At 35.6% G+C, this 72,089-nt stretch overlaps 2 protein-coding genes across 9 annotated transcripts; one reads left to right on the top strand and one right to left on the bottom strand.

Annotated features, from left to right (window-relative positions):
• The first annotated feature begins 12,767 nt into the window (after positions 1-12,767).
• LOC109180684 (cationic amino acid transporter 1-like) lies at positions 12,768-16,109 on the top strand. 5 transcript variants are annotated; one of them, XM_019330376.1, is made up of 3 exons: positions 12,768-12,950; positions 13,013-13,435; positions 14,637-16,109. In XM_019330376.1, exons 2-3 carry the CDS (start codon positions 13,015-13,017, stop codon positions 16,010-16,012), a joined length of 1,797 nt encoding a protein of 598 aa, XP_019185921.1. In that variant the 5' UTR covers positions 12,768-12,950; positions 13,013-13,014; the 3' UTR covers positions 16,013-16,109. The 5 variants fall into 5 exon arrangements, with proteins under 5 accessions (XP_019185921.1, XP_019185919.1, XP_019185920.1 ...); XM_019330374.1 differs by having other exon boundaries at positions 12,768-12,954; positions 13,012-13,435; XM_019330375.1 differs by having other exon boundaries at positions 12,897-12,962; positions 13,012-13,435.
• A 29-nt stretch (positions 16,110-16,138) lies between these two features.
• LOC109180681 (187-kDa microtubule-associated protein AIR9) lies at positions 16,139-43,650 on the bottom strand. 4 transcript variants are annotated; one of them, XM_019330367.1, is made up of 38 exons: positions 43,467-43,650; positions 41,836-42,732; positions 37,148-37,219; positions 36,465-36,530; positions 36,222-36,293; positions 36,055-36,120; positions 35,876-35,938; positions 35,701-35,766; positions 34,450-34,549; positions 34,117-34,218; positions 32,979-33,211; positions 32,777-32,891; positions 32,481-32,601; positions 32,201-32,376; positions 31,334-31,469; positions 29,848-29,948; positions 29,685-29,732; positions 29,338-29,522; positions 29,145-29,262; positions 28,142-28,269; positions 27,647-27,815; positions 26,122-26,240; positions 25,693-25,861; positions 25,248-25,332; positions 25,085-25,158; positions 24,884-25,003; positions 24,143-24,338; positions 23,921-24,042; positions 23,385-23,592; positions 22,558-22,631; positions 21,329-21,467; positions 20,473-20,654; positions 19,953-20,108; positions 19,411-19,542; positions 18,893-18,951; positions 17,820-17,852; positions 17,573-17,704; positions 16,139-16,599 (listed from the first exon to the last, which is right to left on the bottom strand). In XM_019330367.1, the coding sequence occupies exons 2-38, from the start codon at positions 42,700-42,702 to the stop codon at positions 16,423-16,425; spliced, it is 5,181 nt and encodes a 1,726-aa protein (XP_019185912.1). In that variant the 5' UTR covers positions 42,703-42,732; positions 43,467-43,650; the 3' UTR covers positions 16,139-16,422. The 4 variants fall into 4 exon arrangements, with proteins under 4 accessions (XP_019185912.1, XP_019185914.1, XP_019185913.1 ...); XM_019330369.1 differs by having other exon boundaries at positions 17,820-17,848; positions 18,889-18,951; positions 41,836-42,731; XM_019330368.1 differs by lacking the exon at positions 43,467-43,650 and adding an exon at positions 43,221-43,439 and having other exon boundaries at positions 41,836-42,731.
• Between the last annotated feature and the right edge of the window lie 28,439 nt (positions 43,651-72,089).

Here is a 72,089-nt window from a genome sequence, read left to right as displayed (position 1 = left end):
ATCGAACGCAACACATATATACATCGCTAGGACGACGTCGTATACCTTAGGGTAAACGAACCCTTACCCTAATTCGGGTAATCGGACGGGTTCGGGGGGGAATTTATAAGCCCCAACCCGCTTCCTCCAAACCGGCTTATTTCCGTAGCATCGGTTCGGTTCATGCTGTTCGGGTTCGGATTGCCCCAAATAGAGCTTAAACGGGTTCGGGTGGGTCGGTTTTTGCACACCCCTATCAGTTAGTACCCAATTTGCAATGTTATCCTTGCTTTTCAATTTAGACAGATTTGGTCCCTCAATTAGTTCACAGTTTGTCGTTTTAGTCCTTTTGTTAGATAATCATCCTAAACTCCAGTTACATCATTGGTATTATAGGAATTTCACTTAGCCTTGATTATAATAGCTTAGCTTCTTCCCGTTCATCCTCCATGTCTGCCATTTCCTCCAGCACTGTCTGCAACCCTAACCCGTTGGAAGAGAAGCTGCTCCAAGCCATTTCCTCCACCATAGTTTTTGCCCAATTTCCGTTCCCAAATCGGAGCGAGAACTGAGACAGTGAAAGTTGTAACCGTCCAACGCGAAAATCATCTTCAAAATCCAGGAAAGGAGAAAACAAATATTGAGAAGGAATAAATTATTGGGTGCCATGTTGTTGAGAGCGTGGAAATGGTACCATAATTGCTTAGCGGTGCATCCGGTAAAACGCAGGTCATCAGCTCCGGCGTGATTTGGGGTTTGAGCGATATTTCTGCACAGGCCCTCACTCATTACACTGCCAGGACTCGCCACAATCTTCCCTCTGTAAGTAGCCCAATTGATATGCTATTTGTTCTCCGCATTGAGAGTCTATGGGGTTTATCTTGCGTCATGGGTACGAGTCGACCGAGGTGGCTAGGGTGGTGGTGTCGTGCGTGTGGAAATCGAAATGGAACGAATTACCTGCGGTGGAGCGGGCAAAACAGAAGGAGAGGCAAGGGTTGAGAACACTGGGGGAAGCGGCGGTGGACGTGGTGGAGGTGGATTCCAGCTAGAGAGTGAAGCGATACGGGTTGACAATGGGGGAGACAATTCATAAACATCCACCGAAAAAATTCAGAAATTCGCCCTCAGAGGGATCGCCAAGAAGATGGGAACATTAACCAACATCCACCTGGTGGTCGCTTTCCTCTACCCTCGGCGTACTACTCCAACCAGCGACCTCTGTATCTCTCTCTCGAATGCCAGCAACATTTCTGACGACATCTGGGTCTCACTGGCGACCCCTATTCTCCCCAGTAAGCAGGGCAGATCCAACATGGGCGCGGCAGCATACAGCGTCGTGGCTGGATCCCCATCGTTGCATGCAGCAACGGACTGACGAAGCAGAGAAGACCTTCACCTCGATCTGTAGTTTCTGGTGACGAGTGGCAGCAGGACCAGCAGCGTCGACCTTCTCCCCTATTGATGCTCAAGGTTATGTGAAATTCCATTTTTGTCCATGGTTTTAACGGAGTTTAGGATGACTAACTAACAGAAGGACTAAATTGACAAACGTCGAACTAATTGAGAGACCAAATCTGTCTAAATTGAAAAGTAAGGATAACATTGCAAATTGGGTACTAACTGAGGGACCAAAAGTGCGATTTACTCAAATTTAAAATGAACCCCTGTTCCAGCACCCAGTTACAGGTAGCAAGCATGTAGAGTACCCACAGATTTAAAAGGTCAAAGCTGAAAATATGTGTCCACACAGGAGAGAAGCCGTCAGATGCGTAAAGGCAGCAAATTAAGGAATTTTAAGGAATATGATAATTTTTGACGTTTAGGCATCTTATGTCTAATTAATCTACATCTACAATTCTAATGAGAGCCAATAACGTCAGGCCCTTAACTGGAATAAAAAATGTCGATAGTATTGTTTCTTAAAATGAATGGTTCATATTATTTTGATTTTTGTATTTTTTTAATGATTTTCCTTATTTACCATCTATTATATTATTTTTTTCCCTTAAATAACCTAAATTCCGTTAGTATAAACTTTAGTAACGGAATATTTCGTTAATTATTTATTATTTTTAACTTACTCATTCTATAAGAAATGTCTTAGGTTCGAACCCCATCACAATTAGAATTGACATAATTGTTAAATATATACTACGAATATGTTAAAATGTATTTTAAAAAAATATATAATATAAAATTTAACATAAACTTTAGTCAAATAATTAGTCCGACTAAATACATAACATTCAAAGTTAAGCATCAAAGATTATAAATCAAGAACTTTAAAAATCATTTGATTTTTATGCATTTAAAAAAATAAAAATAAATTTAGATTTTTTTTTTTCGTTTAATTAATCTTCTTTTGATTATTTAGATCAGAACAAAACTTAATATTTCAATTATACTTTTGCATTATTGGTATGATTTAGGTCGTTATGGTATTAATATTTTTTGTACGTATTTTTGTAGTGGTACAATTGTACATTACTTTACAAATATTATACTATTATTTTTTTATCATACAAAATTGTTCTTACACCATTGTCAAACCTGCGCGACCTAACTACAAAGTTGTTGATTATAAATACAATTGTGCCTGGACTCTAAAACGGTAGGACCATTTTTCAAAGAATTTGACAATGTTGACATCCCACTAGCTCCAATTAAACAAGTTTACACATCAGAATTTTATCAATGCATGAAAACTTCTAAAGAAATTTGTAAGTTAATTTTTACTATATCATTATAATAATATCTATTGTAACTATATATTTTGAATTATTTATTATCATCCTCTATTGACAGAAATTGTAACAATTGTCATAGACAAACTCTCAAATTAAAACAATTTGTCTTAACAATGAATGTAAATTAAAAAAAAAAATCAATGATTTCATTATTGTTGATGAAAAGTATGTACGCTACTTTATTACTCTTATTAAATTAAATAAATTTATAGCTACAACAAAAAATAATACATATGCATTTAATTAATTTAGAATTAGATGTCTATAATGTCTTTATTTTTTTAGTTAGTTATATTATCTTTATTTTCTACAATTCAAAGATTCATTACCTTCAAATTTAGGTTAAAGTACCTACGAAATCCTTGTACTATAGCGTTTTGTTCAAGTTAGTCCTTATACTTTTATTTTGTTCAATTTAGTCCTTGTACTTTCAAAAATGGTGCAATTAAGGACAATAGTTAACAATGTTAATATTATCGTTAACTTAGGTTACGTGACGCTGATGATATTTATATTCCTACTCATATATTACTTTATAAATATTTAAAAAATTTTATTTTTACCACCAATATATTAAATTAGTATGTCCAAAATAAATAATTACGACCATGTGCGTAATGAAATTTGGACAATTGTCCTTAGTTTTAACACTTTTTAAAGTAGAGGGACTAAATTGAACAGAATAAATGTACAAGGACTAAATTGAATAAAATACTATAGTACAGGGACTTCATAGGTACTTTGACATCAAATTTATTAATTTATTATATTCATTACATTGTACATTGTCTTCTTTTTACATTGTCTTGTTGGCCAAGTACCTTGTGTTCAGATGGCATGTAGTGACCTCTCTTATGTGGGAGGTTATGAGATTGAGTTTTAGTGGAGGCACATTACAATATAATAGAGTCAGTAGCATTATCAATACCGAGCTCGTTTTATAAACGAACAGAGTCAAGGTCGACAGGTTGTAAGCTCGTTTGCTAAGAGATCAAGGTCGTTTATGTTCGTTTACTGAACAGAGTCTGGACAATTGTAAGCTCTCTCTCTAAGAGATCGTGAACAAGTTCGTTTAATAAAACAAGCTCGTTTGTGTTCGTTTAATATTTGTTTGTATTCTCTTTGTAGTTGTGTTACTTGTTGGTTATTTTTTGTGAACATATATTATTTCTTGTTCACGAACGGATTGTGATCATGAACATGTTCATATGTTTGGTTATTAAGCATTCACGAATGTGAACAAACATGTTCGCAAATATTAATGAACATGCTCAGGGGCGTGCTTGTTAACAAACATGTTCGTGAGTGTGTTCATTAATGTTAACAAACATGTTCGTGAACGTGTTCATTAATGTTAACGGACATGTTCGTTAATATAAACAAACACGTTCATGAACGTGTTCACGGACGTTAACAAACACTAATGAGCGTTTAACAAATGAACACGAACATGATTTTCAAAAATCTTAACAAACGAACGCAAACACTAACACTCCAAAAAACTTAACAAACAAACACGAACAACCTCCGTTCGTTTATGTTCGGTTCGTTAACAGCCCTAATCATATACACAATAAGGCAAATCTAAAGCTTCATACACCATAATCTCATTGCACGATAAATCCATATATGCTACCACCAGTAACCCAATTGCACATGACACACTACAAATTAAAAAGAAAAAAAAATGACATGTATTGAAAATGAATACAATGACAATGCTATACCCAAAAAGAATTAAGAAGAATTAGAAAAGAATTAGAGAAATTTAAACCAAAAATAGTATTTATTTAGACTATCATTTTTAGACTGAGTATTTAGACAAGCATTAAAGTTGCAAACATTTATTTTAGTGACAATAAAATCAATCTCTCATATATTATCTTGCATTTATACACTTTAAATTACCGATTTAAATAAACAAATTCAATATTTATTTACCTATGTATGAACATCTCCGATATAATATTGCATTGATATACTTTGAAATACTTATTTAAAAATAATCATTGGGCATTATTCCATTCGCGCAAAGCGCGTAAAAAAATTAGTTAATGGAATAAAGGTCAAATATGTTATCGAACTGCACACCATATTGCAGTTAAGTCATCAAACTTAAAAAACTTACAATTAAATCCCTAAACAAACTAATTTCATGCAAATCCTTCCATTTACAAGTTTCTAACAGGTCAACTTAAATTTAAAATAATTTTTGAAAAAATAATTATTTAAAATTTTAAAAACTAAAAAAAAAAAAAAAAAAAAAAAGGCCTTCATCTCCGACCGAAGACAAAGAAACAATCTTTGTCTCCATGGCCGGAGACAAAGACCCCTTTTTTTAGTTTTTAGTTTTTTTTTTATTTAAAATAATTATTTTTTAAATTTAGAATGACTTGAAACCTCTATGCAAATACTTTCTCAATCTGCTGAAACGCCTCCACTGAGGTTCAAACTCACAATCTTCCAAATTAAAATTCAACTCAGATACCATTAGACTACATAATCATGGTAGTTGGAGTTCACTCTTTATTGAATAGGCTTGTGTGAACATGAATTAGTTTGAGTATGGTACTGATGGTTTTGAAAAATAAATTGTTTTGGTTGGGGTTGAAATAAAAAGACTGTTTTGCCATTACTTTTCATAGCGCAAATGGCAACAGTTAACGGAAGGACTACGACAGGTCGAATTCGAAACTCAGAGGACATATGATCGATTTGAAAGTTTAGGACTAAAGGTGGCACCAAACTCGGAGAATCTTAGCTGACTAGTTTTTTACGCGCATTGCGCGATTGAGATAATGCCCAATGTTTTTCTTAAATAAGTATGTTAAAGTATATCAATGCAAGATTATTCATGCATAGATAATTGAATGTTGAATTTGTGTATTTAAATTGGTAATTATAAGTTTACAAATTCAAGATAATATAGTCAAGATTGATTATAATTGTCAATAAAATAATTGTATGGGTATGGTTGAAACCAAATACAGGACATAGGAGAAAGCAAATAAAAATTAAAGCATAAAATATTAAATATATACTAATATTGTTTGAGCAGATTCCGACAGTAGGATTTGTGGTTAGAGTTCTATTAAGACTTTAATATCAGAATTAGATTAATGTTGTAGTTATAATTCTATATTAGACTTTAATATTAGAATTAGACTAACGGTGAATTAACGTACTTAATGAAAAAGTTAACGGATTAGATAATCATAAAATTAAAGATAAATTAAAAAATCTCAAGGAAAAATTAAAATCTGAACAATCTGAACTATTCATTTGATTTAATAATTTGACGGTTATTTTTTCTACCCAATGTTTATAATTAAATAAATATTTGAAAGTATATCAATGCAAAATTATATATGAGAAGTTCAACATAAGTAATTTAATGTCTAATTTGTTTATTTAAATATGTAATTCATAGTGAATACAATGTAATATAGGAGATTCATTATAATTGTTACTATTTTTTTAAAAAAAATAGTGACCAAGTATTTTTGTTGCAAAGGGTTCTAATATATTTAATGAATGCACATATATACAAGATCAATGAATGAATCAACGGTACCAGTCCTTTAGGTGTTTTGCTCAGTGTTCATTTAGTTCAACCATTATTGTTGAATAAATTATTATGGATAAAAAAATTCCTAATTTAAGGAATTTAGATGTAGTAAAAATTTAAAATTTTTAATTATAATGTAACCCAAAGATATTGGACGATTGGAAAATATGATGTAACCCAAAGATCAAAATGCAAAAAAAGTGTTTTGGTTATTCAACAGTTTGAAGCAACAATTTGTTCCAAACCACTGAAAATACAAACATTGCAATTTACAATATTTTCACTTAGCGTTTTTGAGATTGATTTTCCAAAAACACACACACAGACACACACACATATATACATACATACATATATATATATATATATATATATATATATATATATATATATATATATATATATATATATATATATATATATATAAAGTATTATTAAAACAATTATTATTATTATTATTATTATTATTATTATTATTATTATTATATGTATACCCTTAGATCATTTTAAATGTTAATTTAAACAACTAATTTTTTTAAATATCTTCTTACCAACTGTTGACATAATTCGCTGGTCAAATCCGCTAATATAATCCGCTAACGCTAACCGCTAACTGCTGATTGTCAAATAAGGAAATTGTGAGGTAGTTTCTCACTTCAATTTGTTGTGTGATTTGAATACTTTCTTTGTCAACAAATCCCTCAAGTAGTTAATATGATTAGCTTTATTAATTTAAATTTTTAAAAAAAAATTTCATGGTATTAATAAAATACTTGATAAATAAATATATCATTATTTTGTATTATAACTTTGATATTTATTTAAAAAATAATGCACAAAAAAGATAATAGAAAATGTAGTGAATATAATCAATTGATGAATTTGAATGTAAAGAATTTTTACATTGAAGAAAAATAAAACAATATAACTAATGAAATTATTTATGTTAATTAATTTATGAGTGAATTCCATTTTTGGTCCTACTGTTATAGAGGCGTTTCCAATTTTAGTCCACCTTAATTTTTTTTGCCACTTTATAACCACTATTATTGAATGTGTTCCACTTTTAGTTCCACCGTTAGTATTTCCATCAAGAGGTCGTGTAATCTAGGGGTATTTTGACATTTCTTCTCATCCAAGACTATGTTTGACTAAAGAAATGAGAACATTAAACCTAAAACCTAAGAAACCTTGACGGCCCATGTTGGAACGAACGAAACGATGTAGCTTTGGCTTCCCATTCTCGTTGTTCGAAGAGCCATCTTCGAATATCGAAGGAGGAGGACGAAGCGCCTGGATTAAAAGAGAAGAGACAAACATAAAAAGACCAAAATTACCTTTGATTATACGGCCTCTTGACGGAAATATTAACGGTGGACTAAAAGTGGAACACATTCAATAACAGTGGTTGTAAAGTGGCAAAAAAAATTAAAGTGGACTGAAATTGGAAACACCCCTATAACAGTAGGACTAAAAATGGAATTCACTCTTAATTTATTGATAATGAATAATTTTTTTTTAATAAAGACATTGTAGGGACAATGTAGCGAATATAATCAATTGATGAATTTGAATTTTGAATGTAAAGAATTTTTATATTGGGGAAAAATAAAGACAATATAACTAATGAAATTATTTCTCTTATTTAATTTATTGATAATGAATAATTTTTTTTTTTTGAATAAAGGCATTGTAGACACATAATTCTAAATAGAGTACTAATTATGCCAACTTTGATTGAGATGGGGTTCGAACCTAAGACCTTTCTTACTGAAATTAATGAGTAAGTTAACGGTGAAGTAACAGAAACTAACGGAAAAGATAATATTTAACAGAAAAGTTAACGGATAATGATATTCATTATGGATAAATTAGGAAATCTCTAAGGAAAAATTAAAATCTGATCATTCTAAGCCATTCATTTGATTAAAAAATTTGACCGCCATTTTTTCTACCCATTATAGGCCTAACTCTCTTGGGCTCTTATTAGTATAATAATAGATATTTACTCTTAATTGGGAGAAGAGACCAATGTTCGAACCTCGGCGGCGGCAGTGTGAGGATTATGCTCAAAGGGCAAATTATTGTGTGGACCATGATTCACACAGTGTTATATGAATCATTACAAAAAGTACATTTTTAATATACTAAATGTGCATTATTTTTGTACTGTATGTACATTATACAATATAATGTACTCAGTATAAAAATAATGTACATCTCCTGAATATAATGTACATTATTTTTATACTAATGTACATTATTTTCGTACTGAATGTATATTATTTTACAATATACAAAATATGGTCCACAGAATAAGCATCCATGTTCAAAGTGGGTAAATCCTTTATACGCACTGACATTTGATCATGTTTGCTAAGCTATTGAGTTACCGTGATTTACATCTTTTCAAATACTCTATTAGATTGGAGTGTGGTGACCTTTGAAGTTGGGGTCAACCTTTTAGGAAGGAATTAAGGATTGCAAATTGACGTAATAACAGGCAATAAGTATAGAAACCGCAATTAAATGGTTTGTAAATGTAAACAAGTAAATTATTAATATGGCCAGCTAAGGATCGGACTAGCAAGTAGCAAGCATTTAATGAAAGTCCAAATTTATTTGAATTTTTAAAAATAATTTATAGAAGAAAAGTCAAAGGAAGAGAAGCCGCAATTCTGGATAGATGCATCAAGGCATGAAATCATGGGAATCGGATCGGAATCAAATAGAAAAGGAATCAACAAAATAAATAAAATAAAATAATAAATAATCACATATACACATTGCATGCTACTAAAATAGTGTGAATCCATCTTAGTTGGTATTGAATATCCCAAACTTCCCATGTTTATTTGCCACCAAATAACGTTTATCTTATACAAGTTATATTAACAAAAGTATAATTTACCTAATATACATTCTCTACTATGTATTTTTTAAGACCTATTCTTTTACAAAATTAATTTAAAATAAATATTTATTTTTAAATATACCTCTAAAAGTCAAAATGCACACAAAATTATTAATTCATACATCTATAAATATATATGTAAATAAATATTCTAACTCTAAAAAAGGATCATGATCATACATGGTCCTAAGATCAAAAGCTTACTTATATCAACCTCTCTATATATATATATATATATATATATATATATATATATATATATATATATTTGCATTTCGATGTGTAGGTGACAAGAGTTGATTAGTTTACTAGACTCGCTAGTCTCAAATTGACCTAACAGAATAAATGTATAATTATAGAAACCTTGTAAATGAAAAGAAGTAAATTATAAATATGGCCAGCTAAGGATGGACTAGCAGGAATTTAATTAAAAGAAAAGTCAAAAGCAAGAGAAGCCGCAATTTTGGAAAGATGCATCAAGGCAGGAAATCATGGGAATCCGAATCAAAATTGAAAAGGAATCAACAAAGTAAATAAATAATCATATATATGCTACTAAAATAGTGTGAACCCATCCACAGGGAAAGAGCAAGAATTAAGACAATTAAGCACGAAATCAGACACATTACTTTGGCAATTTATATCTTACACCAGCGCATTGCATTTTACATCCTGATGTAAAACGACGTCGTTTTAGATTTTTTTTTTTTTTTGAAATTTCATTATCTTGTGTTGTCGGTTAATTTTTTTTTTTTTTTTTTTAAATCTCAGGTTAAAAAATGTACATAATTTTATACTAGAATACACATAATTGTATACATGAATGTACATAATTGTATAACAAAATACACATACTTTAAAAAAAAAAAAAAAGATAATGCATATAGTCTAACATAACTTCCGTTATTTTTTCCATTTTGTTACCATGCACACATCCACCATATATTTTCTTATATTCTTTAATGATAATAATATTTGTAGGCATTATATAATGAATTATTATAATAAATAAATTTGATTTCATAAGAGAGGTCGGGAGTTTGAACCCCCTCTCATATGAAAAAAATCAATCTGGCCAACACTTTGGCCCTTAATTAGGCCGGACGGGTGCGAACAGAGATTAGTGCCTTATATAGTTAGAGCCTGCTCAAGATACCTCGTGGTCCTACCAAATCAGAAATTAACTCATAAATTTTTTTAGTTTTTTTATAGTTATTTTGAGTACAAATTAAAACCCATATTAGACATGATGATCAAATTATCATTACCTCTGGATTTCAATATAAATGAATAATAATGTGGATGTTGAAGTTAGTTTGTTGGGTCTGCCTAGTTCGCGTATGACATATTTCTATGGCTATCACATAATGAAAAAGATAACCAAAGTTATAATGGTAGATATATTTTTATTCAAAAAAATTATATAGTACAACTCTACAAGCACAATATATAAAATAATTAGTATTAAAAATATAGACATAAATAAGGAATATAACTTTGATTAAGACTTATTATGGATTTAAATATTTAATTTAATTTCTATCATAAGAGGATGATTTTTTGGGATCCATAATATTTTTTGCCACGTACAAAATAATAGTAAGGGAAAATACTTGGTAAACTCTCATTTTATACTTCAATTTTTACTTCCTCTCACAAGTTCTTGATGTAGACATTTTTCTGTGGATCCATGATGAAAATAACCAATCATTATTTGCCACATCAGGGAGTAGAAATAATGGAGTAGAATTTGAGAGTATGTATAATATAACTCAATAATAAGAGAGCGAAGATTGAGTGTTCATGTAGAACAACTATGGAGGAAGCTAAGATACGTAGGGTATGTTTGGTTCATAGGTTTACACACTAGGAATGAGAATCAAAATCATAGTTAGTGTTTGGTTGATAACTTTTTAAAACACAACTATGAGATTTGACAATAGTTATGCTATGAAACCGTGTTCACCATGCGCATGGTGAACATGCAATAGATCCATAATTTCTAAGCTGTAGATTCATAATTTCTATATTGTAGATTCATAACATCTATACTGTAGATTCATAATTTCTATAGTGTAGATTTATAATTTCTGTACTGTAGATTCATAATATCTGTACTGCGAAGATGAAATAATGCGATTGCGAAGAGAGAAACGTTGTTAACAATAAATGAAAAATAAAATTATGAATCTACAGCATAAAAATTATGGATCTACGGATCTACCCCTGTGTTCACCATGCGCATGGTGAACACGTTTCCACAGCATAATTTGTGGAGATTTGATTACTCCTTCAATTAAAAGTCACATTTCTTAATTTAAAAAAAAAAAAAAAAAGAGTAGATACCCAAAATGGTCCCTCGACTATAGCTAAATTCACAAATTGGTCTTCGACTTTCAATTTTAACCAATTAAGTCCTTAACTTTGTAATTTTGACACGATTTGGTCCTCCATCTATTTGACCGTTTGTTGACCGTGATCTTTGAGGATATATATGTAGTTTCACGTGCAAAGCTCAAGAGAACGCTCTTGGAGGTGACATCGTTGTTTCGGAGGGGGAAGTGCTTCTCCACTTGCTGCTTGGGGATCACGAGCCGGTTCAGCTTAGAGAACGCTCTTGGAGGTGACAGCGCCGTTCCGGAGGGGGGGAAGTGCTTCGATCTCCGCTTGCTGCTTGGGCATCCCGAGCCGGTTTAGCTTGCCTACATCGCTTGGAGTCACGGCTTTCTCGAAGACCCACTCCAGGGACTTCGGCGATCTATCTATCAAAAGCTATAATCTCTCCGGCATGGGGTGCAGTGTCGGCAGTGGATTCAAATGTAACAGTGCGATCTAGAAATGCAACCGGAACCTTAAAAAACCGACGATGGACCATGAAATTACATATATATCCTAAAAAAGCGCAATCAACAAACGGTCAAATAGACAAAGGACCAAATTGTGTTAAAATTAAAAAGTTAAGGACTTAATTGGTTGAAATTAAAAGTCGAGGATCAATTTGTGAATTTAGCTATAGTCGAGAGACCATTTTGAGTATTTACTCAAAAAAAAAAATATCATTCCATCTTATTGGTAATATGATTTTTAAGTTTGAATAAATGCTTTTAAATTTTTGTTTTGATTTTTATTGTTCATATTGATATTGATATTTTGGATTCATTATATTAAAATCAATTGTTTTTTGATTTTTTATTATTTTTAATTTTAAAACCTTTATTCTGTTACAAATATTATTAATATGGAAATTATTATATATATGGTAGCAGTTGTAACTGATAAGGTTACTACCTTTTATATGTATTCATTACCTTATATTTGTAATACCTTTGTATAAGTATTCAGTATGATGAATGAGAATCTGAACTTTCCCTCTCCTTTCTTTGTCTATTCTAATATTCTTACAACATATTCATTATATTATAATTAGGTCATATATAACCAAATTGATAATCATTCGAATTATGCCATTCCACAAAAGTAAAATTCATATCATTACCAAAGATTTGATTCTTATTACTATTTTGATTCCTGAGCCAACCGATTCAAACACACCCATAATGTTTACGTTAACTTGGGATAAGATATAACGATTATATCCTATATATACGCGAAATGTGATGCTGATGTATAGTAGCTCTTCTGGTCTCCATACGTGAGTCGTTCTTATACTTTCTGGAGAGAAACTTGTATCTTCGTTTCTGATTCTGATAAACACACACACATAGAGAGAGAGAGAGAGAGAGAGAGAGAGAGGATCGATCATATCGAGTGTTCATTTGGCAGTTAGTAAAATGGTGAGAAAAATGGGGGGAGAAAATGGAGAATCAGAATCATCAGGAGTGAGGAGGAGATCTCGGTTTTGTTCATGCACAAAGGACGATTTTCTCCCCGAGGAATCGTTCAGGAGCTGGGGCAACTACGTGAATGCGCTGAAACAGACTCCGTCGCGGCTGGTGGATCGGGTTTTGAGCCGCTCCGACGACAAGGCGGAGCTGGCCGCCAAGTCCCGGAGCAACCACGACATGAAGAAGAGTCTCACATGGTGGGATCTGATATGGTTCGGCATGGGGGCCGTGATCGGCGCCGGAATATTCGTTCTCACCGGACTGGAGGCGCGGGATGATGCTGGACCCGCCGTTGTCCTCTCTTACGTCGTCTCCGGTATCTCTGCTTTGCTCTCTGTCTTCTGCTATACTGAGTTCGCCGTCGAGATCCCTGTTGCAGGTATTCGATCACCATAACTTACACTTTTTTATTTCATTTTTTTCCTTCCTTTCCTAGTAACAATTTCAAATCACACTTTTTTTTTTTCTCCTTCTATAATCACACTTTCCATCCCTCAATTATTTACTCCGTATTATACAATTTAATTTATAATTTTCAATTTTAGTAATATAATCCTCATTTATTTTACAATATTATAAATCTAATCTCTTAATATATATAAAATAGTCAACTCATCTCAATACTTTACTTATATCAACTTCTATTTCAAAATTTTGAGGGATTTACATCAGGGAATGACTAAATTTGTTACGTGATATAATAGTTGATATCATATTAAAATTAAAAAGGGAAAAATGTAATTTTAGTCTCTCAATTGCATCCATAACTTTTTACTTAGAATATGAACATTTTTAAATTTTATTATTTTTATTCTTTATAATATTGTATTTTTATTATTTTATAGGTAAAATAGAGATTTGAGAACATTCTTCTCTATTCTTTTTAAAATTTTAATCATGGCACATCATCTCTATTTTTCATACATGACTTTGTTAAAATCTTTTTTTTTTTTTTTACAAATATAATATTAAAATTAAACAAGATTATAATTAAAGAAGAAACACTAAAAAAATACTAAAATAATTTGTTAAAATCATATATATTTTTATTTTACAATTGTGGCACATCATCCCTATTTTTCATATATATTCCATACATGACTTTGTTAAAATTATATATATTTTTATTTTACAAATATAATATCAAAATTATAATTAAAGAAAAAACATTAAAAGTAACATAATTTAATAATTTTGTTACCCTAACTAGCAGTTAAAACCTCACTATATATTGCAACTTTAAAAAGTTAGGACTAAAAAATTTGGTAAAAAATAATTGATGGACTAAAATTGCATTTACCCCAATTAAAAATGGGGATTAATTGCATTATAATTTGTAATTGTGGAAGCAAAAGTGAAGTATCTTTTTTTTTTTCGAGATGAAAAGTGAAGTATCTATTATTATTATTATTATTATTATTATTATTATTATTATTATTATTATTATTATTATTATTATTATTATTATTATTATTATTATTATTATTATTATTATTATTATTATTATTATTATATACTTTTTTTACTCGGATTGTATTTTTTTTTTTTAGTACTATGATGATGATGATGATTTGTGTCAGGTGGTTCATTTGCGTATCTAAGGGTAGAGTTAGGTGACTTTGTGGCCTTCATAGCCGCCGGAAACATCCTTCTGGAATATGTGATCGGCGGAGCGGCAGTGGCTCGGTCCTGGACATCTTACTTGGCCACTCTCTGCAACCAGCATCCCGATTCTTTTCTCATCAAAGCTCATTCTTTAGCAGAAGGCTATAACAAGCTCGACCCCATTGCCGTTGGAGTTTGCATAATCATCTGTTTCTTAGCAATTCTCAGCACAAAGGGCTCTTCTCGCTTCAACTACGTTGCCAGTATCGTCCACATAATCGTCATTTTGTTCATCATAGTATGTGGCCTCATCAAAGCCGATACCACCAACTATACACCCTTTGCGCCGTTTGGTCCCCGGGGGGTTTTCAAGGCGGCGGCTGTGCTGTTTTTTGCGTATGTGGGTTTCGATGCGGTTTCCACCATGGCGGAGGAGACCAAGAACCCGGGGAGAGATATTCCGATTGGGTTGGTGGGGTCGATGGTGATTACAACCACTATTTACTGCTTGATGGCGGTCACTCTGTGTTTGATGCAGAAGTATGATAGTATTGATGAAAGTGCACCGTTCTCGTTGGCTTTCAGGAGTGTTGGGTGGTCGTGGGCTCAGTACTTGGTTGCTTTTGGGGCTTTGAAAGGGATGACCTCTGTGTTGCTGGTGAGTGCAGTTGGGCAAGCGCGGTATCTAACCCACATTGCGCGAACCCACATGATGCCGCCCTGGTTCTCCCATGTTAATGCCAAGACTGGGACTCCCGTGAACGCCACCGCTACAATGATGTTTGCCACTGCGGTGATTGCCTTGTTCACGAAGCTCGACATTCTGGCCAACCTCCTCTCCATCTCCACGCTCTTCATCTTCATGCTCGTGGCGCTTGCTCTCCTCGTGCGCCGCTACTATGTCGCTGGGGTCACTATGCCCCACGACCGCCACAAGCTCATCCTCTGCATCTTCCTCATCCTTGCGTCTTCGATAGCCACGGCTGCTTACTGGGGTTTGAGTGAAGACGGGTGGATTGCCTACTGTATAACGGTTCCGGTATGGTTCCTGGCAACCGCGGGGCTTTATTTCTTCGTTCCTCATGCTCGCAATCCTATGCTGTGGGGGGTGCCTCTGGTGCCCTGGCTGCCGTCTTTGTCCATTGCCATCAACATTTTCCTCCTTGGCTCCATAGATAAACAATCTTTCGAGAGGTTTGGTATTTGGACTGCTATTCTTCTGCTTTACTACCTCTTCTTTGGCCTTCATGCATCATATGACACTGCAAAGGAAGTAGAAAAGAATCAAGGGCTTGGGAAGATTGAGGAGGGAGATAATGCCCCTTCTGCTCCAAATTCCCCTCAAAATTAGTAGTCTGCAGCTAAATATAATCTCCAATTGTGCTGTCCAATCTCCACACATTGTTTCTTATATCAAGGATTCATTATTAAAATTTCAGTTGTGTACATATTCTATATCTCAACAAAATGGGAAAGGTTTTACGAGTGAAATCAAATCAAGATTTTATAAATGTCATAAAACTATGTTCAACCGCATTCTTCTTAACAATTACAACCCTGAATAAACAAATCTAAGCCCTAAAAACAATCACAATCTTATGAGTTCATACATCATTCCCTCCCTCTAAAACCTATTTACTCGCACACTCCATGATACACACAATACCTGGGGCAAGAAAAATTAGAACCTTAACAAAATAATACCCCCATTTAGTGCATCTAGAGAATACCATACACATTAATTTACAACATTGTATGAGCCTATGTCTCTATCTTCAGAAGAGAATTGAGGGATGTACTGTTGAACCGCTGTGCGAGGCCCCGGATAACAAGGACAATTATGTCTCGCAGGTGGCGTGTCTGCACTAACAAGTCAACTTCATTTTCACTGTCAACCACGATCCTGAGACGGTGTTGATCGGTCCGAAATAGCTCCACCTGCAAAATATTGATATTATTGTGATACCAGGTTCTATTATTTTTTATTGAGATAGTCACATAACTTCCTAAAGTTATAATCATAATGTTAAGATGAGATACTTAGCCTTCAGATTTTCAACAATTGTAAAATGCCTTAGGAAATGTTAGTCTTCATAGAATTAAAAACACTAGATGGTGCTGTAAATAATAATAATAACAAACAATAATAACCATAGGCTTATGGTGGTGCTTGTATATGAATGAAAATATGGCTTGACCATTACACTTTTGAATTTGAAATGTCTTAAATATAGTTTTGTTATATCCCTATGTGCCTATTAAATGCTTGAAGTTGCTTATGATGCTTGTTATAGAATATATATTTAATATATGGAATCTCTATAGATTAGGCAGTTTTAGAAATTTAGGTAGGTAGGCATATGGAAACTTATTTCCTATTCGAAGTCTTCTAGCATGTATTTATAAGGCTTTGTATTCTCTTTTCTATACGACAACATATTCAGAAATCTTCTCTTTACTTTCGTAACAATGCTTTAATGGTTCTATGACTTATCACCAGACAAAAGGGGAGAATAATATGCTATATATGTGCTCTCATTTAGGCTTTGACAAGCTGGTTGCATATGCATATACTCCTGTAAGGAGATCCGATCATCCATTGCTTCACTACAAATTACAATGTCTTCAATTCTTAGCGCCTCCACATTCTACCGTATTTATCACATTGTGCAATTGCCTACTTAGTTGATATTATCATATTTAAGGTGTGGTTACCTCCCTGACCATCCTGAGTGCTCAATTTAATCTACTCTTCATTTATACCAATTTTAGTGCTACTTTGATCACATAGTGTTGCCTAAAATACAATAGATTATGATTAAAAATCACAATTATAATAGCCTTATTCACCAACTCTTCGTAGGGTACATAGGGACTTTAAAATTGAAATGACTAAAGTTGAGTAACTTACATGGAAAGGAGGGGCATAAGTGCCTCGAATTTCAGTTGTGGGAAATGAAGTTTTAGAACCAGGCTTCACAACCTTAACCCTCTTTCTGTTAACCTCCAAAATTCTTCTTTCGAGACTTCCAGCCCCAGGAAGCTGCAATGTATATAAAATTTGTTCATCTCTTATCATTATGCACCAGGAAAAAAAAAAAAAAAAAAAAAAAAAAAAAAAAAAACAAATGATAAAAAACATGGTAATACACTAATACCTTCTTAGAAGATCGTTCCTTGTCACACAAGGCCTGCAATCATGCACCAAAATGCAAAAGGTTTCATTATTTGAGCACAGGGAGTGGGTAGCAAGAAGGAACTAGAAAACATTAATTAAAAAATAAAATAAATAAATAAATAAGTGATTTGAAAAGAATAGGAGGCAATGCATATACTCTATGTTGTAATGAAAAGCTAATTCAACAATAGATTGTATATTACACCAATGCCACAAAATCATATCTTGCTAGATAAGAGCTTTGAGTTTGTAGTCTGATCCTTTCTTCAATTTAGTAATAATACAAGTATCTGCTCACAAATAGATGAGGAAGTAAATCTCTAGATCTCTAACCATTTACCACTTCCAAATTCTGACTATATTAATCAGTTAAAGACTCTTCATTCATTAACTCTAGGTTCTCTTTCAATTCTTCTTTGATTTTTATCCCCCCTTCATAAAGGAAACTTTTGTAGGACACAACTTTGAAGCAGAACTCTGGCTTTGAATTGATATTACAAAAACCAATGTTGGCATCTTAACAGCATGTCCTTTCATCATTGGAGCCAATAAAATGTCTATTTGAATGTCCCAATTTAAGACAAATAATGGACATCTGAGACAACACACAAAAAGGCATTGTCATGTATAAGCAAGCTCAGCCAGTGCACTGAATGATATAAGAAGTTTTTGTGCAAAGGTGGAAATGAGCTGCACAAAGGAAATGCAAAAGCAAATGTGAAACGTGAAATGGGACATAATAGAAAGGATTGACATAATCGACAGCCATACTTGGAGGTAATACCAGCTAAAATAATATCTCTAGCACAAAGAATCAAAATGCACATAACAAATACAGAACAGGTGAGCAACACAAGGAGTACAAATGATTAATGATAGCACGTTAAAAGTTCCAAATTTGAAGTATAGTATGTTATCATTGTGATTGTCATAATAGTGCCTTTGAATATTAAAAAAGACAGTACACAAATTAACAGAAAAAGGATCCTCATAATCATATAAAGGGATAATGGCATATGGTTCAGAAATGAATTTCAGGAAGTAGGCCAGCACCTCAAACTTCACCGATCCAATCTCAAGTTTCTGCTTCACTTCTTTAAGGACATCAGGCTCTGCAAATGGTACAAAATTAACATCAATTAGAGTACAACACATTTGTAAGGTGGAAACTTCCTGACATTCAGCTTCTCAAACACAACCACCCCTGCTGGACTACAAGAATAGGACCAGAACCAGAATATAAGATCTCCAACAGGTCAAATAGGCCTAGAAGGGGAGAGTAGTACAACAACAATAACAATCTGATATACCAAAAAGACTATTTCTTAGCGTGTGCACATCAATGTATGTTTATATATTACTCAGTTTCTTGGAACAGATATGTTAAGTGAATAGTAAGTGATCAAGTGAGGACATTTCCAAATAGTGGGATATCTTTCATTTAAAACATCAAAATTGAGAATATACATATCTATACACTATACTAAGTGAATCTTATAAGGAAACATAAAGAAATTGAACACATATAAGTATTGGGTGATGAACTGGTGATGACAGTTGTGGCAATTTACCTACTGCAATTGGATCTGTAGATGCAGAAACAGGCTGTCCCTCAACTCCATCTTCTCTTACAGGGGTATAAATCACCACTAGCCTATAGCCCACATCATCAACGTTAGCTTCATACATCCTTCCTGTCTCCCCTGCCAACAAAAAATGGGGGGATAACAGAACTTCAGCATCCTTAATTCTTGATCAAAGTGCACTAAAGAGCTCATGCTAGTTACCTTTGACCTCTACAACTATACATACTTTGCACCTAGCTAACTAGGTCAGGAATGCATACCCAGTTTGCATACCCTTATCAGTTTTGAAGTAACATTAAATTTTAGCCAGGCCACAATGGCCACATCAAACTAACAGTCTAACATGATAGGCTGAGTCCATAACTTTTTTAAACTGTGATTTCAACATTACCTTAATGCTAAAAAGTGACTAATTAATGTAGGAAATTTGATAATTTTCATGGATTTCTGCAGCCGAATGGCCCGGATAGAGGGGAAAAAAATAAAAAAGCAAAAAGACAGTTACTAAAATTGATACTTTAGCATACCTGGAATAGAAATGAGATCAGGACTTCCAACCATTGATCTAAGCCACTGGATTTTACTTTTACCCTCCTTTCCACCACTATAAATACCACGAAATGCAAACAAATTGGTGTGAAAACCTCTTCCCTCAATCTCTAGCTTATCCATCCTAGGAATACCTGAAATAAGTAGAATTTTGTCAGTTTGTAACCACTGTAACTATGACAATCAAGTGAAAAAGAGCTTTCAGAAAACAAAAAAAAAACAAAAAAAAACAAAAAAGAAGGAAAAAAAAAAAATCTGATATCAAATTGCAGAGAAGCAAATCAAGCAATATTCAATTGTGACTTCAGAAAAAGAACTGAACCCCAAAGCAAGGGGAAAGATCAACCAGAAGTTCATGTCAAGCAAGCAAAAGGGTAAAGGCATTCACAATTGATAGAAGGATGCTTAACCCTGCATAACTAGCTACTAACCAATGAACTTTATCTTTTAACAAATGATAGATTTCAAGTAATGCTTCATTAATTAAAGGGTAAAAACCTGGCAAAATAGAAGCAGTTTCGGCATATGCTGGTTCACTTGACCTTCCAAAAACATCAGTCACAATGCATTCACACCTAATAGAATGGCCTATGTCCTCAAACCGAACCTTGTATGAACAAGAATGTTGCGACGGTAAAGGCTCAAAGGAATTTTCACTTCCATTTTCAGATGAAATGAACCTGCAGTATCTCATTGTATCAAAAGCTTTTCTCTTTTTAATATACCGAAAAAGATATTCTTGTTTAAATGTTAATAACTGTATTCAACTGTGAAAAAAAACATGTGATATTAGCGCTACTTGAAGATCTCACAATCAATAGGAAACCCTTAAAAGATCTTTCTTAATCTAGTAAATTGTCAAATGCAATATGGTCTATTTACAACCAATATTAAGCAAGATGAACAACTATTCACACCAAACAAATCAATTCAAGAAAAAAGCAAGTTAATAAATATCAAATTTCTCATCAACTCATGAGATTAATATAACACAATTAGGATCCACAAGAACCTAGAAAAGTATCTTTTTCAGATTTAAAAAAAATAAATCAGTTTCATACTATTGGTGTTCCTTTTGTTGAAACACAAAAGATGTGTCTGTAGAAATATGTCTGTTGAGTAGTGTAGAGTTGTGTCTGTAGGATTGTGTCTTTGAGTCTGTATATATTTGCATGTTGTCTGACTTGTCTCTCCATTGAGACAAGTAATACAACAAATTCTTCTAAATCTTTCTTAACACCTTTGAGTTAAATACTTTTTTTTTTTTACATATTCAGATTCACGAAAAATAAAAGCAATATTAGATTTAGAGAAATCATTTGATTCCAAGCACATGGAGTATAAAGAGCAATACCACTTGTATCTGACATCTTTCTTGTATTTTCCCCAAACATGTTGTTGACTTTCACTTTGTGGGATAACTTCCACTGCAGTCAGTACATCCCCTTCAATATTCTTCCCAGAAAGAGCTAGTGTCTCAATTCTAGGAATCTCTGCATTGCAAAATGATCATGGGAATTAACACTCTAAATTCCATAAACAGTGAATATCAAAGTTGGTCAAAGTACCTACGAGGTCCTTGTACTATAGCGTTTTGTTCAATTTAGTCTTTGTACTTTAAAAAGTGGTGCAATTAAGGACAATCGTTAACGGTGTTAATATTACCGTTAACTTAGGTTATGTGTTGCTGACATCATCATTGTCACATCTTGATATTTATATTCCTACTCATATATTACTTCATAAATATTTAAAATTAATTATTTTTACTACCAATATATTAAATTAGTATGTCCAAAATAAATAATTACAACCATGTTCCTAATGAGATTTGGCCACTTGATGTCAGCATGCAGTTAACGGTAATATTAACACCGTTAACTATTGTCCACAGTTTCACCACTTTTTAAAGTAGAGGGGCTAAATTAAACAGAATTAATGTACAAGAACTAAATTGAACAAAACACTATAGTACATGGACTTCATAGGTACTTTGACCTCAAAGTTGTATAAGATGCATTGACACCAGAGACTGTTTAGAAAGACATTTCTGGGTTATGGATAACGACAGTGATAGAGAAAGGAAAGACAATTTTAATAGGATGCATTTAAGTCTAAATTTTTTCTGCATGTTAAGAGTGAAAATTTTGCATGCCCATCAAGAAATGAGAAATACTGTTGCCTGAAATATTTTTGGTTCATGCATTGACAATTGACTAACCTAAGAGTTGGTGCTATGACGCATCAGGATTTTCCTTCCAAAGTATGAAGCAGTATTCAAATTTATTGTAGTTTTTAAAACGTCGTATTCGGTTATTTGTTACAACTAGATTGATATAGCATATGTCGCACACCATTACAAAGTAAATTTTCAAACAATTACTGATAAATGAGGTATCCATGGTTTCTTTTCGCCAAAGTAATCAGGACAAGCCAATATCTAAAATCAGTATAACAATCACCACAAACTAGGTACCCAAAGTTACAGACCCAGAATGTTGAGTCCAACAGAAAATGTAGAGCTTTAACTTCTAGGACTACTTATACTCTATTTTCAAAGAAATACAATGACCAGAGATCTACCTGGGAGGATCAAATCAGTTGGCTGAGATAACTTAAGTTCTCCAACAACAGAATCTGATCGGACTGGAGTATATCTGCAAAATGCATCAAATTATTTGTAACATGGAATTCAAAATAATTATTTCTCAATTAAAACTAATTCAAGGATTGTGGCAAAAGAAAATCTGAAAAATTGAATTTTATCATATACCACAGGCTTCTACCATAACAATTTTCATGTCCCTAATGTCTAGAATACAAAAACAAATATGTAGTTGAATCCATAAAATCATGGCCTGGCAAATTCAAGAAAATTGAACCAATGTAAATGTGAAAATTTTAGTACATTAGCTATTAGGAAGTTGGCAGAGAGACTGCAATTTGCATAATCATGAATTCATGGCATGTAATGATGTAAAAAGGATTTTTGGATATAGATTTGGAGCATGAACCACATAGTTTCATGTGAAATGCGTTTAATGTTCTTAATCTTAAGGAATATGTATGAATAAAAAACCTCACATACAAAATCAAAAGAATAGTAGGACAATGTGACTTAACAGATACGAAAGCAAAAGGTCCAATTCTTTGACAATAATGTAGACAGAATAATAAGATACACACACACATGGGCACAACCTTCTTGTCACAAAATTTCAGTGTTTTTTTTTTTAATTCCAGAAAATATTAGACCTTAAAGTAACTCTGATTATGCATGCACTAGAGGTGTTGGCCCACCCCACAGACATCATCTTTTAGCAACTCCTACAGCACTTAGCATAAGCTAAACTGTCTTAGTATCTTCTAACAAACATTTGAGAGGAAGAAAAGATGGCAAGATTGGTTACCCAAATAACAGACGAGAATTGTAGTCTTCATCAGTGACTTCATATGTTTTAGAATTTGCTCCATCAATGAGAGTAACTGTTCCGTCATTAGTTTCCCTATACCAACTGTATAAGCTCAATCCTTCATAACCACCAAAATATTCACCTTCCCCAAGGTAAGTACTTGATGATAACTCCTTTATATGAACATTGGAAACTACAGGAGAAGCTGTAAAGCATTCCATTTGAACATTTTATCAGAACCTTGAGATAAATTAGAACTCACAAAGAAAACGTATTTCATATCAAGGATGACACAAAAAAAGAAAAAGATTAAACAACTTTTTCACAGTGAATTGAGCCAAGAGAAAAAGAAATTACTTACAACGATTTGAAAAAAGAGAGTGAAATTAAGGGGTTTAAGAACCATCTATCAAAATCATGGTACCTCAAGAGGATAATACAGAGCTTATCACACACAATCAAGTTACTAGACAATGCAAGAAGAAATATAAAGAAAAAAGAACACCTTAAAGGGAAATGAATGAGGATTCTACCTGCAGATACAGGAAATTCGCAAATTGAAACCAATGCCTTTCCGGATTTCCCATCAGCACGAGTTGGCAGCCAATGTAAAGCCAAATATGCTCCAACATCTTCCAGAGAAGGAGTATATGTTCTGGCACAGAAATTAGATATGTGAGTACTACCATATTAGACTTATCAATATAACAAGTCATACTGACTATTTGACTAATTTAACTTTCAAACTAACTTACAACGTCCTGTCACATATATGAGCATCAACTTGACTGTTTAATGCATCTAGCAGCATGGATCCATGGATCTTATCATTTGTTCTGAACCATGTATATTCCCCAATACCTTCCTGTCCTCCAAAGTATCGCTTTTCAGGAATAGCCTCCTTGCCCTCACAACATTCAGGAATTGTTAACTCAACCCCCATTGGGTCCCCTATATCAAGGAAAGGTGGTTTAATAAAGATTGAATACAATTATCACATAATAAGAACACAATATGGAAATAAGAACAGAGAAAAGTGTGATGATTTCTGTAATAATTCTGCCTTTATGTTGAGGTGAGGAATTAATTTTTTGATGTCCAAATGTGTAAATCAAATATGGAAAGGATACCCCAAATCTGTTAAGCAGAAGAAAGAAACAGCATGCATAAGAAGTTGCCAAAAATCAAATAACCTCTTTCTTGTTGGTTGGAAAGCTATGATCCTGTACTTTATTCAAGCCTAACTTGATACTTCATGATAGGTAAAACTAGTTCTTTTCTTCTTTAAGTTAATTACAACGAATAGAACGGTCATATCTGCTGCCCAGTGCACAGTTATTTGCTCCAGAAAGCATATGATTACCACCAAATGAAAGAAATCTGCCTTAAGATGCATAGATATGCACATTAAAGAATCCAATTACCATGCACAATTGGTCCAGACAGAATAGTATATGAAAAGACATAGAATTGTGTGCATCAACAAAAAAGCTCACCAGGCTCTACTGGTCCAGACAGAAGACTCTTGGGGCTTCCTTTTAATCCATCTTTTCTTACAGGAATGTAAATAAGTTCAATGCATTCTCCAACATCATCAAGAGTTAACTGCAGAAACTCTGCCAACAAAATAAAATCACATCAAATAATTGCAGCCTGGGAAGATCGAAGGTTAATATTTGATGTTAAGAAAAACTTGCCACTAGAACTAATTTTGTCTTTGACACCACCAGTCTTCACTCTAAACCATTCACACGAACAATCTCCCATCTCCCTGTAGAATAAACAACTAAGTAAATGATGATACTAGAATAAATATAGAACCTGAAATTTATATATTAGATATATCACTAGTAGTTCAACCCTCCACTATAAGAAGCAATGAAGCCAACACGCTCCCCTTCAACCAAAGATCCAACAAATTCAAGTGAGTGGCATGTTGGTGGCCCTGCAATAAGAGGTTACAACATTTTTATTTATTACCAGTTTATAATGTCATTAACCATGTCCAATATGTCTACTACAATACATGAACGACAAATGAAATGTGGCTTTGAGCACTTCATTAACACCAAGAAAAAAGGTGAAGACAATAGAACATGGCAGAATACAATCTGATAGGCAAGAGGATCTGCAAACCTAATTAACATTTAACAGTACAAGGTAAAACACTACAATTATAGTACACTTGAGAAAATAATAGAAGAATTACTTGCCTTTACCTCTAGCTGGTAAGGTAGGAAAAGAACAGAAGTATATCTGAAGTTAAAGTACAGTTCAAAAATGACAAGGAATCATTTGCATATACCTGGAATGATAGGTCCAACTTGTTCCGATAGAACAATAGGACCACGGGCCCAATCACAACGGACGGGTTCACAAGACACAGATATGAAATAGCCAACATCATCAATTGAAAGTGAGTATGATGAAGTTGTAGCACCATAGATTTCAACACGTGTGCTGTCAGAAGTAATCTACACAAATCATTTCTACCAGTAAGTCGGTGACACAATTAATTCGAGAAAACACACAAAACAAATCTACCAAGAAAACATGTAAGACAAATCTACTATGCTTCGCTTATTTCTTTAAAGCTGACAAGAATATGTTCCATAACCCCAAAACCAAAATAATCTTAGTTACTAAAAGTTCAACCTCATGTATTGCTATTTACTTGAATGTGCAAGAAAAATGTCTAAACAGGTTATGATTATTCTGTGATAAATCTGCATACCCGGAACCAGCGGTAGACAGAATCTCCCTCTTCACCACCCCAATATTTTTTTTCAACATTTAATGTAACTCCTTCAACAGCAGTTCCTACTATTTGTAAGGAAAGCAATCTTGGGGTTCCTGGAAAATCAGATTCACAATAATGAAGCCAGAATATACAAAATTTCTCATGAGTGGCATCATATATTAGTAAGATTTAGAAAGGCACAAAAAAATTAAGTACAAATTTAAAGCTGCTAAGGAAGAAATTTCTCATAGCACATGCCCAGTAATATGGTTTTCACAAATGAAGGATCACAGTTTAAATGGTTAGCCTATGTAATTTCTGCTTTTGCATCTAAAAACAAATTTATTGTAATACGGAGTAATATTTTATCAGCTCATAACACTTGAAGGATACCAAGTAACATATAAGAATATAGAACCCTTGTTTTATCCACCTTTTGGGCTTTTCACATCACCAAATAATCTAGACTTTCAAAAACGAAACATTTTATTCCCTTCAAATATAATTATTCCTTTTCTTTTGATAAGTTGTTTAAAAATGTTTAATCCAGCCTCAACTACATATTTCAAATCAAAATCTATCATTTTAATCTACCTCTGTTATAAACACTCACATATATCATTCCATTTACAGGGCCTCAAATGAACCTTCAGGTGCTTGAAAGGGTATGAAATATTTTCTTCCCTATAAAAATAATTATTCATTCTCATTTGATAGGTAACTAAAAAAAATGTGTATGACTCTATTCCAGTCTCAACTGCATATTCAAAATCAAAATTTATTGTTGTGCAGTGGCTTGGATGAATGTTATGGTACTTAAAAGGTACTCTAAAGATTAAATGTCAAAGAGTTAGTACCAGAAGACAATTAACTGTATGAAAGTTTGGTGCTAAAAAGGAAGCTTTTTGAGGAAAAAAAAAAGGTTATATAGGAAATCAGTACCACATCTTGGTTTAAATAGTCTAGTTTGATGCATGAGGTTAAAGAGTTCAAACTTCAAATAAAATATTGTATGGGGGTTTCGTCCGGCTTTTTGCTTAGTATAGGAAGAAATGAAAATAAAATGTAAAATGCCACAGCAAGTCCAAATTGATACAGAACAACAAAGCAATTAAAATACTCAATGATTTTGAAAACTTACCATTTACGCAGTAGGTAAAGTATGCTTGAGATTTGGAGGAATTAAAAGCAAAAGCAGGTCAACTAAATTTTTATTATAGGTGACCTAACTTAGGATGGAAAGAATATATTAGACATATGTGGCTTACTTTCAAAATATTAAAACCTCATGTTTACCACATAAAATTAAACCACCTCTTGCAGCAACATCAAACAATAGCATTTGTAGAATAAATTATGAGGTCGCTTAGAAAAAGTAAACTGTAATGATTTTTTAAAATTTATAATAGAGGCTCAGACATATGTGCCGCCATTTTATTGCACTAATCGACACGTCAACACACAAATAATTATCTTAAAGATGTAAATTCTATTGCACTAAAAGACATGATAAAATTACCTGGGCGCACGGGCTCCTGACCCTTACAAACTTTTGACTCACCAATTGTTCCATCATCTCGCACTGGAGTGCACTTAAATGATACAAATTTGCCAATGGCATCCTTTGTTAAGCAATATTGAAGAAGGCCTGAAGCTTCTGATATTACAGCACCAGGTTCATTTTCAGCCTAGAAAATTAAGGAACATAATAACATATAACTGGTGGCCAAAAAAAGTAAGCAATCCATTTAAGGTAGAAAAACAGGAGCAAGAGAAGAAAGAGTAAGCCCTTAATTCAATTAAAATATGCTTTGATCACTTGTGGAATATTTAATTAGTCAACTATGAAACTATGAAAGTTGGCCATGTGAATAAATGTATTAGGTTTAACTTCAGAAGGTGAGATGTTTCAAGAATTTATTAAGCTCTTCACATAATAAGTTGCTTCTTAGATATAGATAGCCTATAATAAGAGAACCATGTACCTCAACTACCCAACAAAAAAAAAATATACCTCATGAAGATACCAATTGTAAACACTTTTTCCTTCATGACCACCAATATAACCATATGATGCAGTGAGGATTCCACCCTCGATGCAATCACCAGTGAGCGATAAAAAGTTCAGACTGGGTGGAAGGGCTGCAATGTGTTCAAACTCATTTTAGCAATCTTTCAACATTACAATCAAATTTGTAATAACATCTGAGTGAATTACAATTAAGTCCACAAGATCATATTTGTGAACCAGTGGAGCCATGCAAAGAAGAACAATGGAGATATGAATGAAAAAAGAATTGACATGCCAGAAAGATGAAGCCATGAGGACTATTGTTTGTAATCGGAGAATCGAATCAAACAGAAATGTAGCATCCCCAAACATTGAAATTTCAAATTAACTACTTCCATTTATCTAAGGATGCAACATTAGAATTTAGACAAGATTGACCATCATGGTTTTGCAATTATCTTTATGGGCATCACTTAGTCACTAATTTATGAAAGTCGATCACAACGCAATGATGCCCCAATAAATCAATTCTTTAAAATATATTATGCTATAAAGAAATTCTTTTTCTGAGGCATTTCTACATCTCCAATTGATCTAGACTCAAGTAGCCCTATAATAATATCATGTAATTCAATACTTTTGAATAGAATACATAACAAACATACAATTAAAAATTTAATTCATTAAAAAAAGAAAAGCACTATAACAAAGGGACATAGTAAAACAGCAGGACTTCAGTAGATGTTTCTCATCAATTATTGGGTAGTTGTGCTACTTTTAGTCCGGAATATTTTTTAAGAAATCAGCCATAGGTTTACTAGATTTGCAAATCTAAACTTCTTTGAGACCCAAAATGGAAGAGCATACATGAAATTCGCAGTGGAAATAAATAAAAATATTGTACAGGCTGAATGCTAAATAAGTATAAATCCAAAAGTGGAAAAACTATTTTAAAAAAAATAAATAAATAAAAATAAAAAATAAAAAATCAGTTGAATATACTTACTTTCAATTTTTCTTTCTGATATAATATAAGATGGTTCACCAGCATCACCATCTGGGGTCATTGGACTAAATTTTGCAACAAGGAAGTAACCAACAGCTCCTAAGGGTATGCGGAATGCCTAAAAGAAAGACAGCATTTCTCAGGACTCCAAGAAAGGAGATGAAATTTAGACATTAGAGATAAGTATTCTCACCTTTGCAATTTTGGATGCACTCAGTGATTCAAGATCATTCTCATCCTCAAATGATGATGAACAAGTTTTGAACCACTGAACTCTACTTGATCCCTCAGTTCCTCCCGTAACAATACCAGTTACAGTAATTTTGCTGCCCTCCCTCAGTTCTCCAATTATCTTTAGATTTGTTACTTTAGGTGGAGCTGGCATAGGGGATTAAAGAAAAAGAATTAAATATTAACAGTTAAGATCTCATTCATACCTATTTCCCACAAAGTTCAAATTTTCTGATTGAAACTTTATGCAAATCAAAATAGTGTGGCTTTCTATTAAAGCAATGTACAGAAACTAAAAGCAAAACAGACCTTTCTTAATTATCTGAGACACAATTGACATAGATTTCCCCTCCTGTCCTGCAAAAGATAAAATGAAGAAGCAACCAATCAACCTTCTGCCAATTAAATTAGCAACTACACAAAGAAAGAAGCAATATATTGACAGTTAAGCATATTAATGTGATCTGCTTGCCTTCAAAGTTAACAGGTACATATACAAAAGCTAAGCGGCGCCCAACATCCTCCTTCATCAGTGTATATTCATTAGTACCAGTTGATACTGAGACAAATTCCCTGTTCCCCAAAAACAAAACAATACACAAAAAGTTAGAAGAATGCATGGCATTTTCAAGTGGCTAAGTCTTGATTTTATTCTATCAGGAACTCAGGAAGTGGATTTCAAGCTCAACCTAATGCGGAGGAATGGCAGAATCAATTTTGATGAAACTAGTAAGCTTTAAAAGAAGCCAGAGAGTTTCCATGATTATATTTATGTAAATTTAAAAACCATTAATCCAGACTATTAAGCGAAAAGGTATTTTGAAAGGTTGTACATTAAATTCATAAATAATTTTCGTGGATTACATAGCGGTAATCTTGAACTGGTGTTCAGTCCCATTTTCTAACGGGCATAATATATATATATATATATACACACACACACACACATAGAATATAAAAATATATTTGTAACCTTTCAGCATTTATATATTTTCTCATTCTATGATTCTTCGTTCTTGCTTCCGCCTAACTGGCAGGTGGTTGTTATTCTCCACCCGCCAGGCCATTCCATCTTTTAAAATTCAACAAACTATTCGGAAAGACACAAATAGACACTGCTAATGATCAAATAAAATCAGAATTGACAAATTATTCCATTACTTTGTAGGAAGTTACAAAGAGCACATTCCACTTCTAGTCATCGACTATTGTGGCATTGCCACATTTAGCCCTATTCTTTTAATTTTGCCTCATTACATCCTTGACTGTTACTCCATAATTAAAAGAGCAGGATTAAATGTGGTAATGCCACAATAGTCAAGGACTAAAAGTGAAATTTGCTCAAACTACAAAGCATCACTGAAAATAGAAATTATTTTCTTAAGATTGTGTCACAATCTGCATTAAATATGGGTAGACTTGGTAAATCAACATCTCAACAGACTAGCAGTGCTTCTAACTCGAAGTTGGTAATCAGAGAGAGGAGCAGGAGCACAGACCTTTCGACAACCAATTTTCCTAGACAGAAAAAGGAACTTCATAGTGCTTCTATGCAAGCAGCGGAAGATATCATTATCTTTATAACTATGAATTTTCACATTTTCAGTAAAAGTTATGAATTGCCTTTCCCAGGAAAATACACTCGGAAGAAACGAAGAAGCTCCATAATGGAAAATAGAAAAGGGCAACCCTGGCAGGTATCTTCTTCCTCATTTGATCAAAATATGGAGGAAGAATGATGAAACAAACCTCTATACATGGTGAGAACCTTCCAAGGAAAATGAATTTTTCAACATGTTTGGTGTACAGTGCTTACCAACTACGCAACTACTTGAATTTTGGACGGATCCCAATGTTACATAAAATTGGCCAGTCTTCATTTTAGTACAAAATAGAGCCATTTGCAGTAGAATAATCATTGGGCTAATAATTATAATACAAAAGTCAAGAGTACTAACCCAGTGTCCTTGTCTTCACGCAACCACTCAAATTTGCTGGGACCTTCTCTCCCACCAAAATATTTTCCAACTCCCTTGATGATATTACCTTCAATGGCATCTCCAATAAATTGTAGATCACTAACAGATGGAGGAGCTGCCAAAAGGGAAAAAGCCTATTGGTTCAGTAGTCACTTTTCTGACAACCAAAATATAGTAACCAGCATAATTCCAAAGGAATAAAAATTAAAATGGAAACATGGAAGCAAGAGTGATATGCACTGTGGTTGGTGATGAATTATTGAAATATATTAGTCACGATTCAATATGTTTGTCATAACTTGAGGCATTACATGCATGTTACAAGATGTACCTTGCCTAATTTCCACAGGTAAGACTACATGGGTAGCATCCACTACCTGGAGAAGTTTATTTTAACTAGTTCCTTCTATATGCTAACCAGCTGAAAGAGAACAAAGTAACAAACAGGGTGCGACCAGCTTATCGTTCACTCATGTAAAACAGGCATAAAATGTAGAAACATAATACGTTTTATGCTTCACAGAGGTCACTTAATTGTCCTTTCATAAATTTTGCATATGAATTTCATTCGATTCCAAAAAACACAACTAAATACTGGAAAAGTTTCTGCGGTAAAAAGTTGTTTCTTTTACCCAACATTTTTAATACGAAGTAAATAAGACCATAAAAATTTCTTTAAATAGAATGTATTATTTTTATTTTAGATATTAGAAGTCGGTCCTAATTAACTATGGCAGATAATCAGCAGCTCAATTTTCAGGCAAGCAACCTAACATGTTGAATTGGGAATTATCTCACATGAGAAAGAAAACCCCAAAAACAGGACATCTCTGCTTCACCTCATACCTGCTTTAACATAATCAGTTATTGCATATTGGGGTTCCCCTTTGGCACCTTCTTCAGTAACAGGGGTATACATAAAGACCAAACATGAATCAACGTCATCAAGATTCAATTGGTATTCATCACCCTCAGCACCAACAATAACCACAGGGCTGCTATTCCATTTTTTTCTTAGCCAACTGAAAATCAAGAAAAGCATGCCTTTAATTTAGTGGTTCTAAAGTGTTCCATTGGAAAGTATTGAATCTAAGATGCCATAGGCAGATATATAGCATGGTCTCACTTTGAAACACTTCTCCCAGGTGTACCACCACACCAGGCAACTTCTGCATAACCCTTGATTATGCTTCCCTCAACCAGATCACCACGTACTTCAATCCTTAGTACTTTTGGGCATCCAGTTCCTTTACATTAGACAAAAGAGCATTAATCACTAACTTGACGAAATAGAAAAATCCTACAGGCTGCGCAACAAATATCTCTTAACAAGTGTGACATAGCTTTTCTTTCATGATCTACTTTCCTAAAGTGCCTGCCTCATGGATGGATCGGGGGACAAAAAGCATCAAAAGAGCATACCACGTGATACAGGAGATGATATTGCAAAAATGGTGGGATATTCTGTTTCTCCCAGGATAGGAGTACATTCCACCTTCAAAATTCTGCCAATGTCTTCATGCTTTGGCCAATAGAACTGAATATCATGGAGTTAATAAGATATGGCATTTCAAAATGATGAGTAAAGAGTGACAACCACTTAAAAACAGTAAAAAGACATTACCTCTCCTGTTGCAGTGGGAATTGCTACAAAGTTGGAAGGAGTTCTCTCTCCTATATACCATTGGTATTTCAAGACTACTTCTGAACCACTATCATCAGTATTGTCTTTAGAGAAGTTAAAGTGGCAGTAGCAAGCATCTTCTTCAAATGGGGGGTCTATAAAGGCTTCTTTGAGTAAGTATCCTGGTGGAAGTTGTTCCTTCCATTGCTCAAGCAAAAACTGAAATGTTGAATCTGAAGAGACAAAATGCTATTCAAAGACAGTAAAAGTAAAGGCACAGGTACCAAGAACAAGAAACTCTCTTGCAGCTTATGGTTTCACATTTCTAAACAGTATATAAACACACACAGATCTAGATATCAGTCATCAAAACTCATATCAGCACATACTACATAGACGCACACTTCCAAAGTGCCAATTAAAGAATGGGTAGTACAAACTCAGGATATTTTAATTCTGATCTCAATAAAATATTTGAAGATTCAGCAAATATTATGTATTATGAACAAAATATTCAATGAAGCTCCAAGCCAAATGTAAGTTTTACATGTGAAGTGCTATTTTTTTCTTCTCATTCCAGTTTCTCAAATGGTGTGTATCAGGTCAGCTCTAGCATGGCTTTCCATTAGTGAGTTCAGTATTTCAATATGTCCAAGTTCATACTAGAATACTAGATAGTGCTAGTTAAACTAGCAGAACTTCTGCACCAGAAAAGAAAATGGACCATCCGAAATAGGAAAGTAACCTAACCTTTATATGCCTACAATGTGCAAAGTTTACAACAGCACCTACAGAGTACTAAATCAAAAACTATTGTTTACTTTGGATTTGTACTACAAGAATGGAACACAATTACTAAAAGATCAAGGAAAGATGCATGTAGATTCGATTCAATTTATAAGTGACTTAACCAAGTTCTGGCCAAGCACCAAAAACTAATTGCAAAGGCAAAGCAGTACTACATGTACAGCATTGGATGTTAGCTCAGTAATAGACCAAGAACTAAAAAGGCACCAGACACTATGAACTTCATCCCATTCCCACTAGATAGAATGATATGAATAGTTTCCAAAGGTATTATTCAGACAGGCAATCCAAAAACCCAGCTATTTAAGCAAGAGCACTCTTAAGAACTCACCAACAGCATGATCAGGACGACAAAACTCCCAGCCACCTCTGATGCACAAAGCAGTGTGAGCAGGATAACGTTTGGCTAGTGCAATCTCCTCCTTAGAGAGATCTGCGGGAATTATTTAGAGATGAGTCCATAACTTACATGCATAATACATTAAGAGGCTACTACGCAGATACATTTTCCCATTCAAAACTTCCAAGTTCCATCATCTAGGAAAGCAGGAAGGGAACAAGATTTTTTTTGAAAAATCAATTGCAGGTTCTCATGAAAGATTATAATACACCTGAATATCATATGCACTAGAACAGTTTTAATACACTGAAGTTTCTTGAATACCTCTGTCATTGAACTTCTTTAGAGTTGGACCCACAAGCAAAATGGACATGGCTTCTAGATGAGACATCTTAAGAATAGGATTCTCCTCTACACGCAAATGCTGCAGCTCATCATTAATAGCAATGTTCAGATTTATTGACACATAGTATAAATATTTCCATTTTTTATAAGAAACCATTTTCCCATTTCTAAGAAGCTTACAATAGATTTTATGGCATTATCCTTGCAAAGGACCAGTTGTCCATATGCATCACTATCTCAGACTACTCAAATCCAAGTTGATAAAATTTATAGTCTTCATTGTCAATCAAAAGTTAACCATAAACTTATATAACTTATAAGAGTCATGCTATAATTACAAACTTCATTTAAAATATAAAGTTGAACAATCTACTTCACATCAAAGGGAGTCCACACATAATGAAGAGGGCAAGGAAAATGGAAAATAAATAAAAATCAAAAGACAACATCCTAACAAACAATATGGATTTTAATTCAGTACTGTACACAAGATTTATTATTTTAGGCTTCTTAAAGCTACTGAAATCTCTTAGCATAAGGAAAACCACTTCAGTGGATAAGTCTAGGTAATAACGTACAGGGCATAGTGGCATACACAATAGACATTAAGGTGTTAACAAAAATAAGACCTAAGAATCTTATTTTCTTATTCTATCCTTTATTGGTTCTTCCTTTTCATGGGATGGGATGGGATTGGAGGAAAACATCTTGCAAAATTGGAAAGGTTTGGATGATGAATACAGCATTAGCTAAAAATCTAGAACATGTCCCAGCAAGGCAGAAAGACAAGCCTTATCACAAGTGCATGTCTGTGTGTATGATGCTTATGTAAAAAAAAAAAACCTAATAATAATTTTATTCATAAATTAAAGACCTTATCCTGAACATAGAAGGTACATGCAAAAAATTAATTTGATATATCCAATTTGTAGCACTCATATAGTTACCCATTCTACATATTAATGGCCAGTAGCCACGCTATTAAAATTCTTTGGTCTGACTACTAAATTTGACCTTATACTCGGTTCATACTTCACATTTTATCACGACATCATGTAATAAACAACAGATTGATTTAACATTTTTTCTGAAAAATGGAAACAAAGAGAAAATAATGACTTACACAAAACAACTATGATTAATTGCTAACATGTATACCAAGAGATGCCACATACATACTCTAGTAATAAGACAATTTAAAACTGCTAGTGTCCATAGGACATAACTAACCTCAAGGGAAGGTAGATGTGGAAATCCTTTCAAAGTTGATATCTTGTTCTTGCTAGCCGCTAATACCTGCCAAAAAAGATGTGCAGGTTGCATAGAATGCAAGAAGCGATAAGTATCAAATGACTATATATACATATAAAAAACATACATAAATACATAAAAATCACAAACAAACCTGCAATCGAGGTTGACATGCCATAGAAAGAGATTTTAACTTATTCTGAGCAACAGAGAGGAACTGAAATTTTCAAAAGGAAAGAAGAAATGAACAACAATTCATAGACTAAAAAAAGTACCATTTTAAGTAAAGACAACTACTGATAGAAAGCAGTAATGCAGTGATCACTAGTTTACCTCCAAATTAGGAAGCTCAGGAAGGCTTTTCAATGATGTAATTTGATTCCCAGCAAGATAGAGTTGCTACATTAATAAATAAATCATTTTCAGATGCTCATGACAAAAAAAACGCATACAGTATTAATAATTATTTTCAAAACAAATAGAATTTGAGAAATGCATACCTGAAGGGCTTTACAATTCTCAAGTGGTTCAAATCCTGGACCTTTGAAATCATTGAAGCTCAAGTCAAGAACCTAAATACGAGAATACAAGGTAAAATATACTATATTTTGGTTCAATTAGGGAAAAGAGCTAGCAAAATTTAGTTAAAATTTAGCAGACTGAATTATGTAATCCAAATTTAAGAATTAACAGTTTTGATTCAATCTTCCTAAGATAATAGTAAGCAAACTGTCCATACAAACCTTCACCCGCTTTAGTACTTCAATACCATCCAGGGTGGACAAGAGATTGTCTCTGAGATAAACAAACTGCAAGGAAAAAAGAATATTCATAAAATTCTGAGTTTCCTTTTCCCTGATAAAATAATACTCATATTTGAATTGGTAGAAAAGTGGCAAGAATTTAGTATGAACTATCATAAAGTTTTACAAGGGTTACATAAGAAATGAACTTATTAAGTGCAAGCATTTCTTTAAACCTCTCTCTCCCTCTCTCCCTCCCCCTCTCTCCCTGAAAAAATAATACTCATATTTGAATTGGTAGAAAAGTGGCAAGAATTTAGTATGAACTATCATAAAGTTTTACAAGGGTAAAGGGTTACATAAGAAATGAACTTATTAAGTGAAAGCATTTCTTTAAACCTCTCTCTCTCTCTCTCTCTCTCTCTCCTCCCCCCCCCCCCCCCCCCCCCCCTGATAAATTAATACTCATATTTGAATTGGTAGAGAAGTGGCAAGAATTTAGTACGAACTATCATAAAGTTTTACAAGGGTTACATAAGAAATGAACTTATTAAGTGCAAGCATTTCTTTAACCCTAAAACTGAGTACTTATAGATCTTCCAGCAACTTGACAACCACACAGATTTTTCCTCCCATAAACATCCCAATTAAACACGTTGTAGACTAAAGGAAGCTTAAGTTACCTCTAAACTTGGTGACAAGTTCAGCCCACCGCTGTTGAGATTGCGTATTCTGTGACCTCTAAGGTCCAGCCTCTAGATAAAAAAAGCAGAGGAAATACAAGCAAGAAGTAGAGATTTAAATATATGAATGGAGATATGCAAATGACATCAAAAAAAAAAAAAAGAATAAAGCTAAAACAAAATTGCAAACTGTATGCACTATAACTTGTCAGGAAAAACTGCAACAAGTTGAGATTGAATTCATTTTTTGTCTTGCTAGAATGAAGGCTTTAAGGTTTCAAATAGATCTTTTATTCTTCCTATATTCGTATTTTTTGACGGGTTATTTTATCTTTCCTTTACAGTTCCATTTGCAATCATACATCATGACATCATGCAAATTAAGAACAAAGAAATAACACAAACCAAGTCCTAAGAAAGAAGCAACAGTTTCCATAATTCAAAAAGTTCTCTTCATTTCAGCATTTTATACTCCGTATTTTTTTAAAGAGGACATAATACTGCTATAAACCTATGATGTTACTTTTCTGAATTCTGATTAACAAATATAAAATTAAAAAAAAAAAAAGGAGTTATTTAAGGTTGGGGTAATACCCCACCAAGTCCATTGGGCAAACCACTCAGACATTGCAGCACCCAGGCCTTTGTGTCCTACCCATTAGCAGTATGAAAGCCACTATACAAAAACCAAATTCTATGCCCGGCTTCATGCAATCAAAGCCCAATACAAGACACAAGTGGAAGTTTCCTATTCCATGAAGATCCCCTGTCAAGGCAATCACCTAATTCTACAAGGAAAGTCTATTCTAGGGATTCAATTGCATAATCCTCATATGGCAAAGTGTATATCTCCTGCAAATTTAGTCACCTATTCCAATAATTAAATAATTCCATGGCCTCGGCAAACCAAGATCTAGCAATATTCTCTCTCCATAGCCAGCCAATACAACACAACTCCACACCTTGCAAGCTCTATATTACATTGTATTACATTGTACATATACACCTAACACAATGCAGTGGAATTTTGGGCTTGAGATTTTTTGCTTCTAAGTTTACATGTAAAAATCCTTGTCTTCTTCTATGCTTACCTATCACTATCATGCATAATTCCATGTTAGTTGTCCAGTTTATGTTGGACCAGTATATTAACATTGTTAAGATTCCCACATTGATAAAACAAGAGAGAATATATGAGTTTATAAGGCCATGAGTTAGACTAGCTAAGAGGTTGGATTTAATCTTTTAGTGTGGTTTGGCCCATGTGCATTATAGCCCAATTGAGTGACCCTAGCTCAATCTTAGTTTGGTCAACCGGTTAGATTTAAAATGGCCCGGTTGTCTCAGGTGCATTATGCCCAATCTTAGTTTATAACAAACACCAACAATAATAAGTACAATACATCTTCAAACAACTTGGAAATATGATAAAAAGGTCTAAAATGGAAAAGATCTCATCTCTAAATGGAAAACAAGTCTCATGGTCAAGCGATGGCAAACGGCATTATTCGGCTCAACAAATATTTTACCAAGCTTGACCTTCATTCAGGCTATCACCAAATCCGGATGCATCAAGATGATATCTAAAATACGGTCTTCCGCACTCACCATGGCCATTTTGAGTTTCTAGTCATGTCGTTTGGGTTCACAAATGCACCATCAAACTTTCAATCTTTACTTAATAAGCAACATGAGCTATTCCTTAAAAGGCCAAAGTGTGTGTTCAGTGAAGAACATGTCCTTTATCTAGATCATATAATCAATGCCAAAGGAGTATTAGATAACACTGAAAAAGTGCAAGCAACCCATGTTAGTCCCATCTAGCCTTCGAGGTTTCCTTGGATTAGCAGGGTTCTATCGTCGCTTCATTAAAGTATTAAGCCTACCAAAATTCGCCATACCATTCATCGCGGAATGTGATGCTTCAGGCAATGGAATAGGTGCTATGCTACAACAAGAGGGGCACCCGATCACATTCTTCAGCAAAAATTTGGCAAATAGACACTTGAAACTCCCAACATACGAGAGAGAGTTGATAGGCTTAACACAAGCTACAAGGAATTTGATATGTTTCAGTAGTTTGACTACGCGTCATGGGTCTATGGCTAATAGAAGAAGAAGATGGTTTACTTATAGTGGCTGACATAATAGAATAAGAGAGGAGAAGTTGGAGGAAGAAACTTCCTTTTGATTTTATTCAATTTCCAACTTAACCTGATTACCTGACAGATTAATATTCTCCCATATATATAGGAGTTACAACCAAAGATATAAGGAAATAATATTCTAAAAACTGTTAAACTAAATATGAAGGAAATCCTTAATAAAAATGAAACAATATAACTAAACTAGTAAAGGAAACAATATAACTAATTTGATCTTTAGGTAGTGTGAACCAGTTGGGCAGCAGGATCTGTAATGTATCATTACTCCCCTCCTGGAGATCAAGCTTGTCCTCAAGCTTGAAGCAGGTGACAACGTTCAAGTTGAATTCAGGTGATTCCATCGCGTGCGTTCATCTCTGTGGATGCAAGCCAAGCAGGCAGTTCTTCGACATCCTCTAATGTCCATAACATTACAAAGTGGCAGCATTTATGTCTGGGTAATGTATTTGCACCAACAGAAGCAGGTGGTTTAACCATAGGGCCTCCTCCAAGCATTATAAGGACAACATTCATAGATTGTGCAGCCTTAAGTAGTGATGCAGCATCTGAAGGGGTAGCAATGCAAGTCCTAGCAGCAACGGTATTTGCTTTGACCATTGAATATGGGTTGAGGATTGTCTTTGTTGGTGGCTTTTTTGAGGGCACTCGTGCTTTTGAAGGTCCCAGTGCTCCTGGATTCTGTGCCACCATTGCAGAGTCTTGTTGCTAACCCAGATGAGTATGGGATTGGGTACCAACAAATGAAGTCTCAGCAGCAAGAGGATTAGTAGGGTTACTAGGTCGGATATTTGTGTTTGCCCTGCTTGATTGGCAAGAGCAATGGCATGGTTATGAAGAGCAGAGACCTTAGGATACGGAGAAAAACGGAGGTGGTAATCCCCTATGTCTATTGCAGTGGAGACCCCTTCGGTTTGAGCAGCAGTAACGGAGACATCCTCCTGGACAGGTTGTTTTCCTTGGCTGGTGACATAGGGGATGGCGAAGAACCGCCTGCTTGGCTTGCATCCACAGAGATGAACGCACGCGATGGAATCACCTGAATTCAACTTGAACGTTGTCACCTGCTTCAAGCTTGAGGACAAGCTTGATCTCCAGGAGGGGTGTAATGATACTTTATAGATCCTGCTGCCCAACTGGTTCAAACTACCTAAAGATCAAATTAGTTATATTGTTTCCTTTACTCGTTTAGTTATATTGTTTCCTTTTTATTAAAGATTTCCTTCCTATTTAGTTTAGCAATTTTTAGAATATTATTTCCTTATATCTTTGGTTGTAACTCCTATATATATGGGAGAATATTAATCTGTCAAGTTAAGTTGGAAATTGAATAAAATCAAAAGGAAGTTTCTTCCTCCAACTTCTCCTCTCTTATTCTATTATATCAGCCACCATAGGTAAACCATCTTCTTCTTCTATTAGCCATAGACCCGCGACGCGTAGTCAAACTACTGAAACATATCATAATTGGAGGCACTATTTATGGGGCCACTCATTTATAGAATTATAGTATGTACAGACCACTACTACCTAAAAACCCTCCTACAACGTCTCCTCAACATCATTGGATGTGCACGTTGCTTGGGTATGATTTTATCATAGAATACAAGCCTGGTAAATTGAATATCATGAAGAGATCAAGAGGAAGGTTCCTGTAATGTTTTCTTTGTGGTGCACTACAAGCTACTAAAGGATATTCGAGCTACTATCCGTGATTCTGCAACCTATGAGCCATAAATACAACACAACACACAACAATCGAGAAACAAATGGGAAGAGTTGTTATAATTTCAATGCAATTACCCAATCTACAAGGTTGATGTCTAGAAGGGAACAATGTTGTAGAAGACGCTACGCGCTAGTCGAGTGCCGCCTAGGCGGCCACCTAATTTTAAAAAAAAAAAAAAATATATATATATATATATATATATATATATATATATATATATATATATATATATATATATATATATATATATATATATATATATTCCGCTCAAAATGACATCGTTTTTAGAGGAAAACCCAATTAAAAGAACTACTAAAAACCACTTTCACCCCTTCTTCGCCTCAGCCTAGGCCAATTTTTACAACACTGGAGGGGAATGGTTATGCATTTTGGGGACGTGCTTACTAACGGAGGTCAAGAAAGTAAAGAGACAACAACCGGAAAAAGCTTTAGTATATTAGTCTATTATTATTTAGTTATATTATTAGTTAGGCTTTATTATTTAGTAGTTTACGTCGATTAGTTTTTGGATAGCTAGTAGTTTGTGTTTTAGAAGGATTCCCTGTCCTAGTATGCATGGGAAACATTGTACTCCGTATTCTCTAATTACAAATTCTGAACAAAACCCAACCAGCATCTAGTCTTTCTTTCTCAGCTTAATCTTCTTCCACTAGCATAGCATGTGATGTTAGTAGTTTGAACATAATTCAAACCTTTTTCCTTAATTTTCTATTTTTACACAAACAGAGAGTATATAAATAAATGAAATCATGAAGGCACTTATTGAAATTTCTTACCACATCATCACCAGCTTTGATCTCCACTTGAGGAAGCATGATAAGACGTGAATCCCAACTTTCAGTAGTTCCAGTTTTTTTGCGGCTGGAAAAGGCCGTGCTTCTTTCCAATGAAGTCGACAAGGACCCAGTCCTGGATCCACTGTTAACTGAAGGTGACCGTGCAGCCAAAGAAGACAACTTTGGAACTACCTTTCTAGTTGAGCCACTACTTCCTGTGCTCTCAAATGACGTAGACTCACGGCTCCTCATTGAAGTGGAAGGAGATGATGGTTTAATTGAAGACTTCTTAGCAGAGTCATACTTGGATGTATCAGAACGAGATGATGCTTTTGGAGTCGCAGCAGGAGATGAAGGAACTGACTTTCTAGTTTCTGAAATAGTTGATCGAGTAAGGGATCTGCCATTAGCTGATGGCAGTGAACTCCGTCTAATTTCAGGAAGTGATCTCCTCACAGGATCTGGGGCAGAGGAGGTAGGCTTTTTTGCCACAACAGAATTTACATTAGTAGACCTCTTAGTAACTGTTGGCTGTTTATCAGGCAAACCACCGGTGCTGTTTCTTCTGGCAACTGGGACTCCAGTAGAACTCCTTGAAGCACTACTAAGGGTAGGTTTTGTCAATGTTGATGACTTGAACCCACTGGAATTAGTATCAGCTCCATTCATTGATTCCGCTTTCTTCGCTAACCCAGCATTCTTCATCCTAGAGCTCTGTTTCACATTCTTAGTTGTTTTCACATCCTCAGCAGATGATTGCTTCTGCGACTTTTCCACATCATCCTCAACCACAGTTGGCTTCTCTAATTCTGGACTTTGTGCCTCTTCCACAGCATCCTCCGTGTACCTTGGAATTGAACCATCCATTCTGACGTTTCAACTATGAAGAGAACAACCTTTCACCAACAGAAGTTTATTTGAAATCAACAAAGATATACAAATAGAAACAATAACTGTATTTTTACTCCAATACTTGATCGCCATAAAATTCAAAACCAACAAATATTAATGCAACTATGCATTATAAGAAACTGCAAAATAATAATAATAATAATAATAATAATAATAATAATTATTATTATTATTATTATAATAATAATAATAATAATAATAATAATAATAATAATAATAATAATAATAATAAACGAAAGAAGTATTTGCTTTCCGTAATTACTGAAATACATTTCAAGGAATGCATTTTAATAAATAAATAAACTTAACAAGCGAATTAATTCGGAGTGAAAGACCGGTTCAAAGATTGAAGTAAAAACATTTTAATTGATAATAATAATTAAAGAAATAATTGTTCAGACAAGAAGGAAGCAATAGAGTAAAATGCAGTTTAATAAACAAGAAAATAATAATGATGATGACGACGACGCAACTAGTCCGCTTTTTCAAAGACAGAAAGACCAAAGAGCAGCACTGAAGAAAACGCCACAGTTAAGTAAAGAAAGCGGTAGTTTAGATCCCGAACCAAAATGCAGCACTCCACACCCTTGTTTCCGAGACAGAGTTAAAACCAACACTAGCAAAAGCTATAAAAACACCAAAAAATAAAACGGCCGGCGGTTCCGTACGTCGGCAACGGCCAGATCTGGCGGAGAAAGAGACAATGGAGCAACACTCACCTAGTAGTAACTGTGTTTTCCTTAGGGTTTTGCAAAAGGAGAAATGCTTTGGAACAGAGAATCCATGGAGAGAGAGAGAGAGAGCGCTCTGAGTGAAAGCGTGAGGAGAAAAGGCTAAAAAGAGAGAGTGAGGGATACTATGACTATGAGAGAGAATGTGAAATAGATTTGATAATTAGATGGAGTAGATGAAGGGGGACTCAGACTGCATTATTTAGTAAACTTTGTCTCTGATACGCGTAACCGCTGTCTGCAGCTTTTTTTATTTTAAGGTAATAAAATCTTGTACTTCAACTATTGGAGTCATTTCGGAAAAATACTACATCAAGTATCACTTCTTAATTTTTACTCCATTTTACAAATATGTGATGTAAACACTTTTTTGAAACTCACGTGTAATATTTTTACATTTTGATATAAATATTATATTTTACATTAAAAATATTACATTTTTTCATAAGTAATGTTAACAAATGTTTGTCACTTGTGAGGAGAATATACTACTTTTAAATCAAAACATAAAAATATTATATTTTTTTAAAAGTATTAAACTTTCCAATATATATAAGTAATAAATAAACATTTTATTTCTAAGAGCATCCTCATCATTAGATATTGGTCTGGTTTTTGAGGAGTTCATCCTGAAGGGGAGGAAATAGGAGGAAAGAGGGAGAGAAGAGAGAGGAAGGAGGGTCTTTGATGAAGAACCAAGGTTTTTGTTAACTTTGTGGGTCTCACCAAGAAAGAAGACCTGCCATTCCTACCTCGTGTGAGGCGAAACTCTCGCGCCCAGTCGGGCGTGTGTAGTGCACGCAACTGGGCGCGTAAATATTTATTTTATTTTTTTTTGTTTTTCCATATTTTAATTTTGTTTTTTCCTTTTCTTTTTTCCCTCCCCTCGCATATTATTTTTCCTAATCACACCTGTAAAAACTTCTCAAAAACTACAACAACGGGTGCAATCGTTATGCTGTGCATCCGTATGCACCATGCATGGTGCATACGGATGCCAAAACAACGTCGTTTTTATTAAAAAACGCGCGTCTCCCCTTTAAAAAAAATTCAGGTTCGATTCTCAGCAACAACATTATATTGTACATTCATTCTGGAATTTTAGTTCATAGATTATGGAATTATAGTTCATTGATTATTGAATTATAGTTCATCGATTATGGAATTGTAGTTCATCGATTCTGAAATTTTAGTTTATAGATTATGAAATTTTAGTTCATTCATTCTGGAATTTTTAGTTCATAGATTAGATTATGGAATTATAGTTCATCGATTATGGAATTATAGTTCATCGATTATGGAATTATAGTTCATATGTTGTTGCTGGGAATCGAACTTGATTTTTTTTTTTAAGGTGAGACGCCCGTCTTATTAAAACGACGTCGTTTTGGCATCCGTATGCACCATGCATGGTGCATACAGATGCACAGCATAATTTGCCCAACGGGTGATGCTCTAATTAGTATTATATTTTTCAGTATAAGTATTATATTTTTATCTTGACCCAACCCGTCTCACGAATAAGGATCCGTGAAATGGTCACATATGTGATTTGACATCAAACTCAATTTGATGGTAAAACTTATTTGATTAAATAGTTAGCGAGATTATATATACCACATAGTTTTATTAAAAAGTTAATTCCACTTTAGCTCCATTGTCTTTGGTGACAATTCCAAATTTTGTGTATCGTTTTCATATTTATGTTTGAACCCATGACAATTGGCATAACTCTGATACCAAATTGAAGCATGTGCTCTATCTCAACTAAAAGGCTAAGCTGATAGTTGGATTGCATATTTATGTTTAGTGAAAATTTCAATTTTGGTCCTATGACTAGCTACCGTGGTCTTATTAATTTCAGTTCATGACTTTCAAAAGTGTCAATTTAGTACCGGAGAAAAGGCGATCGCCGAAAATGGAGAAAAGGGAAGGACTCGTCAGAGAAGAAAAAAGGGGAAGTAAAATAACTAAAATACCCTCATTATTTGATCAATTAAATTTTTTTGGTGAAATTTGACCGACAATTTGGTCGGAGTGACAAAAATTACATAGTCAAGATACTAAATTGACATTTTTGAAAGTTAAGGACTGAAATTAACAAGACCCCTATAGTCATAAGATCAAAATTGAAATTTCCTCTTTATGTTTATATGTATTATATGCTTAACACAACTGTTTAATTGGTTTAGAACTTTATTAAAACTGGTTGAAAAGTAATTTCACTAGGTAACAAGTTTTTTTTTTTTAATGCTATGGATTCTCTAACATCTTCACACTAGAGTTTCAACTTGAGACCTCTCAGGTGAATGGTCACAGTTATACCACTCGATGGCACAACATTTGTTCACTGTCTAACAAGATAAAAAATTAATTATAGTACTCCACATCATCGTATAGAATAATTCAAATTAAAATTTTGACTCGTTTTTCCTTTATTTGGACTAGAATATGGTTAAAAACTGCCATGTATTAAACCAATGTCTTTAATTATTATTATTCTTTTATTGCCCCTAAAACAGAAGGGAAATTTAAAAATAAAAATAAAAATAGCCTCGAACATGTAACACAAAGAAATCAATGGATAAAATTCTCATTCTTCGAGTACTAAAATAATATATTTGTTCCTTTAATTAGCATTTGTTTCTGACATCCCAGGAAAGGGGAAAAATATATTATAGCTAGGAAAAAACAAACATGTGAAATTAGGGGGGTAAATGATGAGTCGAGCAATTTGTGAGTAGCTCGGTCACACTTTGACTCGAGTTCGATCAAGTTTATGTTCGAACTAATTCATCTAGAGCTCAAATGTTTTAGGCTTGTGATTCGTTGAGTAACTCACGAAATATATATATATATATATATATATATATATATATATATATATATATTATAATGAAAATAAAGGATTTGGATTTCGCTTTTAATTACTTGAGTTTTGAGACTGTATGTAATTCGTATTTCTTGGTTTCATTATTTTACATGGGGTGAAAACGAGTCGAGCCGAGCTCAAGCTCGAGTTCGGCTCGGTTATGAAACGAACAGGCTTGAGTTCGAGCTCAGTTATGAAATGAACAGGCTCGAGTTCAAAGCTGACCGAGCGAATATATATATATATATATATATGTGTGTGTGTGTGTGTGTGTGTGTATCAGGGCCGGATTTTAGGCTGTGCAAGCTGGGCTACCGCACAGGGCCCCCAATTTTAGGGGGCCCCAAATTTTAGAGGTTCAATATTTAATTTTTACCTAGCTAATTTAAAAATAAAATTAAAAGTTTTCAATTGAATTTAAAATGTTTGATGAAGAGATGATAAGAATGTGTATTTATTATATTTTAACTTAGAGGTCAAAGGTTCGAAACTTGCATATATTAATTTTAAAAATTATTATTTTGATAGGGCCACATTTATTTATCAGAATAGGGCCACAAAAACTTAAAATACGGCCCTGGTATGTATGTATGTATGTATGTTTAATGGGGTTATTAATTGTATTTAAAGATTTAAAGATATTCACCATCTTGCACTCTTGTATGTTATGTAATTTTGTGTATTATTGGCATGTTAATTACTTGTAATCATCATTTGAAATAAAATTACTAAATAAATTTTAGAGTATAGAATATTGCTTTGCAAGAATTATTGAATTAAATATTTTGATTCATTTGTTCCGATTCGATATATGTGTGTGTGAGTATTTAATTGTTATACATGTTTGGATATAATAATCACAAAATACAAAGATTTAAATTTTTTTATCCAATTTTAAATAGTTAGATATAATTATTAAAAGACATTAAAATTTTTTGTCAATTTGTTTAGGCATAAAATTAATTAAACAAAGTGCATTATAATGCGGTTGTTTGATGAAAACCATCTTTCTTATCATGTAAGGATTAAATTTGTATATTATTATGTGTTGTTGTATATAATAATTGAGTAAATTATTGGGACAGGAAGTTGGAGGAATATGAGAAGGTAGGAATGAAAGAGACAGGTGAGAAATCAAATTCAAAATTTGGTTGGTATATATTACTATCGGTTACGTTACTGATTTTATGTGACTCATAAAAACACCCCAAAAGTTTGTCAAATTACACCACTTGCCATGCTATCCGATCATCCCTAAAGTCAAACCGACATCCCTGATATAAGTTTACAAACATTGAGAAAAGAACTTCATATATGATGATTTATGCTGTTATACTTATTATTATTATTATTATTATTATTATTATTATTATTATTATTATTATTATTAAAATACATTTTTTAACATCCGTGGGAAGGGAAACCTGGGATTTACACGGGAAATTCTAATCGCCAACGGGAGCATCGTTGACGAGGGAAGCTTTGTTGGTCTTCAAGTAAAAAAAAAACTTTGACCGAAGTTGGTAGGGAAGCTAAATTCGGGCATGTGTATGGGGCTTGCACAGATGATTTGGCCAGAGCATCTGCTGTCTTGTTAAGCTCTCTGTAGATGTGTTTTATTTTCACTTGAGTAAATCTCAGGAATTGCTTTTGGCAAGCCTCGATAACATTATGGCTATTGCCCCCCCCCCCCCCCCCCCCCCCACTTTCTTGCTTTTAATGAGGTAATTCACCATAAGCTTGGAGTCTGATTCTATTACCATCTTCTTGAAACCCCTTTCTGTTGCCATTTGGGTGCCTTCTAGGATGCCCCATGCTTCCACTTCAAGCACACGCATTCTCCTAGGGATTTAACAAAGCCCAATATCCATTTACCTTGGTCATCACGTAGGATCCCCCCACATCCTTCATTTTTTCCTTGACCGACTACACATCCATCGAAACTTTGCTTCCCAAAGCCCCTTCTCCCATCTTAGCAAACTAATTCCATCTCTTCCTAACACTTGCTATAAAAACATTATATATCTATTCACATTGGTTTATGATCCAAGCAACCTTGAAGTTCAGGGGAGGATCCTTTTGAGAGAACATTAAATCGTTTCTCCATTTCCACGACCACCAGAGGATGATGGCGAATTTCACACCCCACTCGACGTTGTCATCATAGATGGAATTATTATGGAGGTTTCCGGCGAACCAGTCTTGGAAGGATCTCTTGTAACACCCCCATTTTTCTAACATTTGAGCCTAGTATAATTCACATTCTTAAAGATTGAAATAAGGATAAAGATAGGGTTTATAGCACACTAAATAACCAAAATGAACAGTAATGGGGATGTTACCGCCTTAGCTGTAACAACCCAAAATTTCATTTTATAAATCCAGTATTAAGAAATTCCAAAGTAGCTTTTTCACTCCATTAAAAATTTTTGCGATCAATCGGTGTTTGAATAAAATAATTTTGTCGCATTTTTAAAATTAATTCGACACCGAAGAAAGGAATTCCATTCGAAAATCCCTAAGTTTTCGGGTACTTCGCGTACCAAGATTTAAATCGAGAATTTTATCTGAGTGAGACCGGGAGAATTCAAAAAGAAAATTTTGAACAAGTGTTCATCCATATAGCTTTTGGGAAAATTCACTTTCAACCCCAAAGTAATAAAAGATAACATTCCTAGCCTATGGTTCATGTTACATGGTGGACCACAAGACATCCAAAATCCCTTATTGATTCATCTTTTAGCTTGGGAAATTACCCCTTTGCCCTCAACCAATCATTGTGAATCATCTTAGGGTTTTGAACCCTATATAAACCCCCTCATTCCATCTCATTTTCCTGATCTCATTCTGTAATTTTGCATTTCCTCTTTTTAATCAGATTAACTGGATTAATCAACTGATGAAAAGGACTGACTGATTCAGCGATGAAGTCAGTCAGTGATAACATATCATAGAGATGTTTAAAGAAAAGATAACAGCACAAGCAAAAGACACATGATGTTTACCCAGTTCGATACAGTGTGTATCTACGTTTGGGGGGCGATCACATAGGCGTCCAATCCACTAAATCATAATCCAATGTACAAAGGTAGATAAACAATAATCTCACCCAAGTGCCCCACACAAGGTACATACCCAGTCTACACAGGTTTAGTGGATTGTTGAAGGTGGAGAGCCATGCATACAGAAGTCTAATGAAATCCCTTCACTTGGAGAGCCAACTCTGATGCAGTCCACTTCAATGACGCTCTTTACAGTTGTTCCCACGACAGTGTGATCACAGTGTCCTTTCGTTTAAGCAGCAGTAATTCTTCTTAAGTTCGTCATCTTAATTACCATGAACATGTTGTATTGAGAAGAGGCATGATAATCAAAGATCTGATCTCATAAAGCTGATGTGGAGTGTTTCTTCTTTCTAAAGGCGTAACGCTAATTCACTTGGAATGAGGATACTTATAGATCCGTCGATAGAACACTCCTTCCATAGATGTCTTTGATTGTAGATGGTTGGACAATATTTGAAGAATGTAATCTTAAAGATTCGGTCCATACCTTTCCAAAGCAGATACGCTGATCTTCTTTCCAAATCTGTCTTCTGTAAAACCGCGTACAGCTTTTAAGAAATCAGCTTCCTAAAACAGATCTTCAGTGTCAGTCCTTCTGTTGTTGTGTCTGATTGATCAGTCCTCTGTAGAACAAAACTGACACTAAGCTAATCCTATCTTAGTATGCCATAATAATATTGCCAATTATAAGTTGGGGGTTTTTTCGAGCAAATAAAACACTAACAAACTCCCCCTTTGGCTATTATTTGTCAAAACAACTCGACTACATAAAAAGAAGTATAATACTGCAAAAGACTAAGATAGGATATAAAAAACAAAACAGACCCAATATTCAATTACATAGAAGAGATAAAAACACAGCATACACGTCATGCTGGATCAAAACAAAGACAAGAAACATTTTTCAAACAAGAGATGCCATCACAGTCAATCGCCCAGCTAGGGCCAGAAGGTACACAAACAACTCCCCCTGAGTTCATACTCACCCTTTTTGCCAAAAGAGAGCCAAAGCCAGGTCAAGCGTTGGAGGGAGTCTCACTGTCAGACTTCACAGGATCAGCAGCAGTGGCCTCAGTCAGGCTTAAACGAAGAAGAACAGTGGCCAATTCCGTGCGAGCCCCTGTTAGCTGTTTAGCGATTATGCCATGAACTGTCTCAAGCTCAGAGACTCTCGCCTTCAATTGGATAGAGAGTTGAAGATCTCGTGCATGTGGTGAGTCATCCGCCACTGTATCAATCTCAGGATTGGAGGGGGCAGTCACCGGTGTAACATCGCATATATGATCTCCAGTCAATAGACGCCGGTCAACCGTGTAGAGAAGGGTCGGACTGATCACCTCACTCGCCATAGGCTCAAGGCCCTGAGATGTAAGAATTCCAAAGATCAAATTAGGAAAGGGCAGCCGTCATATTTCAAAAATGCATAAGGGGCCAATGTGAGTCCAAGAATACTTTCAAAAACCATAAGCATGTGGTATATCATTCTTTGATGCATTGAGAAGTAGTAGAATTGTTGCATGCATGAGATTGATGCATGAGAGATATATTTATGTATTATCTATATCGGTGAGGTTTTGGAGGATACCGTTTGGACTATGTTCCTCTCGGGAGATATTTATGGACATTGCGGTCCCAGTATATGTAACGCGACATATTTCCACGTTACGAGGTTGGAAACTTCCCATCGGGCTTGGAATCCTGGTTAGGGGGTGCGCACACTAATAGTTCGATACCTGATTCCACAGAGTTTGAACCACAGAGTTTGAACCACGAGATTGGTTCCGTAGACGGTAGGAGATATTGGGTCGGAATTATGCCGTTCCCGATGGGGTAAGTCACACTTCTGTGAAGCCCTAAGCCGTCTACGAGCATAAGAGAAAGAAAGAGAGTCAACAGAGACTCAAGAAAGAGAGTCAACAAAGACTCAATTATGAGAGTCAATAAAGACTCGAGAGAAAGAAAGAGAGTCAAGAGAGACTCGAGAAAGTGACAAAGAAACCTCCACAGAAAGTACTCTAATTTATAAATGAGTGTATGAGTATATTATTGCACTAGATTGCATATGAGTATGAATATATTGTTGCACGAGATTGCATATGAGTATGAATATATTGTTGCACGAGATTGCATAAGAGTATGATTACATTGTTGCACGATATTGCATAAGAGTATGATTACATTGTTGCACTAGATTGCATAAGAGTATGATTACATTGTTGCACTAGATTGCATAAGAGTATGATTACATTGTTGCACTAGATTGCATAAAAATTATGATCATAATGCTATACATGTTTGTATGCGTATAGAGCATCGTAAAAGATTGTTTAATGAGAAGTTGAACTTGAGATATTCCTTGAGCATGATTATTGAGTTGTATTAGAAGCTCCACTTATCAAGTTATATGATAAGAATATGAAAGCATGTAAACACCTGTTATATGGTCTTTTAGCATGAATCTATCTGTAAGCATGAATTGCATGATAAGCTGTTTGAGAAGTCTATATGTTGATAAATCTACATGATCAGTCTTATACATATACGAGAATGCGAGCTGATATTATAGGGTGCAAGCATCTAGAAAGAATGTAATAAATCTTAAGATGATTTGAGATTAGCTTATTGCTATAAAGATACCAAATGTTTTCAAAGTATATGCTAGAACGTTTTACAGGGTTGAGTGTGGCTATACTTAGCTTTGTGCTAACAGGTGTTTTTTCTGTTTGTCTATGTGTTGCTTGCAAAACCCCTTTCAGGTGGGCCCAACAGTGAGAAGATATCGAGTTAGATTAGTCTCTTAGTTTGAGATGTCTAAACTCTAGTTTTATTTATGATGATGTTATGGATTTAGATTTATGACTTTATGTTGGATGATTGTTGTAGACTGTGTTGGGGTGACGTTTTTCCCCCTTACTTTTCCAGTTTTTACTTTTAGTTCCCAGACTTAATCTTATTTGTAGTTTTACCCACTTTTAGCCTGTGCAATCACCCAAGAGTGGTGGTTGTGGCGATGACACTCCCACTACTTATCTTCTAGTTTTCCGTTGTTTAGTCTATGTTAATGACTGTCTAGAGATGTAATTAAGAGTTAGAAAAGTGGGGTGTTACAAATTGGTATTAGAGCGATACAAACCGCGGGAAACTTAACAGACAACCAAAACAACTCCAAATCATCCAAATGCATAGCAACAACAATACAATTTTTCTACCACATTATAAGCATCAAACACTCAATAAACCAACAATTCTAAGCCTCAAACTAATGGATATCGTCACAATACATATTTCATATAACACTTAGGGTAAATAATAGATTTTGGGTTTCCATGGGTTATACCTCAAGCTTGATGTTTCCAAAAGCAAGAGCCATTACTCTAAGCCTCAAGAATTGCCTTCTTCTCCACTCCCTAGACCCCCATAACCAAGCAAAACAAAGAAATACACACAATATATCATACACATACACAAGAACATATATAATACTACATTTTATTTAGATAAAGAGAACTAAAATACATTATTCTTTAGTCATGTGATTTTTTAATAATAAAAAAGTGACAAGCACTAACATCAAGAATAGAAGATATGACTCTTACCCAACTAAATTTTACATCAGAAATTCCATCCTTAAATTCAACTTCTCCTAAAGCAATATCCAGTTCCTAAAATTATGTACACAACAGGAAAATTAGCTAAGTAAAATAATTTGCTAAGCTATTTCAGTAATGAAAAATCCTTCACCATTTCAAGTAAATTCTTAATGACAAATTAGAGAAGAAAAATTTGAAAGAGTAAGCATTGATCTAAAAGGTACTACCATGGTAACAAGTCTCATATCAGTCCCTGGCCTTATGACATCCATTTGACAAAGTGCATGCACAAGAGATGCCCAATCACCATAGGGAATTTGGGTTTTGAACTTTGGGTTAAAAGTTGGGTTAAATTCGGGATATAATACAATATAATAAATATAAAAGTATGATAGGTTCATTTTGAAATCAAGTTTTAAGAGAAAACTTGGCTATCAGGTTCACATGTTCATCTCAGATTGACTTTTGAGTTGACTTTTTGATAAATGAATATTTCTCTCAAATTGAGCTTTGAAAACTTAAATAAATATATAATCATTTTATATGAAATCATTTAATATAAGAATTTTGAAAATAAATATTTTATTTATACTAGTCATTAGTCATCGTAGGAACAAAATATTGTAAAAGATTTTGGTTAAATTTATAGAATATGCTTAATTTGAAGAGAAAATTTTCGGGTTGTTACATCTCTGCTCTCCTATGTCTAATGCTTTCCGGAAGGTAGCTATCGTAGGACAACTTTTCCCTTCCCAAACCCACTAGACTTTATCTCAGCGCGGATCCTCTTCCTTACAAGCTCTTTTGTCCAAGCAATGATGGAATGGTATGTTCTGTTCACCACCATCCCTTTGAACTCCACTCTATCAAAGTAGAACAACTACAAAATTACAGAAGATTATGTTAAAGAGTAAGAATTAGTTATCAAAAAATGTCAAGAATAAATATGCAAAACCGTAAGACATTGTATTATAGGACATCTTATAATGGAGCACTATATTCATAATTTAATAACTACGCATTCATAATCTCATAACAATATATTCATAATTACATAATTATACATTCATAACTTCATATTCAGAATTCTTAAAGTGCTTGTTGACAGAGTACTATATCCATAATTGCATAACTACACATCCATAACTGTGACAACCCAAAATTTAATTTTCTAAATTCGGTTTTAAGAAATCCCAAAATAGCCATTTTCACTCTATAAAATTTTTTTGCGATATAATCGGTGTTTGAATAATTTATTTTGAGCCACTTTTAAGTAAATTCAACACCGAGATTTATTTTAAATCCAAAATCCTAAATTTTCGGGTACATTGCGTACCAAGTTTTCAATCCAAAAATCAATCTGAGTGAAACCGGGAGAAATTTGAGTAACCTAAATTGAGTGGTTGTCTAGAAAGTATTTTTAGAAAAATGTATTTTGACCCCAAAACTCTTTTAAACTATGATTTTAGACTTTGGTCCATGAAGCTTGGTGAACCACTAGATTCCACTTTCTCATGCCTGATATTTTAAGGAGCCAATCCAAATTACCCTTTTGCCCTCAACCAATCATTGGCATTTATCCTAGGGTTTTGGACCCTATATAAGCATCACTAATGCTTTGTGTTTTCCTGATCTTCTCTCTTGCCTCTCCATTCCCAGAAGCTCTGTAGACAAGATGAAGAAACAGTAAGAGTTCTTAGCTTCCATTTTTTATCCATGCATTCATCTTCTCTCCTAGATTATCATTCCTTGATTCCAAATCTCTGAGGCTTCCTCCCTTAAGTGTTTTGGCGTGGTTTATTTGAGGAGGTTAGGTAGTAAAGGTGGTGAAAGCTGAGTAGAAAAGAGAAGGAATCCACACAAGAAAGAAGAACTAGAAGAAGAGGCAACAAATGTATAAGCCATGGACTCCCACCTCTTTTGATAGGCTCTGTGAAGTCAAATAAATGTTAGAATGAGTAGAAATGTTAGATTATTGATGTGTTTGAGCTATTAAGTGATCTATTATTGATCTATGATGTGTTGTTGAGGATTTGGGAGTGTTTGAATGCTTGAAATTGCATTTACAGGTTAAGAAAGTTCATCTGGTGCACAGGCAGTGTGCACCAGACAGGTTCACGGGCCTAGCCAACGGCCCTAGGCAGAGGCCGTTGGCCAGACCCGTGAAGAGGCGGCCTTAGGGCACGGCCTATGGCAAGGGCCGTGACCCTGAGTCGTGGCTTGGCGGGCCTCATCGAGCCCCGCCGAAAGCTCTGCCAGGCTGAAGGTGTGCAGTGTCCCGGCCCTTGTGGCTCAGCTACGTGTTGTTTCGGACCAGGACTCGCGGACCCTTGAGGCTCGGACACTCGGGATCGTCACGACGCACGAGTAGAACTTGATTTCATTGATTTTGGAGTAGGAATGAGTATTTTACAGTTGAATTTGTGAAGTAGAATGATATGGCTTGTTCTGAGTATGTTTATAGTGGTTGAAGTTATGAAGCATCAAACTTAGCTATCTATTTGAGAAACATGTCAATTGTTTAATTGTTAGACTAAGAAGTATGACTATTGTTTGATAAGTTTTGCTAGATAAACATGCCTAAATACCTAATATGATTTATTGAGATTGTCTGCCAAGTGTAGAAATGTTAAAGTGTACAGAGAATGTTTTCTTGAATGCTAGATTACAGTGAATGAGTATAAGTTGAGTATGTTGAGTTCAAGTGCATGTTAAATACTTGCTAAGTGTTTGCCAAGTTATGATTAGGTAATTGTTGAGAGTTCACAGTGAAAGAAGTTTTGAAGCATATTTTACAGTAAAGTGCATATTTGAGAATACCATGTTTTAAAATGCATAAGTGGCCAAAGTGAGCCTAAGTACTATTTTCAAAAACTCATATCTATCTTGGGAAGTCATTATCCTGTTGCATTGTGAAATTGTTGAGAAGTTACGTGCATAAGTTTGCATAAGTAAAGTGTTGCATGAGTTGAAATGCATGAGCTATACCTATATGTATTAGTGTGAGTAATCCGAGGTTTTGGAGGACCGTTAGGACTATGTCCTTTCGGAAGAAAAGAGATAAGATCGGATAGAACCGACAAATCAGTAAAAAGAGAAAGTAAAGAAAGAAACGGACATTGCGAGCCGACAGTTTTTATCATGTAACGAGGTAGATATTCCCGAGTTACAAGGTTGGAGACTTCCCGCCGAGCTTGGAATCCTGGTTAGGGGGTGTGCACACTAAAAGTACGATACCTGATTTCACAGAGAAAGCAAGCAAGAAAGAAAGATAAAGAACCAAGAGAGTGGTTCTGTGGGCGGGTTGAGTATTAAGCCGGCTAGATTGCCGAGCATGTAAAGGTCCATTCACGAGTGTGAAGGTCCTACCTCCCTCACGAGTTAGAGGTTCCGTAGATACAGATGTGGCGGATGCACGAGATTGCACCGTACGCTAGGGCTTCGCTGCGGCGGAGCACCTGCCTCGCACAAGAAGAGAAACGAGAAGTATGAGAAAGTTTGAGAAAGAAAGAAATCGAGTCAAGAGACTCAAGATAAAGAAATCGAGTCAAGAGACTCAAGAGAAAGAAAGAGTGTATATGTATATCTATCTATACTTACACTAAAAGCATCATGTTCGTTTTATTGCATGATCAAGTAGATTGCATTTTGAGTATATGATTGCACGAGATTGCATATAGAGTATATGATTGCACGAGATTGCATGGTGAGTATATGATTGCACGAGATTGCATATAGAGTATATGATTGCACGAGATTGCATATAGAGTATATGATTGCACGAGATTGCATGTTGAGTATATGATTGCACGAGATTGCATATAGAGTATATGATTGCACAAGATTGCATGTTGAGTATATGATTGCACGAGATATCATATTGAGTATATGATTGCACGAGATTGCATGTTGAGTATATGATTGCACGAGATTGCATGTTGAGTATATGATTGCACGAGATTGCATGTTGGGTATATGATTGCACGAGATTGCATATTTAGTATATGATTGCACGAGATTGCATATTTAGTATATGATTGCACGAGATTGCATATTGAGTATATGATTGCACGAAATTGCATGTTGAGTATATGATTGCACGAGATTGCATGTTGAGTATATGATTGCACGAGATTGCATATTGAGTATATATGATTGCACGAGATTGCATGTTGAGTATATGATTGCACGAGATTGCATATTGGGTATATGATTGTACGAGATTGCATATTGAGCATATGATTGCATGACGAGTATTTGATTGCATGAGATTGCATGATGAGTATATGATAGCATGAAATTGATTTGAGGTTATATGATACACAAGATTGCTTATTGAGTTGTGTGTTAGCATGAGATTGCTACCGAGATGTTAGCTAGATTTGAGATTATTGATAAGTTAGGTATGTGATAGTATGAGCTTGATGAGAAGCTATACAATTGTGAAAGCATGCCTCACTACTACAAAAAAGGGCTTTAACGTCGATTTTTTGACCCCATTTGAAGTCGGTTTTCGACTGACGTCTAGGTAGCAGACATCGTAAATAATGATATACGACGTCGGTTGAAAAAACCGACGTCGTATAATTTTTAAAATTAACATACGACGTCAGTTATTAAGAAATAACCGACGTCGTAAATTTTTTAAAAATATTTTTAATTAAGAAACGACGTCGGTTTTTAAAATCAAAATAAATTGACATAAGACGTCGATTTTTATGGAAAAACCGACGTCTTATGTTAACTTAAAAAAATAAATAAACGACATCATTTATTATTTTTTAAAAAACTATTTTCCACCCAATTAATCCTGTACGGCTTTTACAATTCACAACAATTTTCTTAACCTGTCCAACAATTTGTTATTCAAAATATTACAATCAATTCAAAAGCAACTCATACCATCAACTAAACAAGTTAAATTTATGGTAATTCTACAATTGATAATAATAATAATAATTTCAAAGTTAAATTAGCAACATCAACTAAACTTCAAGGATTGCTTTAAGCCATTCATCAATAAAATACTTACACCATACATCTCTATATTCATCAATCTCATATAAATAGTAAGCCATTCTCCTAAACCACACAAATAATAAAATCTGAAATAAAATAATAAAAAAATTGAAATCATATAAATGGTAAGCCATTCTCCTAAACCACACAAATATAAAATCTGAAATTTAAATGTTTAAATAAAATTTGCAAACAGGCAGAGAGACACTAAAGTTCATCATTATTCACTGCCACAGAAAGTTTTGGAAAATATAAAGAAGTAAAATATTTGATAGAGAGAACTAAAATACATTATTCTTTAGTCATGTGATTTTTTAATAATAAAAAAGTGACAAGCACTAACATCAAGAATAGAAGATATGACTCTTACCCGACTAAATTTTACATCAGGAATTCCATCCTTAAATTCAACTTCTCCTAAAGCAATATCCAGTTCCTAAAATTATGTACACAACAGGAAAATTAGCTAAGTAAAATAATTTGCTAAGCTATTTCAGTAATGAAAAATCCTTCACCATTTCAAGTAAATTCTTAATGACAAATTAGAGAAGAAAAATTTGAAAGAGTAAGCATTGATCTAAAAGGTACTACCATGGTAACAAGTCTCATATCAGTCCCTGGCCTTATGACATCCATTTGACAAAGTGCATGCACAAGAGATGCCCAATCACCATTTACTATATGCACTATGGAGTATGGACACTAGCATGGCATACTGATGCTTCTTTTCCATCCCACAAAGCAATCCGAAATCAAGAAACCTAAAGTAATTGATAGATAAACAAGATTTATTAACATATGACATCTTATCAATGTATTATCTAATGCTCTACAGTAAGGGTATCAAATGAGTTCACCCTATTTGTCCTGAACGGATTTCCAGGATGTGGATCAGCATGCAGTAAGCCAAGTCTCAATGAGTTGAACTAGTGATGCCCCTAGTCCTCTGCTCCTTTGTTTACCTAAACTATTGCCAAAGCAAAGGGGTCAATGAGCATTGTGAATGCAAATACAAAAAAATAAAATAAAATAAATATTTAAGACTGAATATCATTTTGGTAAAAGAAAAATTGTAATCATAGAGGGGAGATTCAAGATTTTGAATTTCTAGAACCTTTTCTGTTAAATAACCTCAACAGCTCAACCACTCAATGAATGATTGATGAACTTTATAGGATTAAGAAGTCTTGACTTGTTCATATTTATTAAAGCAAATAAAAAGAAAATAGAGAACGAATTTCAACTCACTAGATCTAGCAGACAACGCTTGGCATCATTTTGCAGTTTCTCTGAATGTGTTGAATGGTGACCAACAGAATCCTTTGTAGATTTCGTCATTAAATCTGTTGGACTTTCGCCAACCATCCATTCCATTGTTAAAACTCTCTTTCTACTGAGATGTGGTAAAACTTTTGGCACACGGATAAAGGAAAATTGAGAATGTATATCCTGCATATTTGTTTCTAAAAAGCTTTAGAAAACTGAAAATCAACTTTTGGTGTGCAGTGCAGCATCAGCTACTCAAAGCTGGAAAACATTAACATTCACTCAGAAAGTCTGTCATTCAAGCATTTATCATAGAAAGACAATTTTGCTGATTGGGCACTTGCTTTTATAATCAGTCTTTGGATTAAACTGGAGATTCAAATTTTCTTGTCCCATTTTATGCTAATTTTCTATATATATTTATTTAACACACATCCAAAGACGTACCTTGAAGTTTCCCTATCAATTTCCGTATTCATAGTGGGAAGAATCCCAGAGATCTAAAATCTAATTGTGGCAGAGGCAAAAGGAGTGAATACCTGTCAAATATACAAGCCAGCAAATGGGAGTAACTTAACAAATAACATACCAACAACTATCTCATATATAATGAAATTAAAGAACAGTTGATAAAAGACATATTAGTCTTATGTTCCAAAGATCATATGGTGCACAAACAGAGTTAATTGCTTCATTTTACATGATCTGGTGTGATTCCAGATCTTCTCATTTCACTGAACAAGTTGATGGCTTTGAAGCACTCACCATGGGATCCATAACCTGCAATTATAGAATTTAAAGAAAAAACTCAACTAGCTTAAGATAAAACATGTGCATAAACTAAAAATCCACATTAAAAAAAAAAAAACAAGAGCCAGATAAAAGTTATGAGAGGCTCTAACATTTGGACATCAAAAGACAAATTTTGCAATCTTTATCTATCTAAAATACCACGAATGTTTACTCAAACAGGACAAGTGCATTACTGAATAAATAAGACTAAATTAGGGAAGCTTTAGACATTATAACTAGAAATCCATACAATATTGTAAGACAAGCACTAGCAGTATGTGTAAAGTATGTTTCTGTATTACTGTGTTATGTGTACTGTACAGTAGAAGCTCTATATATACAAGCTACAGAAGCACCTACACCACTAAGTTCAAAATTCAAATTAGAGGAACCAACCCCCTGACTCTAACACTCCCCCTCAAGCTGGAGCATAAACATCAAACATGCCCAGCTTGTTACATATATATGACATCCGACTCCCACTCAGTCCTTTTGTGAATATGTCCGCCAGTTGATCACCACTACGAACATGCTCAGCAGATATCAGTGCTCATTGCACTTTCTCTCGTATAAAGTGACAATCTACCTCAATGTGCTTCGTCCGTTCATGGAAAACTAGATTGTTCGTAATGTGTATAGCCGTACGGTTGTCACACCACTAACTTTACAGGAAGTTTCACTTCTACACCCATCTCTTTTAGAACGTTATGCACCCAAACTATCTCACTGGTCACATGAGCCATAGCTCTATACTCGGACTCTGCACTTGACCGCGCCACAACACTTTGCTTCTTACTCTTCCACGAAACTAAATTGCCTCCCAGAAACATGCAATACCCTGTCATTGACTTCCTGTCGCTAGGCAAGCCAGCCCAATCTGCTTCGGAAAAAGCCTCAACACCTGTATGTCCATAATCAGCATAAAGGATCCCCTTCCCAGGTGCACTCTTAAGATATTTCACAATGCGAACAGCTGCTTCCCAATGAGCTCGTGTAGGCGAACTCATGAACTGACTCACCACACTCACCGGAAACGCAATATCTGGACGAGTAATTGTGAGGTAGTTTAGTTTCCCCACCAGTCTCCTATACCTTTCTGGATCCTCAAATGCCTCCCCCTCATTTGGTACAAGTTTGACCCCTTGCTCCATCGGCGTATCGCACGGCTTTGACCCAAGCAACCCAGTATCCTCAAGAAGGTCCATCACATATTTCCTCTGTGAAAGAAATATGCCCTTCTTCGACCGAGCAACCTCAATACCCAAAAATATTTCAGTATTCCCAAATCTTTAGTATGAAACTCAGTTCCAAGGAAGGATTTAAGAACACCAATCCCGTCTGCATCACTACCTGTGATTACAATGTCATCAACATACACTATCAATAAAACACACCCATGGTTAGTATGTTTATAAAAGATAGTATGATCATAAGCACTCCTATGCATTCCAAACTTCATAACTGCACTGCTAAACTTCCCGAACCACGCACGCGGGGACTGTCTCAGACCGTACAAGGACTTCTTTAACTTGCACACTTTCCCAAACTCCCCCTGAGCAACAAACCCTGGTGGTTGCTCTATATAAACCTCTTCAAGTAAATCACCATGCAAGAACGCATTTTGACATCTAATTGATATAAAAGCCAGTGATTAGTAGCGGCCAAAGATATAAAAATGCGTACCGAAGCCAATTTAGCCACCGGGGAGAAAGTCTCGGTATAATCTACACCATACTTCTGTGCATACCCCTTAGCCACCAAGCGTGCTTTGAGTCTGGCAACAGAGCCATCAGGGTTCATCTTCACCACATAAACCCATTTACACCCAATAGCCACCTTACCGAATGGAAGATCCACCAAATCCCAGGTTTGGTTCTCTTCAAGAGCATCCATCTCTTCCCCCATAGCTTGCCTCCAACCATCATGACACATAGCTTGTTTCAAAGACGTTGGCACCGTAACTGACTCTAACTGAGATATAAAGGCACGCGTAGAGGAAGATAAACGAGCATATGATAGAACTAAAGAAATGAGATGTGTACAACGACACGTACCTTTACGAACAGCAATCAGAATATTGGAATCAGTTGACGATGACTCTGGCGAGGAAGGATTGGCTGATGGGCCTAATAACGCTTGAACTTCTCTTGATCGCCGGTGATAAACTTGTGTAATAGGTGGTCTAGTCTCACCCCAACCCAGGTAACAGTATATGTAAGGAAATCGTCTTGCACTGAACTGCAATCAGACGAGGTGAGAGCTTCTTTTAACACAATATCCTCAAAGAACGACACATCAGCGGATACTAAGTACCTCTGTAAGTCTGGAGAATAACACTGATACCCTTTCTGAGTTCTAGAGTACCCCAAGAATATGCACTTCAAAGACTTAGCATCAAGCTTCCCCCTGTGAGGACGGACATCCTGAACAAAACAAGTACATCCAAACACTCTAGGTGGAAGGGAAAATAACGGAGTGGATGGATAAACCAGGTGACACGGAACCTGACCCTGGAGTACTGTCGAGGGTAACCGATTTATCAAGAACGAAGCTGTATGGACAGCATCCGGCCAGAACACTTTGGGAACTTTCATTTGAAACAACAAGGCCAGGGCAACTTCCAACAGATGGCGATTTTTACGTTCTGCCACACCATTCTGTTGAGGAGTGCCAACACAAGAAGACTGGTGTATCTTTCCACTTTGACTCATATAATCGGAAAATGTACGAGAAAAATATTCAGTCCCATTATCACTACGCAAAACTCGAACCATTTTATTGAATTGTGTCTTAACCATAGAACAAAACTTACAAAAAACTTCAAACAATTCATCCCTGGATTTCATGAGATATAACCAAGTGTGTCTTGAGAAATCGTCTACAAAGGTTACAAGGTATTTGAACCCGGACTTAGATGGAACCCGACATGGTCCCCATACATCTGAATGAACCAATTGAAATAAAGACTCTACCCTTTTATTGACTCTAGGTGGATATGGAACCCGACAATGCTTCGCAAACTCGCAAGATTCACATTGCAAAACAGATAAAGACTCTAAGTTCGAACACAATTTCTTTAAAATAGACAAAGGCGGGTGACCATACCGACAATGTAATTGGAAAGGAGACGCACTACTCAACATACTAACCGGAGCACCTTCAGGACTAGGAGAGAACTGTTCCAGCACATACAACCCACCAGCTTCCTTTCCTCTACCAATAATCGCCTTCGTCAAAAGATCCTGAAACAAGCAATAACCAGGAAAGAATACGACACAACAATTTGGACTCTAAGTGATTTGACTTATCGACAGCAAGTTGAATGTAAATTTCGGAAGGTATAACACGCGAGAGAGAGGTAATGATGGGGTAACACTGGTACTTCCTCTACCCGAAACTGAAGCGGACGAACCATCCGCCAGGGTAACTGTAGTACCAGACGGAAAGGAAGAATATTCAAAAAAGACATTTAGATTACCTGACATATGATCACTGGCTCCAGAATCAATGACCCACTATCGGGACGAGGAGGAGACACAAGCAGTAGGATTACCTATTTGGACAAACGTGGCTGTGGAAGACGGTAATGTTTCCTGACTGTTTAGAGGCTGTGACACTTTCAACTGCTTGAACATAGCCAACTCCTCATTTGTCATCACAACAACATTACCTTCTGATTTGGAGACAGAGTTAGCAAAGCTCCGTGGTCGGAGAGGTTTCGGACACTGGTTGCGTAGATGGCCAGGTTCTCCACAATTATAGCAAACCCTCGGTCCCCCTTGACCACGTCCTCTACAAAGCCACCACGTCCTGGGAATCGACCCCCGCGATTACCAGAACCTACACTTCCACTATCCCCTTGCGCCACGAAAACATGTTTCTCCTAGACTCCGCTACCTGGACTTGAGGCATTCTTGACCATAGTGAAAACTTAGTATATTGATTCCAACTCTTTATGCCCTAGTAACTGAGACTTCAAGACATCATATTCTTTATCTAACCCTGAAATCCAGCTAAACACATGCAACTGATCACGTTTCTTTTTCACTGTCTCCAAATTCGTGACTGGCATAGCAGTACATAACGCCTCACTTGCTCCCTTGAAATCATAAAAATAATCCCAGATGTCTCGTCCATTTTGGGAAGGACGATGAACATCTTGAGACAATTGATACAATTTCCTCAGGTTGTTCGTCCCACTGAACCATTTATTCACCAAGTCCCAAACCTCCTTCACGGTTTTACAGTTTTGCATAGATAGAATTATTTTTCTATCAATACAATTTATTATTCGGGATAATAAAGCTTTATCATCGTTGTTCCACTCTTGAGCCTCAGTTTGCTCTGTTTGATATGTCCCAGTCAAATGTTTATCTTTACCCATACCCCCTAAATTAATTTCAATAAGAAACCTCCACTCTCCAAAATTAGACCCATCCGGTGCGAGTACCACATCAACTAATTTAGACGGGGTAGATATAACATTACAAGTAATATTCCTTGCTTCTGCCATAACAAAAATGAAATAACAGAAAAGAACAGACCCAGACCAAACCTACACAGACTTCAACTGGGAGAACACTTCAACAAAAAAAAAAACTTCAACAAATCCTCCCGCAAACTGCCCAGACCGTCAGTCCTCCTCACGGCGAGTCGTCCGGTATGTTCGCCGTCGCAAACGGTCGCCGGAATCTCTCTCACGCGCCGACGCGTGAGTCGGCGATGAACTGTGGCGGTGGCACGTGGCGGCGCGTGGCGGGTCCGGTGGTGTTGCGAAACGTTGGCGAAGGGTCGCCGTCCTCCTCCGATCACCACCCACTCCCTCACTGTCGCCGGAGCTCTGATACCATGTAAGACAAGCACTAGCAGTATTTGTAAAGTATGTGTCTGTATTACTGTGTTATGCGTACTGTACAATAGAAGCTCTATATATACAAGCTACAGAAGCACCTACACCACTAAGTTCAAAATTCAAATTGGAGGGTTGAGAGTAATCCTCTCAACCAACCCCCTGACTCTAACAAATATTAATGACAAGCTAATAAGCTAACACTGAAAGTGTGACTCTGATCAAAGTTAAAGAACAATAATTATTATATTGATACCTTCAATATAATCACAGCAAGCTAAGGAGCAAACTAAATAGAACCTATGTAAAATGAAATTGGAAAAGATGGTATTAATATTTAAAAACAATGACAGAAGAGATAAAAAAAAAAAAACATCACACACCAAATAAGCTTCAAGATGTCTGTTTGTACAAAATATTATTCAAAATATACACACAATAATTCTAAAATTCAACATTTATAGATAACAATCTCTAAAAGTTAAAAATATATACACAATATTTCATAAAATTCCAAATATACACACAACAATTCATAATTTACCCAATAACTCATAAAAGTATAAATATATACACAACCATTTCTAAGATTTAAAAATATACACAATAATAATTTATAAAATTCAAAATATAATAACAAATTCAAAATATATAATTATAAAATTCAAAAAATATATATAAAAACCGATTTTATAAAATAAATATACATTACCGTACCCCGGTGAGGCGACGTCCGGCTGTTGCGGCGACTTGGGCGAGCTGTGGCAGCGAGGCGTCGACGTGCGGCAAGCTGTGGCGGCGAGGCGATGTCCGGCGAAGCTTTTGCGGCGAGGCGTTGACATGCGGCAAGCTCTGGCGGCGAGGCGACGCTGGGCTGTTGCGGCGGCTGAGGTTCGTCGAGGGGACTACGGCGGGAGCGGCCACGAAGTCGAGGGGTGACGAGGATGAGGTTTGTGACGGCGGTGTTGAGGGGAGTAGCAGTGGCGACGGCGGTGTGTGGAGGAAGGGTTGTGAGTGATTTAGGTTTTTTTGTTTGCAATTAAAGATCCGAAAGGCTTCTCTAAAAAAAAGGTCTGAAGGCTATTTAATAGATATACGACGTCGGCTATATTTTAGCCGACGTCGTATACCTTAAATATTTATTTTTTAATCTTTATATTAAAGTTACGACGTCGGTTTTACATAGAACCGACGCCGTAACTTAAAAAAAAAATTAAAATTAATTTGATAACTATTTATGAGCCGACGTCCTATAATTTCTAATTTATTTTTTAAATTTCCTTACATATAACGTCGGTTTTAACTAAAAACCGACGTTATATGTATTTATAAAAAAAATAAAAATTATTTTAAACTTTTAACGTTGGTTTTGTAAAGAACCGACGTAAAAAAGGCGACGTTGTAATACATTTTTGTAGTAGTGCCTATTTGTTAAGTAGGGTGTAAGCATATAGAAACCCTGTTAAACATGTTAAAGTGTTGCCTAAGTGATTGAGAATGCTTGATCTAAGTTTGTGAACCAAATGTTTTTCAAAAGTATATATTGTAGTACTTTACAGGGTTGAGTGGAGTTATACTTAGCTTCGTGCTAACGGGTTAATTTGTTTTCTACTTGTTGTTTGTTAACCCCTTTCAGGTAGGCCCAGTTCATGAGAGAATACGAGTTAGACTAGACTAGCATTAGTTAGCTGTTGTAGTCTAAATTCTTGATGTTGATTTATTTTTTGAGACTTGTAGTTGATTACCCTTGTTTTGATGGTGAGGGACATCAGGGTCTTATCTGCTAGTTATTGAATGTTAGTAAAAGTTTGGATGTGTTTGGTTCAGACATAGGAATCAGAATTGGAATGGGTATCAAATACTTGGTAATGGTAATGGGTTTTGGTGAAAGTATTTAACATGTTTGGTAGTAGGGTGGAATGAGAATAGTTACTAATAGTAGTGCTTGAGAATGAATAAGGGAATGAAACCCTTATTTTATTTGGGTATGAGTTTTTCAATTGATGGGGTATTCGAAACCCATAGTAGTGTTCTAAAAACCTATCAACCAAACAACAACAATCACTTCCATACCTATTCCTATAGGCAAAATCCACCAACCAAACACACCCTTTGATGTTTTAGTTTTCTACCGTTGCCTGTGCAACTACTGTGAAGGGTAATTGTGGCGGTAACATCTCCTTTGAGTTGTTTAATAAAGTTTAATCCGTTGCCTTAGCTTACCATTTCAAGGTTAAGTTTGTTAATTAAGTTTAAGAAAAGTGGGGTGTTACAATAACTCAATAACTATACATCCATAATTGCATAACTACACATCCATAACTCCATAACTATAAATCCAGAATTGTATAACTACACATCCATAACTTCATAACTATAAATTCAGAATTGTATAACTATAAATCCAGAATTGTATAACTACACATCCATAATTTGATAACTACACATCCAGAATTACATAACTACACACTCATAACTTTATAACTACACATCCAGAATTGCATAAAATTCATTCAATTAAATTAAAGACATTTTATTTATAATAAGAACTTACGAGGATTAATGCCATTGGTCCTGCAAAGTATCTTGTGGTATCTTGCTTGTACGTCTCAATTGAATCAATTAGAGATTTGTAGGTGTATTTGCACCAATTGTATTTCTTAATCGCCCGAACATTTATCAATGACTTCAACACTTTGTAGTTGGCATTCCTAGTTGTATTTCCTCTAAGCATGCAGGAAACTGTGAAGACCATAAAATCACGCTTGAAGTCATCACCATGGTCAGCTCTACTCACAATTGCGTCTGGCATTTGTGTTGTTATTGGTGACCCTATTCGGATATTCCATCTCTTCTTCCATGCAATCAACACTTTCTTATAATCTGGTGTTGAATTTTCTTCAGATTTTGTTCCCTCCTGAACTTCCCTTTTTCCACGTGGGATCCCCAATGTGTTCTGAATGTCCTCTTCAGCAATCTGAAGAATATCACCTTCCAATACAAAGTCGCACTTGAAAATATCAAACTTTTCTAGAAGGTATTGCACCAACTTTGATTCATTGCTGCAGAATCCAAGATGTAGCATGTAACACCCCGTGTTACGACCCCAAAACCCAAATTAATTAATTAACTACTCACCTCAAAAGGGAATTAAAATCCATTAATTAGCCAAAGAGGGGTCCACCATAGTCCACGGACCCTTATCCATAAAACCAACCCCCTAGTCCTATAGGAAATAGAATTAGCAAACCCATACCACTTAGACCCTAATTAGGACTCTTAAATATATAAATAGGGACATAGGAGGCACCTAGACCCTACACCACAATAATCTCTCACCACACAAGAAGTTCCAAGAATTCCCTTAGGAGAAATCAAGAAAGAAGAAATCTTAAAGAAAGACCCTTCATAGCCAAGGAAATTAATTAAGGCTAAGAGGTAACCCATGTCTCAACAAAACCTATTTTCTTCGCTATAATCTCTTTCCTTGGCCTCCCTCTATATTCTTGTGTCTTGATAAATTCTTCTATGTGATATGTTCTTGACGATTGATGAGAGGATTTATGTGCATTCTTGATAATCTTGATGATCTTGATGTTGAAGAGAAGTTCTTGATATTGTTGTGATAATTCTTGACGAATCGTAATAATTTTTTATGTTAAAGATGAAATATGATCTTGATGATTTGGGTGAGATTAGAGCCCTAGGATGGATTGGGAAATTGTATTGTAATGTTCTTGATATATATTGGGTGGGAATTCGCATGTTCGGGTGTTGTTTATGTTTAGAAGTCGTGATAGGATGAGTTATACATGATTCTTACTTTTGATCTATTAATTGACTACGTGGTGTCGTTAATTGCGTTTAAAAGTGTCTAAGCATGGTTTCGGGTTCCACCAAGGGATCCCGGGACGAATTTTTTGATGAAAGAGTCAGTGGGGGGTAGGGGTACCCGCCACCTACCCGCTGCCCGAAGAACACCGCCTGGCAACGGGCAGCCGCCTGCCCGTTGGCGACCCGCTGCCCGGAACAGTGTTCTCCGGCGGGCAGCCGGCGGGTGGCTCTCCACCTATCGGCTACCCGCTGGTCCGTACCCACCCCGGGTCGTTGGCTTCCCCGTTCCCCGTGGTGTCCCAACGGACCCCGTTTGTCGTGCCTGAGTCTAGTTTGATATTTCGGGTACCATTCGTAGGTCAATTGAGTCTTAGGGATTGCATGCTAGTTGAATTGGTAACCCGTGGACCTAGGTGGAAGTTGTATGAACCCATAGGACTATTCTTAGTATGTGAATGATCACACGTAAGTTTATTTAAATGTCTTTCCCCTCCCAATATGCTATTACGTGCTCCTATGTGTTATGTGTTGCATGATCCCCCATTTTGGCTATAGGCCAATTGGGTGGTTCCCAGACTAAGGTTCGGAAGTCGGCTGAAGGCCGAATGGATTGTTCTCGGACTAAAGGTCCGGAAGTCGGTTGAAGACCGAATGGATTGTTCCCGAACTAAAGGTTCGGAAGTGGCTGAAGGCCAAATGGGTTGTTCCTGAGCTAAAGGCTCAGAAGTGGCTAAGGCCAAATTGATTCACTTCTTGGACTACAGGTCCAAATATGGGCCTCGGTGATATGACCCACTGACCTGGACGCGCCAGGCGGTGTGTAGGGCCAATAAGCCGAGGAAGACTGTAGTCCACCGAACTGAGTAATCAGGCGGTGTGTAGGGCTACGGCTGGCTGCGATCCACCGAATGATGGGACAGCGGTGTGTAGGGCCGTAGTTTCCGAGGATCTTTGCCCACCGACTGAGTCTAGCTCTGCGGTGTGTCGGGCTTGATCCGCTACGGTCCACCGACTGTACGCATCGACGGTGTGTAGGGTCGTAAGTCCCCCCTTGTAAAGGGGATCACGGTCCACCGACTATGCGCGTCAGCGCTGTGTCGGATTGTGGTCCGACGTTGAGTTCGTGAGCGGTCCTCTATGGGTTGGTTGCGATCAACTCCCTTTATGCCGCGGTATGAGGTAGGGTGCTGCGGGGCCGTGTTAATGCTATACGCATTAACCCTCATGTTTGGGGCATGCGATTGGTCCCGTGGCGCCAGAGCAGTGTGATTGAGTGTCACAATTGATGATTGAATGATGATTGAACGATGATTGAATGATGATTAGAATGATGTTTGATGTGGATATAGACTGTGACCTTAGCTGCAAATTCTTTATGATGATCCTCCTTAACTATTATTATTGATTGTGTGCTTACCTTATTTGCTGAGTCCATTCCTGCTTTTAAAACTAGTGTCTCTTAAGTATTTATCTTCCTGCTTCAAAATGATTTTCGTATATCTATATATATCTATCTATAATGTATTTCAACGCGTTAGAGCGGGTTACCAGCATCTCTCGCTGAACAGATATATTTGGCTTTCAGGCACAGACAAGTAGACACCGGAGCGCGCTAGAGACCTGAAGCGTAGAGTAGCTAGTTTCCCTTTCTCGGCCTGCGTGCCACGCTTATGTATTGACTTTACTTTGAGGATTTTAGTTAGTTTGCCTGTGCACCTGAGCTCTCTAACTTAGGTGTGGCATAACACCCCGTACTCTTATGCTTACTTTTGGGATTTAATGAGAATTTACCCTTGATATATAAGTTTTAAAAGTTTCAAAATTTCGAGGTGTTACAGTTGGTATCAGAGCCTAAGTTTGATCCAAGGATAAGATTCTTAAGGACCTTAGGACATTACACTAGAACTCTAGGTATTTAGGAATATAGGACTCAGGAATCTTAGGACGCGCGGTGAGATTGTGAAGCCTACACTTAACCTCCCCTCACCTTAATTCGCCCCCTAATTTAAAGAACTCCCCTTCACTTATCACGCCAAGGTCAACCCTCTAAATCATTATAAACATTGGCTCTATAGATCGAGCGACATGGCACCAAACAGAAGACAATCAAGGACCCCGGAACCCGCCACACACGACCCCCCTGACTCAAACCCTGCAACAACTCACCAGGTCGCCCAAGCACTAAGCAACGTAGCCCTCCGCAACGACAGGCCACCACCCCCTCCACCAAATACAAACGAAGAAGTCGCCCGACAAGTTTCAAACCATCGGCCACCCACGTTTTCTGGGGAAGAAGACCCTGCCACCCTCGAAGAATGGATACAGACCTTCGACAAGATTCTGGGGTTGGTGGAATGCCCGGAAGAACGACGTGTAGAGATAGCCTCGTTCTACTTCAGGCACGAGGCAGACCTTTGGTGGATCCACGAGGGGCCCACTTACAGACAAGAACTATGATTTGACTGGGAAAACCTGAAAACACGCCTACGAGAACGGTTCTACCCGACACATGTAAAAGCTTCTATGCAAGAAGAGTTCCACCACCTAAAACAAGGAACGACTACCATCACGGAATACCATAAACGATTCCTCGAACTGGCACGCTTCGCGCCAGAGCTAGTCCCCACAGAATCAACCAAAATAGAAAGGTTTATATCGGGTCTCAACTTCGAAGCCCGAAAAGCACTAATAGTAAGCGGACCCCGGACCCTCAACGAAGCTTACTCTAGTGCCGCCAATCTCTACCGAATCCAACTGCTACAACGTGGGGTTTAATATCATATTCGAAAAAGGAACACAGGAGGAGGGGCACCACCAATGAAAAGAACGAGAACCGACACCATCACAAGGCTAAGCAACCCCACTGGACAGAGGCCACCCCCGAGAAGCAACGAAGCTAATATAGGGGGCTTTCCTTGCCCAAAATTCCACAAAAACCATAGGGGCAGGGACTGCATGGGGAACCCCTTACGATGCTTCAACTATGGGAAAGAAGGGCACAAAGCCTTCTACTGCACTCAACCCTCGAGCTCACGCCCTATGGCCATTGGCCCACACGGAGGCGCAAACCATCAAGGGAATTACAGTGCCCCCGGGAAAATATTCGTCATGAGTCGCACGTAAGCCAAACTCGAGGACGAAGGCAACCCCGACGAAGAAAATATGATCCCAGGAGATGAAGATCACACAAACCCACCAGAAGAAAGCCAGGGAGATGAATTCTGTTTAGGATAAACTAACAAGCCCCCTTGTAACCGCCCTCGTCGTAGAATCACTTATTTAGACTAATTACTTCGAAATTATTATAAATAAAAAGGCTAGAAT

The sequence above is a fragment of the Ipomoea nil genome, unplaced genomic scaffold, assembly GCF_001879475.1.
Source record: "Ipomoea nil cultivar Tokyo-kokei standard unplaced genomic scaffold, Asagao_1.1 scaffold1031, whole genome shotgun sequence".
In the NCBI taxonomy this organism is placed as follows: domain Eukaryota; kingdom Viridiplantae; phylum Streptophyta; class Magnoliopsida; order Solanales; family Convolvulaceae; genus Ipomoea; species Ipomoea nil.
This window is presented reverse-complemented; position numbering and strand designations above follow the sequence as displayed.

Coding starts and splice junctions, on each gene's coding strand:
- LOC109180684 (XM_019330373.1), top strand. CDS start 13,003: ATGGTGAGAAAAATGGGGGGAGAAAATGGAGAATCAGAATCATCAGGA. Junction 13,436..14,636: donor CGTCGAGATCCCTGTTGCAG/GTATTCGATCAC, acceptor GATTTGTGTCAG/GTGGTTCATTTGCGTATCTA.
- LOC109180681 (XM_019330367.1), bottom strand. CDS start 42,702: ATGGATGGTTCAATTCCAAGGTACACGGAGGATGCTGTGGAAGAGGCA. Junction 36,531..37,147: donor ACTTGTCACCAAGTTTAGAG/GTAACTTAAGCT, acceptor TTTTCCTTGCAG/TTTGTTTATCTCAGAGACAA. Junction 32,892..32,978: donor TTCCCACTGCAACAGGAGAG/GTAATGTCTTTT, acceptor CATGATATTCAG/TTCTATTGGCCAAAGCATGA.